Genomic DNA, 72,089 nt, shown 5'->3' with positions numbered 1-72,089 from the left:
GCATCAGCAACCAAGACCAAGGTTTCTTTTGAGGCTTGAGTCATTTCTGAAGTGTGAGCCCTTGGTAATCAAAACCAGGTTACACACTTACAATGGTACAGAGAAAATGTTCCCACCGCAAAAGGGAGAAATGGAAACACAGCAGGGAACGGTCAGACCAAAGCAAAACCAGATGATGGCCACCAGATCCGGAAGCTGTCTTCAGATAGTTCCTCCTTTGCTTTCATGTCACATGTGCACTTGCATACATGTGCACATGCTTGCACACACACACACACACACACACACACACACACACATACACACACACTTGTGTGAGTGCATACATGTATATGATTAAATCTAACTTATGAGAGGAGACATGCAATATTTTGTCTTTCTTCCCCCATTTTTTGTTCTCCCTCTCCTTCCTTTAGACTCTTTCCTTCCCTCATCACCTCACATGTACTTCATGTCCTTTGTATATGTGCATGCCTACATATGTACATGTATCTCCTTTGTATATGTGTATTCATACACATGTACACATATCTCCTTTGTATATGTATATACATACATATATCTCCTTTGTATACGTGTCTACATACATATGTACATGTATCTCCTTTGTATATGTGTATTCATACATATGTACACATATCTCCTTTGTATATGTATATGCATACATATATCTCCTTTGCATATGTGTTTACATACATATGTACATGTATCTCCTTTGCATATGTGTTTACATACATATGTACATGTATCTCCTTTGTATATGTGTATTCATACATATGTACACATATCTCCTTTGTATATGTGTATGCATACACATATCTCCTTTGTGTATGTGTTTATATACATATGTACATGTATCTCCTTTGCATATGTGTATGCATACACATGTACATATATCTCCTTTGTATATGTATATACACACATATATACATAGATCCTCTGTAATATAACATAGGCCCAGGTTTTGCAGTACCCTCAACCTTGTTCTTTCTGTGTAAGACTATTTTGGCTATTTGGTATCTTTGGGGCTTCTGTATGAAATTTAGAATTGATTTTCCTAATTCTGTGAAGAACATTGATGGAGTTTTGATTAGGATTGCATTGAGTTGGGAGGTTGCTTTTGGAAATACAGAAATTTTACACTATTAATCAGGCCAATCTATGCACATGGGAGATCGCTGCCTCCTATGGTCTGTAATGGCGGTCTTCAGCATTTTAAATTTTCACTGTAGATGCCCCCCCCCTCAGGATGATTTCTGGGTGCCTTTTGGAAGCTACTATTGACACCAATCTTTTCTCTGGTTTGTTTCCTGGCAAGTTCACTTCTAGGGTGTAGAGAAGTGATTGATTTTTGTACATTGATGTTGTATCTTGCCACATTCCTGAAAATTTTTATCAGATGCACAAGTTTTCCAGTAGATTCTCCAGGGCTTTTCGGGTGCAAAATCACATAAGCAGGTTTAATGTACTTAATTCATTTCATATTTGTATTCTTATTGCTTTTTTTCCTCTTTCCTCATTGCTCTACATAAAATTTGGAGGACAATATCAAGTCTATATGGACAGACACCCTTGTCTCATTCCTGACTTTAGAGGAAATGCTTTCAGGTATTTTTTTTATCCCTTTAGTATAACGTCATATATAGACCTGCCATTTATTATGTTGAGGTATGTTCCTTACATTCCTAGTTCCTTTGGACTTTGATCATAAAGAGGCACTGAGCTTTGTCAAAGGCCTTTTCTGCGTCTGTTGTGATAGCCATGTTTTTCTGTCTCCGGTGCTATGAGTTGCTTGCAGCTCATTGTTTTGCTTGTTGTAACATCCTTGCACTATTGCTGTGGTTGTTGTAACATCCTTGCACTATTGCTGTGGTTGTTGTAACGTCCTTGCACTATTGCTGTGGTTGTTGTAACGTCCTCGCACTATTGCTGTGGTTGTTGTAACGTCCTTGTACTATTGCTGTGGTTGTTGTAACGTCCTCGCACTATTGCTGTGGTTGTTGTAACATTCTTGCACTATTGCTGAGGTTTTTGTAACATCCTTGCACTATTGCTGTGGTTGTTGTAACATCCTTGCACTATTGCTGTGGTTGTTGTAACATCCTTGCACTATTGCTGTGCTTGTTGTAACATCCTTGCACTATTGCTGTGCTTGTTGTAACATCCTTGCACTATTGCTGTGGTTGTTTTAACATTCTTGTACTATTGCTGAGGTTGTTGTAACATCCTTGCACTATTGCTGTGCTTGTTGTAACATCCTCGCACTATTGCTGTGGTTGTTTTAACATTCTTGCACTATTGCTGTGGTTGTTGTAACATCCTTGCACTATTGCTGTGGTTGTTGTAACATCCTTGCACTATTGCTGTGGTTGTTGTAACATCCTTGCACTATTGCTGTGGTTGTTTTAACATTCTTGTACTATTGCTGTGGTTGTTGTAACATCCTCGCACTATTGCTGTGGTTGTTGTAACATCCTCGCACTATTGCTGTGGTTGTTGTAACATCCTTGCACTATTGCTGTGGTTGTTGTAACATCCTCGCACTATTGCTGTGGTTGTTGTAACGTCCTTGCACTATTGCTGTGGTTGTTGTAACGTCCTTGCACACATTTGATTGAGAACTTTTGCCTCTGGCAAAATTCATTTTCATGAGGGAAACTGTTCTCTGGTTTTTCTCTTTTGGTGTGTGTTTATCCAGGTTTATTATCAGGGTTATACTAGTTTTGTTGACTGTGTTTGGCAGTGCCCCTTCCATTTCTGTTCTAGGGGACAGGGGAAGGAGCACGGGTGCCAGCCCTTCTTCAAAGGTGTGGTCGAATTTGGCAGTGAAGCCGTCAGTCCTGGTTTATTTTCTTAGGAGGCTCTTTATCACCATTTTAATCTCATTGTTTATTTTTGTCTATATTCACTTGATTTTGTTTTGTTGGGTCATGTGTATCTATTCATTTATTCATATCTTCTAGACTTCTTAATTTGGGGGAATATAAGTTTTCAAAGGATCCTCTAATTATTCCCTGGATTTCACTGGAATCTATAGTAATAGTGCTTTCATTTCTAATTTTACTGATCTGCTTTTTTTCTCTCTCTCCCTCTCCCTGTGTGTGTGTGTGTGTGTGTGTGTGTGTGTGTGTTTTCTTTCTCTCTATCTGTGTGTGTGTTTCTCTGTCTCTCTTAAATCTCCAACTGTGATTGTGAACTTTTCTTTGGACTATAGGTCCTGTTTTCAAGTTCACGCACACCTGGGCTCTCTGCTTCACTCATCTCGGGAGAGGCCTTACTGCACCATTTGACTCATGATCACTGGTTTCTTGCTTGTCTTTTTTTTCCTTCTACCCTATACTTTATTTCTACTTCTCCATTTAGTGTGTTTCTCTCATAAACAGCATTTAGCTGAGTTTTCCTTTTGATTCAATTTAGCAATTCCTTTTTTACGTTTAGATTGTTTACCCATTTGTATTCAATGTAGTTATTATGTTGGGATTAGCGACACCAATTTTGCGTTTGATTCCTGACTTGGGGGTCTGTTTTGCACCTCCAACTTTTCAGAGTTTTATTTTTTATGGCTAAATACTATTCCATTGTGTGTATATACCATGTATTCTTTATTCATGTTTATTCATGATGAGAACCGAGGCTTACTCCATAGCTTGGTTGTTGTGAATAGTACCACAACCAGCATGGGTGTGTTGCTTCTTGGCTCACTGGTGGTTATTTCTTTTGGACATCTGCCCACAACGGAGGATGACTGGGTCAACCTTTAGTTTGCTGATGAGCCTCTGGGCTGCTTTTCATAATCGCTGTAACTACTTTATATTCTCACCAAAAGCCTGTGAGCATCCCTTTCTCTCCTCCCCCTTACCAGCACGTTCTTTTGTTTATAACCATTCTATTGCAATGCTGACCTTCACCCGTGCATCTGGGTAGGCTTGTCACTGGGGCAGAAGTCAAACATGTGACCTGAGTCCCAAGATAATGAATGGTAATGCAGCTGACCCCTGTGCTCTTGTGAGCCTTCTTGTCACCTTTGAACTCCATGCCACGGGACAGCCGATGGACGACGTGGAGAAGTCACACATAGGCTTAGCACAGCCAGCAGCAACCTCTGGACACTGAAGAGTCAGAAGCCCCTGGATTGCAGTCTTCAAGCAGCTCAACTCCATGGTGGTTACAGCGATGCTCTGTGGCTGAAAACACCTGCCCAACCCTGATTGACGAGCCCCACATTCCAATGTTCCTTTAAGCCGTGGAGAGGTTTGTTAGGCACCAGTAAATAGCTGTGATGCTGTGTTCTCTCCCTTCAGTGGGTGGTAAAAATAATCCTAACACTGCAGGCTCACTAAGCAAAGTCCTAAAAGGGGTCCCTGTACTCATAAAAACTGAGGAACCACTGAACCAGAAATGGTAACTGACACAGGAAAGAGAACACTGTATAATGATGCTGATAGTGTGGTCTACCAAAAGGCCATCCCCAGCCTGTGAGAAGACAATAGGAGTTTGCTGGAATCAGATTCTATCTCCCATAGCAATTATTTTGACAATGTGTTTTCTGCTGCCCACAATGATGCGCTTATTTTCTAGCAAGGTACAAGTTATTTTTTCAAAAGCAAGAAAATTGTGCCTCCTCTTTATGTAGACAAATCCGAGTGAGTTTAAATAATTGGGACAACAGACACCTTTTAAAATCATTTCTGCCTGTTTGCTTGCTTGTATGCATGCACTTTCCCTCTCTCCTCCCTTCCCCCTCCCCCCTCCCCTTCTTTCTTGCCTTCCCTTGCTTCTGCCACACAGCTCCTGGCACAAATGTGCTCACAACAGCTGTCAGCAACAACTGGAGGTTATTTGGCTCTGTGTGGAGAGAAAGATTGAAAACTCAGAGGTGAGGTGTAAATGGGTTTTGGGGTTCTTCCCATTATCCTTGAGGTGGACTCATGTTCTCTCAAAGCTGCTGCAGCTGCTGCGGTGTTGGAGAGCAGCAGACCACAGGGCCTGGGAGGTACTTGCAGAGATCTTGCTCAGGGAAGGTTGTGTAAAGGGCACAGGCGTCCAGGCAAAGGGGAGTGCCCTCCCCCCCACCTCCCCCCCCCCCCCCCACCCCCCCGTTCCTAACAGACACCAGGATTCACAGATCCATAAAAGTCCTGTAGCTGGGCAAGTATTTGAACCCAAGACCTCAGTCTGTTGCTCGGACAAGGAAGGTGGAGGGAGAGTTCAGCAGGGAGTCGGGTGCAGAGCTGGGTCCTTCTACCTGCCCTTTAGCGTTGTCAGAGAGGCCAAGGCTGTCCCATGACACAGACCAGGAGCTGTCTTACTTCTTGTCTATGTGGCAGCTATTAGCATCCCATTAGGTGAGCATATTTCGAAAATGTTGGTCTAGTCCAGAGCCTTTGTTTTCGAACGGGTGAAGACAAAATGCCTAAACTCAGACAGACCTGGGGCAGCATAGAGTCAGAGCCCAGTTCAGTGTCACAGGCCTGTTGTCTAACCATATTCTCTTCAGTGAGAAGGGTTTCCCACCACAATGGCCTGACACTGAACTCAGGACCAGGAAAGCACAACAACGTAGTTTATTTTGAAGGGAGAGAAACACCAGCAGATGGGAGAGGAGGAAAGATTGGAAAGCCAGTCTTCATAGGTTATTGAATCTGCAATTGCTGTGGGTGACTAGAGATTAACACTATTGCTCTAGGGGGTAAGTATAGGACACAGACTTCAGAATCGTGCCACACCATCTATGAGGGAAGTGGACTACTCACTACCCAATTCCTATTAGTCATAAGTAAGGGCTGCTATTTGAGAGCTAGTAAGATACACACAGCCATCGTTTCCAACTCCCTTCCTGATGGGCTTTCATGGCCAAAGGCTTGTAGTAAAAGAAATGTGGGTGCCGGCTGTAGCAAGTCCCTTGTAAGGTGATAAAGATGACGGAACATGGACAAGTCACTGACACTATGTGTCTACACACAAGGCAGATTTGCAGGTTAGTGCATGGTGGATTTGTGCAGAACTTGGAAAACTCAGTTGTTTAGTCAATATGTTTACCCTGCATTTGGCAATTCACAGCTCAGCATCATTTGAGGCAGGAAAGTGCTCGGAGACAGGAACCGAGATGATGAAGGCTGCTGAGGCCAGCAAGGTGAGCTGGCAACTTTGGCTTTATTTGGCCCGCAGAGAGAGAAGTTGAAAGGCAGTTTAATTATTGTAATCCGCAGAATTCAGCTTCTTTCCAAATTTGTGTAATTCTCCAATCAAAACAGCTTTCTTCCCCACCTCTTCAGACTTTTGCCTAGGTTCTCAGTATTTATCATCCAAACCACTTGTCTTTAGAATCACTAAGTCTCATGCTGATTTTCTTTTAAAAAAAAGAAAGAAACAACACATGTTTTATGATACCTCTTTTCATACCTACAAAGTCATAGATAATATTACTTGCCAGCACATATCATTTCACCAAAACCAATATTGTACCTTGAATTCAATACACGGAGGAAGTCCTTTGAAACATATTAATAGTATTTGTTGCTGATACAATTGCCAGAACACATCCAGAGTCCGGTATGCCTGCAAGCAGTCAAGTCTTGCACCTTGGCACAGCAGCTCTGCAGTGTCCATAGCTGCCAGCACAGACCAGCACTCATATTATATTGCTATTCAAACATCATTAGCACTTTGTATATATAAAATAGAGGCTAAGGGTATGATTAAAAGTTATGTTCAGTTCTAAGCCGTCCAGAACCATGCAGGGCCATGCAGTGTGTCTGTCACCTCCAGCTCTTGCTCCTTCATACCAGTGGCATAACGAACAGTTCACAGAATATTAAAATATACCCCATGCAAGTGGTACTATGTACCTCTGGGGGAAGTAAATACTACACTACATCTCATTATTTATCTTTCATCTTTCCTCCACTTGGGCAGCAGAGCTAATTTCCCAGAACGCAGAATGGACCCTTCTGTCAAACTTTCCACAGTCCCTTCTATAGGAATTTTTCAGCCTTGTAGCAGCCTAGAGGCTGGCACAGATGGCAAAGGATTCAAAAGGCTGACACCAGCACCGTTCCATACAGCTTTGTTTGCTTTGCATCGTTCGATCCAGAAGAGAGTGCTTACATTTTTCTGGTGCAGATGCAAACTTAAAAACAAAGAAGAGCAGCCTACCTAAGGACACCGTGTTCCACCAACAGTGGAGTCCCTGGCTTGCTCTGGGCTGCATGGCAGAATGCAGGCACAATGGAGATCCCCCTCACAGCCTCTTCTGGAGCTCAATCATGGAAGATGATGGTGCGGTTGGCAAGCCCTTGGATGTATATGCTCTGCACATCTGTCACTCGCTCTTTCTAACCTCTGGGTCTGGTTTTGCATCTGTACAGTCAAAAGTGATGGAAAATGGGATGACAGAGTGAACTGTCCAATCCCAGAGTTGACACTTCCCCTCCTGTGAAGGTTCCCAAGTGGCAGTCAGAGTTCATTGGGGGTGGCTGGTTCCGAGGAAGAGAGGGAGTGTCTGGTGATGGAAATCATTTCCTTGGTACCTGTCAGTACAGGCCTTCCATTGGTCATTGTCCAGCAGAGCTGTCCCCTCACCCCATGCCATGGAGACTGTGGTTAGACACCACGCTAGGCTGGCAGGAAGTGTGCAGGGATGGAGGAAGAGTTGAGGGAGGCCAAAAATCTTCAAGAAGCACACTGTGAACATCCATTTTCACTGAAATTTCATTTTTTATTTTGAAAATTCAATTATTTTTACGTTCCATTACTATCAATGTTTATTTTTACACATATTGGGGGTTTTGTGCGTATTTGTTTGGGCTTGTATGTGCCAGTATGTGTATGATGTCTGTGTTAACATGGGATATGTGTGTGTATGTGAAAGTGTGAGTGTATGTGTCTGCACATATGTGTGTGTATATATGTATGAGTATGTATGTATGAGTGTATATAAGTGTGTACATATATGCATATGTATGTGTATACAGATGAGTGTGCATATACATGTGTGAGTATCTGAGTATGTGTTTCTAGCTGCTCACAGTGGGAATAGCAGCTGTGCTGATCTGTGAAGTCCAGCTCATAGTGATGCGGTCTTGTACTGCCTCTCTTTGTCCTTAGGTCCCCCTCACACAGGTCATTTCCCTCAGACGTATCTCCTGTCTACTCTCTTCCGATGAAACGGCCAGAACCTTTTTCCTTAGCTTGTTTTCCCTAGACTCAGCACAGTGTTCACTTCGTATTTCATGCTTGCTTCTCACTATTGTGTTTGCTGGTTATTTTTTTCCTTCCCATAAAGAATATATATTTGTATATTATTTCTAGCTATATGAAACGTCTAACGTGTGACTACTTCTTGACCTACAAAACTGGCATCTTCCCCCGGCTCAGGCTAATACGTACAAGGATGACGTTGTTTATGCCTACACAAAGAAGCTGTGGAGACCTCAATACAGCCCTGGTCTCATGCAATACCATTGATGGGAGTGTCTGGCCTTACCATAATGATTTTCAGATCTGTTTGAAGTAGCCCCGCGTCATCCTCTGCTTCCGCGTTAGGGCTCCAGCGAGCACAGGGCTCCTGGAGAAGTCTGGAACAAAGCACAGTGCCCAGTCTCCTGTGGCGGTGCTTGTCCTCGGTGCAGAGGGCGGCCTCAGGCTGCTGTGGTTCCACTGCCATCACCCTGAGGTCTCCTCAGTCTCCCCACAGGCCCCTTGCTTCGGTTAAGCCCAAGGTAAGGGGTTCATTATTGGGGACCATGATGAGAAACGCACTAAGCTTCTGGCTTGGAAACCCTTACACTCCAGTCTTTGTTGTACCCGGGAACCTCCTGTGTGCTCAGGATTAGCTTCCTAGGCAGCTTCTCAGACTCCCAGGATGGCGACAGGAGCTGCTTTCCGTCTCCTGTTCTTTTCAGTGTTTGCTTTGTTGTCCACTTTTCTTCTTTCTTGGCCAAGCTTCCGATGTCCTTGTGGGACATCTTAACATTGTATTGGCTACCCACTTGCTGGTGACTTGGTCAAGTCCTGGCTTGCCTTGAAACCCCAGTTTCCCCATACATTCAAGTCCCTGTCGGTTCTCAGGTTTTGTGGCCTATTTGAGTTCTTTAGAAATGCGTTTGAATAATTCTTTCTAAAATTTTTTATTTTATTATTTTATTTTGTGTGCTTGCTGCCGTGTATGTCCGTGCACCACATGCATGCAGTACCCATAGAGGCCAGAAGAGGGCATCAGATGCCTTGAAACTGGAGTTTGGGTTGTTAGCTACCATAGATGCTGGGAATTGAACACAGGTCCTCTGAAAGAGCAGCCATTGTTCTCGACTGCTGAGCCACCTCTCCAGCCCCCAGAATCTCAAGATTTGTTATACTTCAAAAATCAGAGAAATTACTTATTTTTCAAGTCCTTTTCCCCCCTTATACAACATAGATCAGTCTTCTGAACTTTGGGTATTATTATTTTGCTAGAAGTTCAATTTATTGTCTAGGAGGAGAACCGTGCCCTCAGGCACAAGAAGTAGAAGTTAAGAGCAGAGGAACTATGCAATTAAGGACACCACTCTTTACTCTTGTAGTGGGCCAAGCTTCAGATCCCAGCACCCACATGGTGGTGGCTCACAGCCATCTGTCACTCCAGTCCCAGGGGATCTGAGACCTTCTTCTGACCTCCAAGAGCACCAGGCAAGCTCGTGGTGGTGCACATGCATACATGCAGTCAAAACAGTCAAAGATAAAGACTAAAATAAATAAATACAAACAAAAAATTGAAACAGCAGAGAAACCTTCCTTAGTACCCTCTCCCGGTCATGCCCATAACCCTGGCAGCCCCTGCCTTGAGGGTAACACTTTACAGTAAGAACATGCAGGAAAACAGTTCCCGACCCTCTAACACATCAGAGTGGTGTTGCTACATGGCACTTTCAGGCACTCTAGGATTTCTCCTGGGATAAGAGAGTGAGTGAGAACTGGTGATCACAGCTATCATGTACTTCTGTGGGATGCATTAGCCGGAGTCCTTGGGAAGCTGTTGAGTTGATAGGGAAATTGCAGGCATGTGGGTTCAGGTTGTTTGAGGGGCAATTACAGCCCCAAATACAGAACAATTGTAGGAGGAAGCTGACAGCCAGAATTGAAGAACATGATACAGTAAGTCTGCAGACTAAAGGGAGAGAATAGAGTGGGGTAGACAATGGCGGAGCATCTCGGGTTTGATCACTTTAGGGTGCTAGTCTCTGTCTGGAGAGAAGGATTTCATAGACCCGAGGCCAGGTTGGAAACATAACCTTGTCTTTCACTATTACAATAGAATCATTTTGGGCAAATCACTTGACCTCCGCCAGGCTTGGGCTCTTCCTCTTTGGTAAGAAAAAATACAAGGAGTAAATGAGCTGGCTTGTGTGAAAACCTTTGATGATGACAGTCCGAGGCATCGAGAGCATTTTCTGTATTATCCCAGCAGGCCAGGCACAGAGCTTAGTTAGAGAGGGAGGAAGTAGGTTAGGATCAGACAGCTAACTTCTGGGACAGACAAAGCTAGACATGAGAGGAAGGTAAACCTTTGACCCTGAGACAACCCACCTCATTTAAGAGAGTTCTCTGAACTCATTTTGTTGTGGAATAGGATCATTTTCATAACCAAGAAAAAGCGAATTTATCTGCAAATTTCACTCAAGAACATTTAAGCGAGTAATTACTTTGTACTAGATATAAGAACCATGGGCTTTTCTGTTTAGGCGGTTTTCCATGATTCTGAGTATCTGAGGACATTGCTTGTTAAGAATTCAGGAGCTGATTTTTCAAGAAAAGCCAATGGTCAAAACTATATCATCCACAGTACTAGGTATCTAATATGAGAGCTAGATGCAAGAAAATCCAGGATCCTGGGAGTCTAACAGGCATATGTCACTGAAGGATGAGAGAGTCTGTGGGCCTAAAATAATTGCTTTTCACCCCACAACTCCTTTCAAGCCATGAGGACCTTCGTGGCCCTGTGGAGTGTGGAGTTCTAACTCTCACCATGCTGCCATATTCTTGAATTCTTTGCCGTGGTAAACAAGGGTTTGTAAGTACAATTACTTTTGTTCTTACATTTTTTCTCCAGCACCCAGACACTCACCAAACAAAGATGGACAGTGCAGCCCCAAACTGGGAAAAATCCATGCGTCTATAACGTGGGAAACTTTAAACAAGCCTGATACATCACTGCCTGAAACACACATTTCTTCAGGAATGGGAAGGAGTAAACTACTGATGAATACTTTAAAAGAAGGAGGAGGAGGAGGAAGAGGAAGAGGAAGAGGAGGAGAAGGAGGAGGAAGAAGAGAAGAGGAAGAAGAAGAAGAAGAAGAAGAAGAAGAAGAAGAAGAAGAAGAAGAAGAAGCAGCTAACTAGACAAACAGCACATGATACACTTCTATTTCCTCAAAAGCTCTAAAGACGCCATGCTGTGGAGACAGAAAGCAGAACAGCTATTGAGAGGAGACAGCTGGGAAATGGGGGCTGACCACAGTTAGGCATGAGGGACCTTTCGTGGGTGGTGGAGTATTGTAAAATGTACTGTGGAGACTGGTGCACACCCATACACATTTACTAGAAACTGATTTACAGTGCATTAATTGATGAGTTTTTATAGTATATGTTTTACATGCCAATGAAGCTGCTTTTAAAAGAAAGCAATTAGCTGGGCAGTGGTGGTGCACACCTTTAATCCCAGCACTCAGGAGGCAGAGCCAGGCAGATCTCTGTGTGTTCTAAGCCAGCCTGGTCTACAAAGCGAGTTCCAGGAAAGGTGCAAAGCTACACAGAGAAACCCTGTCCCAAAAAACCAAAACCAAAACAAAACAAAACAAAACAACAACAACAAAAGAATTGTTTCTGAAAGTACACAAATACATATCATGGATGGAAAAAAAAAAAAAACAGGACATTGTTAGACTAATTACCAGGGAACCAGTACTTGGCATAGTCTTGACTCCACTCTGTAAGGATCATACTGTCCCTGCTTCTCCCTTCCACCCAGTGCCACTGGGAATATGACCTTCTCAGAGATGCTTGACCTGCTGTCTCTCAGCTTGTCTGCTTCCAGCACATTAGTGTCAACACTGGAAGGCACATCTGGCATCTAGGATTGGGAATCCAGTGAACCTGGCCTATCTGCCTTCAGCACATCAGTGTCAACACTGGAAGGCACATCTGGCATCTAGGATTGGGAATCCAGTGAACCTGGCCTATCTGCCTTCAGCACATCACTGTCAACACTGGAAAGCGCATCTGGCATCTAGGTTTAGGAGTCTAGTGAACCCGGGGTTGAACCCTGGCTGTATTATTTGACATGTATAATTTGAGTTCTCAGACCTGGGGTTCTCTTAAACATAAATTGGTGTTAATTAATCATATTTCTTGTATGTATTATAGAGATCAAATAAGATGACCCAATTAGATACTACTATTTTCTAAATTAACCCAAAGTCATTGGATTCAAACTGCCATTATATTATAGCTAACAACTATCATAACTAACCATGCTATGGCTTGTTTGCAAAGGTTTGAATGGCTGATCCATGTGACATCCACTCAGGTAACTGACGCTGGTGTGGCTGCTTTTTAGATGGCCTCTTTAGTCACATCTGGCTCTCCTGAGTCCTCTACTCTCTTTCTCTGTGGCATCTTACCCATCAGGACCTATTCATAGTTTGAGATTTTCACAACACGCTGGTCTCAGAGAGCCATATCTCTTAACTGCCAGCTAGTTTCTTATTGACATGGATCAGATGTTGCAAGTAAGCTAAGGAAGGGTTTTATCGATGAAAGAAATATCAAGGTCTATCCAGACACAAGGTCTACCCACACCCTCTTGGTAAGGGTGGGATGAAGACATTTCACAAGAGTATGTGGCTTAAGACTATGGACATTTGGAAAACTACAGCCCATCACGGAGATGAAGGCCACATAATGCAAGGGCCAACAGGGGCCAGCCAACTTTCTTAAAGAGCCAAAGGGTAAATGTTTTAGACTTTGCAAGACACATAGTATTTATCACAATTGTCCAGTCCTGCTAGTATGCACAAAAGTAGTTCCAGGTAATATCAAATAAATGGTTACAGCTGAATTCCACTAAAACTTCAGATCAAAATCAGGAGCAGGGCAGCACTGGGCCACGGGCTGCAGTTCACTGACCTTTGACACAGACGTGATGAATGATGTACTCAGTAATAGCAGCAATTACTAGTGGGACTGTTACTGGGAATCTTCGGAAATCACCCAGCCTACCCCCTAAGGTCCCTTCTCTTTACAGATGGAGTCCTACAGTTCCAGAACCCAATAGGAGGCTGCTGCTCACCCATGCTTGCCTGCTTTCTCCTGTACCTCAAACTTGCACCCAGATGTTGGTCCTTGAGTCTACAGCATCTCCACTGAGGGTGGGGAGCAGCTGGGGTGACAGTGCTTGACATCTCTAGAGATGGAGCCTTCTTTAAGTATGTATCCCCAGATGTGAAAATAAATATTTATTTCAAACAAGAACTCAAAATAAGGAACAAATTTTAAACAACTATCACAAAATCTACTAGTATGATATAGGCTGACATCTCTGTAATGCTTTTTTCCTAAATTTGGTGGAAAATTACTTACTTTATAATATAATTTTCTGTAAATAATCTATATTCACTCTTGTAAATAATGATGCACACTAATTCTAGTTTGGTTATGTGGCAATACAATGTTATGAAAATGTCTCCTACATTCTAGGAGCCTAGAACATTTGCTGGACCTCACAGCTAGAATAAATAACAGCCCTTGAAGTCACTTAAGACCTAAGACTGCTGTCCTGCTGTGCACTGAGCATATTTGTTTGACCTACTTTCTTGGAACAATGACAGCCAGCCTTACTTGCCTTGCATTGCCCATGTAATCAGCTTGTACAACCTAAACTAATGCACAGCTATAATCTTAAGTTATGGACTATCCCATGCCCCTGACCCAGAGCAATGCAAGTGTGCCATTTGCTGAAGAGTAAAAACAGAGGTTGAAGGCAATCTTCTAAAATGAATACCCATTAATGGGTACTGGATGATGAACAATGATGTTTGTAATACTGTTTGTTGTCTGGGTCAGTTGGATCAGTTGGAGCCAATGATTTAATCCATCGTAAAACCCTGTTAAAGATTTCTGTAAAATATCCCATTCCTTCCCCCACATGATGCCTTCTCTGTGATTCAATAATGTAAAGCCCTTTGTGAGGGACAGAGACATAAAGACAGAAGACACAAACATAGACAGACAGAACACACAGCCCTACAACATATATACACACACAGGGACAAACACAGGTACAGGGAGAGATTCATAAGACAGCTTTCTGGCAAGCACAGGGTCAGACTCCCACCACAGGCAGACAGAAGAAGGTAGAAGAAGCAGGAATGTGGAATAGAGACTTCAAACCTGCACTCTCTCTCAGTTAAAGGACTCAAAGGGAAGTTCCTCTATTTCTTTCCTTAATATGACACCAATGCATTATTGGTAACTCAGAGTTCATCACTAATGCGTTTAATCCAAGCAGGCTGAAGTATTGATACTATGATAGCCTTCAGCTTTACAGTCCTCATTAATAATACCTCGAAAAACTTTAGGCTTGCTGTCCAATTAGAGCCAACTTTTATTAAGTTTCAGTCACACATTAGCAGTGGGTCTTCAGGGACACCCCCACGTTTCTTTGTATAGTGACTCATCTTAAATACTCTTTCAATCAATGGATAACAAGTGCCCTAATGAGATTTTTAGAACTCTTTATTGACGAGTCTGTCTTTGTTTCCCTCGGCTGCTGTGTTATCAGTGTCAAATTATCTTCATCAATACAAATATTCCACGTCAATGCTGTAGACCACCCCGGCTTTCCAGTGTGTTTATCTGATCAGCTTCCATCATTAATTCGAACACCAACCAATCCCACAGCCCATCTATTATTGTGGTGGAAGTTATCTCTTCTTCCTAATGAATTTCTTCCTTTGATTAATTTTGGTTTTTATAACAATTTGTTTCTCCATATAAGAAAACCAACCACTTCTCCTGCTCATTTTAAATGTTGTTTCATGTTCCATTATTTTGTAACCCATTTCCTGAAATTTTTATGATGGGAAATTTCAAATATACAAAAACAATTTCAAATGTTAGAATACATATCTGTTCTTTTTCTCTGAATTTTCTTCAGTTCTTAAACAAATACCTTTTAAAGATAAAAACAAAGGTAGTCTTTATTTGCATCCAGATCAAGAGTTGGCAAACTCTCATTTGATATGCTGAGACATTATAATATATCTTTTCAGTTGAAATGGTATGTTTAAACATTACCCAACCCTTCTGCATAAAATGGTGAATATTATTCATTTTCTGTTATATGCAACATAAATGTATCCAACTAACTACAGATTAGATATACCCCCACTTCAACTTTCTCAAAGCTGGAACTCAAAAATGCCACCAGCCTGGATCATGCCACTTCACATCACTGATGATGGCAGATTGAGAGCAGAAAAGGCTGTTAACCCTGATCATACAGAATTAAAATACCTTAAGGTTTTGAAATTCTCAGTAACAAGTGAATGCATTGCTAACTTCTGCCCTCTTGCATGCTTTGTTGCTGTTGCTTTTGGGAGGAGTGGGAGAAGCAGGGATGCACTGTTAGAGGAATTCCAAGCGGGGAATCAATGGGTAACTAGACTGTAAGACTTCGTGGGGATCCGCTTTTCCCTCCCAGATCTGGCACTGTGTTCCTATCTCGGTAAAAACCCACCTGTATACAGATAAATGTGCTGGAAAAAGTCCAACATCCCTTGAAGAAGATTTGATTGACATGCTATCTTTGTCTTTTTTCATTCTTTGGGATTATTTTTCTCTGAACATCATTTTTCTACAGGACTAAGGGCCAGGAGACTCCTACCAAGTCTCCATTTCTTTTGCATCATAAATACAATCAAAATGCACTCTTTAGCTAGAAACATATTGTCCCAGATTCAAAAGAAAGAATAAGAAGCCCACACAATTTCCTACGCAAAAACTCCAGAACTCCATTTTTTGGCAAAGACAATTGATTTCCAGCAGCACACTCATTAATTTTCATGACACCCTTTCTGTGTTTTGGAAACAAATGAGGTTGTTAATATTTGAAGACAATGAGTAGTGTATTTGGAGCCTCTTGTAAAAGAAACTCCACTGTCCATTAAAACTAAGGAGGACATTTGAAGCCCAAAGTCTACATGTAGGACAGGGTGCTTGAGAAGGACTAAGACAAGGGAAAAAAAATGGAAGATTCCAGAAATCCAGACTAAGTCTATGCTGGTAGTATCCATGGGATAAGCTGCTCAGCAAACAGTTCCAACTGGCCAAGAATCTCCTGCATCCTCACATCAAAGTTTCCATTAAATTATCTGCCTGAATCTGCTTGATTGATTTTTCACCCATAGATGTTAAGTGGCTTAAAGAAATAAGAAATCTATCAGCTCCTTATTGGAGTACAGAGGTAGGACAAACCCCATGGTCTACATGGGCATATGATCCTGAATTCCTCTGGGGCTTTGCCTTCAGCCTTCAAATGATAAGGTTATGGGCGCTGCAGACTTCATCAAGTCTAAGCACAGCCTGTTCAGATAACATGAGACAGTCTCTAGGAAATTTGACTTGAAAAGTGGGTACAACTCTCCCAGGGTCCTCTGCAAACCTCTCTTTGTGGCTGACTGACTGGCTTTGTATCTGATGCTTGTTTATGAGCCAATCACTGGCCAAAAGGGTATGTTTCCCCTTAGGTCAGTTAGGGCATGCATTGGAAGTAGAGGTGAGACACAAGAGTATGTAGTGGTTTAAGTAGTAATGGCCCCCATAGACTCAAGTGTTTGAATGTTTGGTCATAGGGAATGGCACTATGAGGAGGTGTAGCCTTGCTGAAGTAGGTGTAGCTTTGTTGGAGGAAGTGTGTGATTGAAGGTGAGCTTCGAGGTCTCAGAAGCTCAAGTCTGGCCAGTGGGTCTCAGTTTTCTTGTTGTTGTTGTTGTTTGCCTGCTAACCTGGATGTAGAACTCTCAGCTCCTTCTCCAGCACTATGTCTGCCTGCCGCCATGCTTTCCACCGTGATGATAATGGTCTAAACCTCTGAAACTGTGAGCCAGCTTCAATAAAATATTTTTCTTTACAAGAGTTTCTGTGGCCATAGTGTCTCTTCATAGTAGTAGAAGCCCAAACTAATACAGAGCATTATAAAAGAGAGATGGACACCTGACAAATGTTGAAGTCTTATAAAGGTAAATGAAAAATGGACGCTGGACAACCAAACCATGACATCCACTGAATTCAATTTTTCCATCCCTCTTGGCTCTGCTCAAACCCCTTCTCTGTCCAAGATTTTCTGATTTTTGCACAGGCCCAAGGAAAGTACCGTGTGAACATCTGGAAGTGGAATTTAGCAGACAGAAAGGTAAACAGGAAGAGAGGAAGCATGGAGGTGCTTGCATGCGGGTGAACATATGACACAGTATTTAAGCACAGAGTCTGAATGCCAGGTTTCCTGCTCTGTTGTTATCAGTTATGGGATCTTGAGCAAGTACTCAGTATCACTGGGCCTCAATTTCCCATTTATGTATTAAGCTGATGGTCTAACCTTGATGCTGATGTGAAGATTGAGCTACTGTAACAGAGGTAGAGTGATGGAACTGAGCACTTCTAGTGACTGCTCCAGAAGCAGTGCTATTCCATTGTTATTTCTGGGGAGAAGCTACAAGATAACCCATGAGGCTATAATGTCAAAAAGGGATAACAGCCAGTTCTGGAGACTTTAATGATGATGACTTGGGATTCAAGGGAAAAGGCTTAGGGAAATAGGGGCTCCTGTCATTGCCACCTGTGTCTAATCTCTTCGACCTTACTGTTGGGCCATCTTAACAAGCAAGACACTAGCAGCCTCCTCTTAAAGTATTTTCTATTGCCTTGTTCCCTACAAATGACACAAACTCCTGGGAACAGCTGTGAGAATGTGAGTACATTGTGTTTTCTCTGAGCCTTCAGATCTAAGGTAGGAGAATGCCAATCTCTGATAGTGCTGGAGACCCAACTGAAAAGACGAGGAAAATATTGAAACCTGGGCCCAGCATTTCCAAGCTGTTCCCATTCCAGCCCCAGATTTGTGCTCTCTGCTTTACATTATGATGGTTCTCAGTTTCACTACCTGCAAACTACTTACCCTAAAACTTCTTCTCTTCTTATTCAAAGGGCAAAGAGAATACAACAACAAACCCCAGAATTTGGGTGTGGAGGCAGCTGACTCACTCTCCTCCTGTTATCCTTTGAATGGTTAATAGCCACCCCTGTGCTCCCCCATTCCTTCTGCACCTGAATTCCATTTCAGACAAATAAAGTGATCATGACAAAGACAGTCTTGCAGAGGCACTGTCAAGGTTGATGGACTCTGGTAATGAAATGATTTCAACCTCTGCCACCCACACAAATCTGGCAAGAACAAAGGAACAAACGAGTGTTTGTGTAGACACCTTGTCAAAGTCAGTAAGCAGCTCCGTGTCATTCGCCTCAGGCTCCTAAATCACTTGGCAAATAGCTCACTCATCCCTGAGCATTGCCACAAAGAGGCTCACTGGTGTTGGCTCTGCTGAGGACCCAGGAAATTCTAACTTTCCTGGAGCCCCAAACCCATCACTAGCACTGTAAACAAACTCTGCCGGGCTTTCGAGGTCCTGTGTGAAACTCATCACTCCCAACTCTTACACAATCACTCAACTTAAGCACTGGAAGGACTCAAAGGACCCTGAGCCAACCAAGCACACTCAGGACATAAATCTGGTTGGTTAAATATCTCAGAAGTAGGGTCACCTTGAACTCTTCTGAACACCTTCACTGAGGGGGTCCAACTGAATAAGACGCTGTAGGATCTCACTGGTGCAAAGACAGGCGAGTGTGGGAATGGAGTGCCTGTGATCTGTGCAGCATGGGGCAAGGTCCTGTATGATGCCAGAAGGGAGAAAGAGTGCTGAGCATGTGCTATGGATTTGGAGAATGTGAACAAGGACCCAGTTTGAACTTCCAGATTAGGGTTGGTATAAAACATTTTAGGGACAGTGAATGGGCTGAGCAGGGAAATAAGGACTCCAACATCCCTAAGCAGTCCATTGTGTAAGTGACTACTTAGCTGTTTGACATGTTAGCCTTTCCCACTGTCTTGTAAGGTCAAAAATGTTGGGTTAAGTATAATAGTATTTTGACTATCATCTTATATATGTTTGCAATTACCACTACTACTTTGGCTAAATTAAAAACCCAAAACAGCTGGGCAGTGGTGGCAAATGCCTTTAATCTCAACACTTGGGAGGCAGAGGCAGGCAGATCTCTGTGAGTTCAAGGCCAGCCTGGTATACAGAGTGAGTTCCAGGACAGCTGTGGCTGTTTCACAGAGAAAACCTGTCTCAAAAAACAAAATAAAACAAACAAAAAATCAACCAAACAAACAAACAAACAAAAACCCCATAGTGTTATGCTTTAGAACTGAAATGCACCCTCTCTCCAATAGGTCATGTCTTAGAACTTGGTCTCTGGTTTAATTCTAAACAGCAGTGCTTAGAATTGGGGCCTTTGAGGAGGTGACTGGATCATGAGGGCTGCATTGCATTGACAGATTAACCTGTCAAAGGATTCACAGCATAGCGGGTTACTAGGAGACAGCAGACCTTCAGGAGGTAGGGCCCAGTTAGAAGTATGTGTCCTCCAACAGTATATTTTGTTCTTTCTGGTGAGGTCTCAAACTCAGGACCAATGGCTAACTGGGGTGTCTGTTTAACATATCAAAGCAGACTCTGACCACCAGCATCCTTCAGTCCCTCCTATTACAGGGTCCTTCCGGCTGGCATACACTATCCCATACCCTGAACTCCCCAGCCCAGGGGCTGGGCTGGACTTCCCTTCCCCCAGCTCCTCTGATTCCTATATAACCCAGCCATTTTGACTATTCCAGTCTCTTAGTCTCCTGGCTTGCTCTTGGACTCTTGGCTCCTGATCCTTCTCTCTTCCTGTCTCACTTTGCAATCAGTGGAATTTCCCCTTCTCTCCTCACATGGCCTAGTTCAGTCTGGACCATTCCAGATGCCTGTAGCTATTGATAGTTAAAATGGCGCTGGTTGCCGGTGGAAAAGTCAGAGGCCAGAGTTATAAAGTGCTTTATTAGAAAGAAATAGGGCTTAGGAGGGGAGCCAGGCCTGGTGGGGGAGGGAGCAGTGCAGAGCAGGGAACAGAGAACAGAGAGCACAGAGAGGAAACACAGAAAAGAGAGGGGTGGGGATCCATTTTCAGCTTTTTAAGGCAGGGATTGCGTGACCATATAGCGGGTCCAGTGTCCCCTGATGATGTGAGATGCCAGACCCAAGCTGCGCATGTACAGAATCCTAACAGCTGTGCTCCCTCTTTCTTTCATCTGCAATAAACCTTCTCCTCCACCATATGTAGGGGCGTCATGTCCTCATTTCATTTTTCCCTCCATTTCTCTCCTTCCCTCCCTCACTTCTTCCCCTCCCCCCTCTTTGTCTGTCACCAGGAGGTAAACAGCTTTAGTCAGCCCCATGTCCCCTACCACAATGGTCTGTCTCACAAGGAACGGTGAAGCCACCTTATAATAGAGTGCAACCATAAGCCAAGACACGTCTTTGCTTTCTTAAGCTGGTTTCTCTTGGGCATTTTTCATAATGATGGAAATCTGACTAACACATGTAGAAACAGACCAATGATATAGTTAGCTCTTTTTTTCAAGGCTGAGTGTAGCATGAATTCTAATTGGTCTTAATAAAAACCCAGAATCAGATATCAGGGTAAATGCTGAAAGATCAGAAAAGTAAAGGAGCCAGCCACTAGACAGATGTCTTATATCCTCAGACTGAAAGGAGTTGAGCTCCTGTCTCCTCCCCACCTTATCACTTCCTCTCGCCACCAGCCATATCACTTCCTGTTTCCTCCTCCCAAGTGCTGGGATTAAAGGTGTGTGCCACCACTGCCTGGACTCTAGTGGCTAGCTCTGCACTCTGATCTCTAAGCAAAATATCACATTTCCCTTTTTTGTCTAAAATAAAAAAAGGTTATAACTAATATAAGAAAAACTATATACAATAAATACAATAACTATATACAATATATAGGTAAAAAATACATCAACAATGTCTAATCCATAAACATTTGGCAAATTAAAAGAAAATACTCCTTTGTTTATCCTATTTTGTTGAATTCAAAAGGTTGTATCTAATTTACTTTCTGTTCTAACTTGTATTACCAAAACTATCTTTTTATGTCTCTCAACCTTATATACTTTACACCTCTTTAGTGAATTTCTTTCCTGGATCTGGTAAAAAGGGAAACTAGAACTATAAAGTCTTCATCAGAGTTGAAATATCATCACAGCTGAGTTTAACTCTCCATTTAGTAGACTATTTTGCTTGACTGTAAATGATAACTTACAAATTTATTACATAGAAATACAAATAATTTCTGACTAGGAGTCCTAAATATTATAGCCTATGATCCTGTTAAGAAATGTAAACCAGGGGTTGGAGAGATGGCTCAGCAGTTAAGAGCACTGGCTGTTCTTCCAGAGGACCCAGGTTCAATTCCTAGCACCGATATGGCAGCTCACACCTGTCTGTAATTCCAGTTCTGGGGTACCCAACACCCTCATATAGATTTACATGCAGGCAAAATACCAATGCACATAAATAAAAATTAAAAAAAGAAATGTAAACCATTTTTATATAGCTTGTATCCTGGCAGGTGATTAAAATTGCCTTTTCATGCCTGGTTATTGAAATATTCTTTGGGACAGTTTTAAATCTTATTCTTTCCTAATTGATTAACAAGTTTAACCAAATTTCTAAAACATGTTGATTTTTTCTCTGTATAAGGCACATGCTTTTATGAACAAGCAACTCAGTTTTGCCTCCATGGATTTGCCTTCTTGACCCACTGAAAGATACATTAGTCCAAGAGGATCTCTGAAAGATACTCTAAGGTAGTTGAGTCACTAAAGCCACCTGGGACCCCCTCCCCTCCTCCTTCACCAAATCTTAGGTTCTCCAGAGAAAGACCTTTCACTCTTTGTGTCAACAATGAGAATTAGTGACTACCTCACTCCCTGCTGTCCCTGCTCTCTACACCCCCCCCCAAGCATTTTAGTACGCTTGGAGGCCTTCAGCAAGTTTGAAGTCATTTGGAAGACTTCTCAGAACCAGAGTATGTTGTTTTGCTTTCCCTGGTTTACCACGATCCTTCTCACACTCCACTCTTCTAGCAAAACTGACATAATCCTAGTTCTAAGCCACAGCTTTTAGTTCAATCCCCAGGCCAGGTCATTACCCCTGAGTATTCACTTATCTGACATCCTTAAATGGAAGTCTGTGCCTTTGGGTCCCAGCTGAGGCATCAGGGTCAACAGCTGCCCCTTTCACTCTGCTAAAGGGCGTGCATCAGGACTTCACTGGGAAATCATTTTTGAGTGACATCAGATGACTCTGTCCTGTGTCTCCAGAGGCATCTTTCTTTCTGATGTTTGGCATAAGGATGTTTGGGGTCTCATGCCTTGTTCACCAGAGTGAACATGTGGGGGTGTTTGAGGCCAGAATAACAGGAAAGGTCGCTGAGGAGAGGCCAGGGACTGCATTAACATTCTTGAAATCTGTAGCTTTTAGCCTGGGGCTACAATTACTGACCCACACAGGGAAAGGCTTTTCCATTGCAGAAGTCCTCTGATCTTGTAACAGCAGCCTTTGCTGAGCCTGCTCGGGTCTACTGTCCATTCACTTGAGAACCAGCTCAGTACTTAGAATATTCACCAAGTAAAACGGGCTTCCATTTCAGACCCTAGCCTGACTAATGATGCTCACTAGTGGCTCAGGGGATACCACTGGAATTTCTCCAAGTACTGTTCTAATCCATTACTGTAGGAATCAGGTCAATCCTCCAGTATGGAGATAGAGTGACACTCCCCAGGCCTCTGGCCAAATCCTGGGTCCTGCCACACTAGGACTGAAGTTATTGAGAGTTGGTGGCATACAGTGGTAATGAAAAAAAAACATATTTTTATCCGTTTTGTTGTGGATTCAAAATTCCCCACAGCCAGTAGAACATTCTATGCCTATGGTAGAGTGCAAGCATGCCTGCCATGGTTGTTACCTTTGTTTATTTTCTCATACTGTGTTCAAATACCCACCAGAAATCAAACTAATTTGAGAGAGGTTCATATTGGTTTACAATTCAGAAAACCTGAGGGTGAGAAGGACTTACTCCATGCTACTAACTAGGAAGCAGAGAGGAGAATGTAAGTGCTGAACTGGATTTCTCCAATTTTCCCTTCAACTTGGTCCCAGGTCCAAGTCCACAGATGTTGCTGCTTAACTTCTCAATGAGTCCTCATTCTTATTTAATACTATTACAGATGCAATAAGAGTGTGCCTCATTGATGTCGTGGCTGGGTTTTTTTTTTTTTTTTTTTTGTTTTGTTTTGTTTTGGTTTTTTTTTTTTTTTTTTTTTTTTTTTATCCAATCAAGTTTGTGATCAAAATTAACCATCACAATAATCACCCTGGGCTGATGGACATAGATCTTTACAGTGAGAGCAGCAGTGAAGGGTAAGGTTTTCAGCTCTCAGCTACTGCTCTGACCTCTTGGCTTTTTAACTCTGCAATTGGCTCTGTGTTTCTTATTTAACAAGACGGTTACATCTACACTATGTGCTACCCCAAGGCTAATGGCTTTTACCTCTATCCCATTTTGCATCTGGCTGGCAACTCTTTTGACTCCGCCCTTCTTCATCCCAGCATCCTTGGTTTGGTTGTCCCACCTATACTTCCTGCCTGGCTACCTGCCAGTCAGCTCTTTATTAACCAATGAGAGTAATACATATTTATAGTGTACAGCACTATGTTCTAAAGATTTTATCACCTCTCATAGCATCATCACCCAGGGATCAAGCCTTCAATGTTGAGCTTTTGGTGAACCTTGATTAAAAAAGATAGAAAATGACCTTTTGTTATTATTTATCCCAAGAAAGTAAGGCAACTTACCTCAAGATCTTTTAATTAAATATGTCTACAAAATCCATTCCTCCAATTATTATAGCACAGACACCAGTTCTACAGGGTAGGATAAAGGCATTTTTGGTGGGGAAGCATTATTCAGTCTATCACACTAAAATTAAAATACTCATGACCAGTAGTTCTTGTCAAGATTTAATCAATATAGCTTGATAACAAATAAGTGAGCAAGCAAATTGAGACTGTTCAGTGATTTAATACAAATTTGTTTTGGAGTCCATTATGTGTTTGTCATTTCAGAGCATGTCCAGGAAACCATGTTTGTTTACTCTACATTCTTGGCCTTGCTTGATCTCAAATCAATTCACTGTCATGTTAAAATGACATCCATATTATTGATAACCATAGAATGAAAACAACATGATAAGCCTATTATTTAAAGAATTGAAGAATAAAGGTAAGTGCGGCAAGAGAGAAAACCATTAACAGCTCTGTGTAACGGGGCTCTCTGTGTTCCTCAAAATGCCTATTCTCAAAATACATATTCCTAGTCTGAGGTAAAGAACTGTGGATCTTTGGTAGGGAAGAACTGTGATTCTTTTGTGGGAAAGAACTGTGGCTCATTGTTAGGGAAGAGCTGTAGCTCATTGGTGGGGAAGAACTGTGGCTCATTGTTAGGGAAGAGCTATAACTCATTGGTGGGGAAGAACTGTGGCTCTTTGGTGGGGAAGAACTGTGGCTCTTTGGTGGAGGAGAACTGTGGCTCTTTGGTGGAGGAGAACTGTGGCTCTTTGGTGGAGGAGAACTGTGGCTCTTTGGTGGGGGAGAACTGTGGCTCTTTGGTGGAGGAGAACTGTGGCTCTTTGGTGGAGGAGAACTGTGACTCTTTGGTGGAGGAGAACTGTGGCTCTTTGGTGGGGAAGAAATGTGGCTCTTTGGTGGGGGAGAAATGTGGTTCATTGTTAGGGAAGAACTGTGGCTCATTTTTAGGCAAGAACTGTAGCTCATTGGTGGGGAAGAACTGTGGCTCTTTGGTGGAGGAGAACTGTGGCTGTTTGGTGGAAGAGAACTGTGGCTCTTTGGTTGGGAAGATAGGGATTTTTGCAGATTTGCTTCATATGCAAAGGAACAAGCTCCATGGTAGCCCAGAGTACATGCCTCACAATTGGCTGTGTCATGGGGTCTATTCAAAAGCACCTTCTCAAGAGGTTTCTCATTTGAAGTTGATGGTTTCTTCTTGGAGCCATGACCATAGTATTTCTGCAGAATATAATTAATTAGGTTCTCCAGAATCCTTCTGATGCTGTCTGTGAAGAAGTCAGGATTCTCAAATCGAGACTTAGAACACTTTTGGCACCTCTGACCAAAGATCCTCATAAGTACTTGGCCCTGCGATTTCCCTGGCTCCCGGTACATGTGGCACAGGATCTTCACTTGAGCAGAAATCCACCATCTGTTACATATGGAACACTGGAACCTGTAGGCAGAACAAAGAAGCCCACCGTGTCCTTAGCTGACCATTGACCTGAGAGGAAATGGTTAGCTAAGGGATTCTAGAAATCCCCTTCATATGGTGTTGAATGACCTAATCACAAATGAGCAAGAACAAAAGTCATTGTGTTTTAGATATTTTCCTGTTACTACTGAATCTTCCTATTTGATAATAAAAGCCACTCTGGAAGTCTTAAAAGGAAGAGAATTGGCAGGGTGTTGATGGTGTCCGTCTTTAATCCCAGCACTTGGAAGGCAGAGGCAGGTGGATCTCTATAAATTTGAGGCCATCATGAACTACAAAATGAGTGCCAGGACTGTCAGAGCTGTTACACAAAGAAATCTTGTCTCAAAAAAAATATATAAATAAATATTTATATATAAATAAATATATAAATATATAAATATATAATATATATATATATATATATATATATATATAAATAAATATTACCTCCCTTTATCTATAGGTCATTCCTCACAGGTACTGTTGAGCCCCTTATCAGTAAGAAAAGTGAATAATAAAATGTATATACCAATTGCATGGGATATACAGGGCAAGTGAGAAAGGGTTGTTTCCTCAGCCTAGGTTACTGGAACCAACCTAATTCATCTACCTATTACAGAGCATCACCTCTAATGAGCAACATGACTAATCTTAGAAACAGGTTAGAACATGTGGAAATGTATATCTGAGGGATCATATGGGGTGGAACACAGTATGCTGGAGGTAGGTCAAAAGTGGGCAGGCAGCAGGACTGATGAGGAAATAGAGCTGAGGGCCATAGGGGCCCTAGAAAAGGCCCTGGGGTTCTTATTCTCCTGACAAGGTAAGGAAAGCTGGTTCCTACAGCCTGGAGCTGGCTTGGGACAACAGGGAGGGCAGCCAGTAAAGAAGGGGCATTCCTCAGACACTCTCTGACCTGGGTTTTAGCCTTCTCTCTTTATCCACAGGTTTTCTGTAAAGTGATATGCAACATGGCTGCTTGATCTTAGTTGATTCCTAAGAACTAGCACTGAGCAGGGATCAGGAAAGGAGATTGGCTGCAGCCTGAAGGGGCTGGTCAGGATTAGCACAGGAGACTGGCTGGAACCTCCTGCTCACTCCTGCTTGATGCAGAAAGCCCCATTTGTCTCCCTAAGAGACTCCCTCTCAGAGAATCTCCAACAAAGAAAAGGCACCAAAAAGCTCAGTTCCACATTCTTGGTGGCTGTAGCAGCTCCTCCTTTGAAGTTGCCAGCAGCACAAGTTCCTCAGCTTTTGACCATACTTGAGCACAAACCCAGCTTGTGGCAGACACATCATCACCCCTTGACTACAGGCTATATAAGCTCCTTGCTTCATTTTGGGGGCCCAATCTCTGGGACTGGAAGACTCACCCAGGAGTTACTTTGCTTAAATATACCTGTTTTGGGGTTGTTGTTGTTTTTTTTGTTGTTGTTGTTTTAATTTGGCTTCATCTAGCTTACTATGTCAGCAGAGAAATCTATTATCGAGATACAGAAAACCAATTATCTTGGTGCCAAATATCTTGGAGGAGTGGACTCGGTCCCCTGGCCACATGGTGAGGACACTTCTCTCCTTTATCTTTCTCTCTGCTAGATGTGATCAGCTTTCACCTCTCACCTGGGGTAAGTCACCCATTTCCAGCCACTGCCTACAAAAGTACTGGGTACCTCTTCCAGGTCAAGACCTCTTCTGGGTCAAGTCCCCCTGGGGTCACCTGCCAAGGTGTGACTGCACCAGGGCAAGTCCAATCCATTTCTGTAGCAAAGAAAGTCTTCGTTCTGGGGGACCTTTGATTTAGGAGACATTCTTCCCAAAGGCTACCCCCACCCCCACCGCCTGACCCCAGGCTATCTCAGGCGATGCCTTGCCCTTGTCTTTGGTCTCTGGCACAGGCTTGGAAAAGAGCAACATTGAATCTAAGCCCAGTCTTCAGTCACCTGGGGTGTCTGCTGCAGCATTTACCCACACTGTGGCTGTCTCACACCATATGCCCCCAACAAATGGTTTGAGCTCCCTCATCCAGGGTTTTTGTGCTCAGCACTCAAGCCTCTCTCTGTAGCCAGTGCTCAGTGGCCCAGGTTTTATTGGCCAAGGTTGTGGTGGCTCCAGGGGCCTTTTCACCCAGGGACTGACCCTGACTCTGAACCCCAACTGGGCTGCCTGAGTCACTGGCACCCTCCATCTCTCCTTCCTCTTGTCTCTTCCCTGCTCTGTTTGTCTGTCTACCTGCCTCTCTCATATCTCCACTCCGATGTGGCCTTTTGCTTTTTAACTCTTTCCATTCCCCAATAAACTTTGCACTAACTCTGTTGTTCCTGCTGTGTTCTCTTAGTGGCATACCTTGGTAGGACCCCTAAAAGGTACCCACTTTATCTTTTTTACTCACTAGGCTTTCCTGGTGTTTGGTCTGGCCATGCTGGGATCCTACCCACCCACTCCACCTGCTCCACCCACAACCAATCCTATCTCCCTGTTTGTTTCTGGCTGCTCTTCCACCCTACCATGCTGGGTTCCTACCCACCTGCTCTGCTTGCCTTGATCCAGCCTCCCCAGCAGGAGCCACAGTCCTGGATACCCACTTCAATTCTCAGTAATCACCAGATATTAGAAAGAAATTTTAAAAGGCTGAGGATGGTCCTCAAATCCCCATACAGGAATTGGTGAAAATGGCATTTAAGGTTTTTAACGCCCGAGAGGAGACAGCTGAGTCTTCCTGACAGTCTCAGTTGCAACAGAAGGCTATGCTCCAGGCTCATGCCTTAGCAGCTGCTCTGAGCCCATCAGTACCCCTGCAAAGGGAACAAGGGAAGTCCATAAGGCTCTATCCTGCCTGAGCCCAGCCAAAGTCAACTCTACCAGAGGCCTGCTTTAAATTCGACCCGGAAGGTCATTGGTCCCAATGCTGCCCCAACCCTCAGCTGCCAACAAGGTCATGCCGTGTCTGCTAGCAGCCTGCCCAGTGGAAGTTGGAATGCCCCCATGTGGGTTTGCCTCTATGCCACACCATGCAGGTCCAGCCCCACCAGCACAGTCATCTGAGACTCTTCTAGCCTTTGAGCTCCTCAGTCTGGCAGAGGACTGATGGCATCCAGACTTGGAGACTTCCATCACCCTCGCCAGGCCAAGTGTAATGCTCTAGGTAGTGGGTAAGTCCATCACCTTCCTGGTGGACATGGGGCCTACCTTTCTTGACCTCTCACTTGGGTCCCACATTTCCCTCAACCAATTTCTGTCCTGGGGTGGATAAGACCCCCGCCTTTCCTCCTAAGACCTTGCCACTTCCTTGAATTATTAGTAGAAGTATTGTTTTGTTTTTTGAGACAGGGTTTCTCTGTTTAACAGCCTTAGCTGTCCTAGAACTGTAGACCAGGCTGGCCTTGAACTCACAGAAATCTGCCTGCCTCTGTCTCTCGAGTGCTGGGATTAAAGGCGAGCACCACCACCACCACCACCACCACCACCACCACCACCACTACCACCAGGCACTTCCCTGCATTCTTGCAGGATGCTTCTTCACACACTCTTTTCTAGCCATACCTGTTTGTCTGGTACCATTTCTTGGCCATGATATCCTCCAGTACTTTGGGGACACCTTCCCCTTGGCTCCCACACTCTCTTCTGACTCCCATCTTCTTCCCTTAATTGCCTCACAGGACCCTGCAACCCTCCTCCCTGTCCCTTCCTCCTCTGTACTCCCTCCCACTCCTGCCCCAGGCTGTGGAGGCCTTCTGCTCACTAACCCTTCACAGCTCCCCCAACTCACCCTCTTTGTAGATGGAAGCTCTCGTATAGACAAATTAGGAAAGCACTAGGTGGCTTATACAGTGGTAACTTCCATGAAACAGTTGAAGCAATTCACCTGCCAATGAAGATCTCTTCACAAAAGGCCAAATTAATCTTGACTAGAGCACTCCAGATAGCTAACATCTACACCAACTCTAAATATACCTCTTTAATAGCCCATACCTATTCTGTCCTTTGGAAGGGAAGGGGCTTCCTTACTACCAAGGGTGTTCCCATTGTCACTGGACCCCTTATAGCCAAGCTCTTGGAGGCCCTCCAGCTCCCTGCAGAGGTAACCATAATTCACTGCTGGGGACATTTGTCCTCCCAAAACCCAGTGGCCTTAGGCAATAATAGAACTGACTTAGTAGCTCAGGGAATAACCTCCAGCTGCACTGGATCTACAGGACACATTTTGTTTTTGACACCCTCCTGTCAGCTCTGTCATCAATTAGAGGAGAGGAATGAACTCCTGAATAAAGGAGCCACACTGACGAAAGACAGATGGCTCTCCTTAAAAAACCACCTCATCATCCCAGGATCAGGCACTCCAGATATCCACCAAATCTTACATAGGTCCCAAGGCTTTATTCTACTTCTTAGAGCCCCTCTTAGATCCTACCTATCTTCAAGCCATATTTTACAGGTCCACCCCTCCTGCCAGACACGTGCCAAGGCCAACCTGCAGGGGACCCTCCAGATAGTCCAGCCCTTGCACCAGCTCCGAGGACACCAACCAGGCAAGGACTGGCAAATTGACTTCACCCACATGCCCACTCATAATAAACTCCATTATCTCCTAACTGTTGTTGACACATTTATAGAATGGATAGAAGCATTCTCCACCTTCAGGGAAACAGCAGATGTGGTGGCTCAGGTATTCCTTGAACATGTCATCCCTGGGACTGGCAAGACACAGACCATCAAAATGGACAATGGCCCAGCTTTCACTTCCAGGGTCATCAGGCTTGTGTCTGAAGCCCTCAACATCTCCTGGGAACTTCACATCCTTCAGGAAAGGTTGAAAGGGCCAATGCCTTCATCAAACAGCTCACCAAGCTCTCTACTGAACTCAGGTTGTTTGGACCCTCCCTTCTCCCCATTGCCCTAATCTGCCTCCAGGCCACCCCACTCTCTCCTACAGGCCTGAGCCCTTTTGAGCTCCTTTATGGAAGGCCATTTCTCCTCAACCACTGCCTCTTGACCCAGACCACTCCACTGGTCGAGTACCTACCCTACCACTCCCTCCTATGGTCCCTTCTCAGTTCACGTGCTGACAGCTATCTCCCTGCCCCCATACCAACAGACTCAACTGCTCCTGAGCCCACCCCACTTTTCCCAGGGGATGGGGTACCCCCCAAGTGGTTATTTCCTAAGTCTCTAGAGCCCCGGTGGACATGACCCTACGCTATGATCCTCACCACCCCTTCAGCTGCCAAGTTCCTGGGACATCAGTGCTGTTACTACCTCTCCAGGCTCAAGTAGTCACCTACCCAGGATGAATGGTCTGTCCAGCAACTAGAACCCTACACCCTCTGGATTTCTAGAATGTCCCATTGAGGGGGCATGATAGTCAAGCCTATCTGCTCTTGTGTATTTATCATTCACCTTTATCCCTTTTGTCTCCTGAGCTACATATATATTTCCCTTAAAATGTTCATGCCTTTTAACCCAAAGCCATAGACTTTGCTATGACACCAAGGTGTAAATCTGTTCCAGTTGTTTTACAGGCACCTGCAGTTCCTGGGGAAAGAGTTCGGCTACTGTATCACGGAATCTGGCCTGGTGGAAACTAAAATCGAGTTACTCCACAAGTTTGTCTGAAGAACTTTGTCAATACAGCCAGCGCACGTCTCCATTCCATTCTTCCTGGCAGTCTCCACTCTTCCCGTGGCTAGCCCTGTTCATAGCCAGTGGTAATAATCTATTTTCTTTCTCCCAGCAACTTGCCTTCCCTGCTTCTTCCTGGAATGGATTCCTGAGGTCTCCAGGGTGGTGGTGAACTGAATGCTTCTTCACCCATGCCTCCCACTAAACATGAGCCCACTGACTCCTGGCTCCCCCTCCTCACGTTGTCCCATGCCAACAGGAAGTAGCCAGATTTGAACGGGCACCCATATACCCAAAAAGGTCAGGATGTTCAGCTGGGACCCTCCAGCTCACTTCTGCTTGATCTAGAAAGCCCCATTCCTCTCTCTCCAAACCCCAGCCTCTCAGAAAAAATCTCCAACAAAGAAAAGGCACCAAAAAAGCCCAGTGCCACATTCTGGATGACTGCAGTAGCTCCTCCCCTGAAGTGGCCAGCAGCTGAAGTCCCCGCCAAAAGTGCTCAGCTTTTAATTGTGTACAAACCCAGTTGTGCTGGATCCATCATCACCGCTTGCCTACAGGCTATATAAGCTACCTGCTTCAGTTTGGGCATGTGACTTCTTCAGAATGATCTCTGGGGCTAGAGAACTCACTGGGGGTGGGTTGGGAGGTGGGGAGCATTGCCTTGCTCAAAATAAACCTGTTCTCTTACCTTTTCAGTTTGGCTTGATCTGGCTTACTGCGTTGGCAGAGAAACCTATTTTTGCATTACAGAAAACCTATTAGAGACTCCCTTATAATTTGACCACCCCACCCCCACCCACTTTTCACTTCCATGTCACTTCAGGAAATACCATGCTAGGAATGGAGAAGTCCTTCCCTAGAAGCTGTGGCCCCTGAATAAAAAATTTGGATCTCCTGAGAAGGTCAACTCTCACAGATCCCACAACTAAATCTGTGTGTTAGAATAGCAAAAAAGGCCCATTAAGGGCAAACTCCTTTTTGTCAAGAGAAGAGAATCTCTGGCCTGGGTGGATAACATTCTAGCTGGACCAAGCAAGCACCTGGACAACTGACCAACCATCCCTAAGAAGACAGGGTCACCTTAAGTCATGCTACAAGGATAAACGGGATGTCCTTGTAATGATATTGTACTTTTCTCCCCAGAATTCCTGCTCCTTGTGGATGTGGCTTACAAAACCCAACTCAGCAACTCTCATTGCCTGGCTACATAAGTCTGTTCACTTTTCCAAATTACTCAGGAAAACATAGCTTTTCCTTCCCAGATCTGCTCTAAGCATGCTTTGCATGACACTGGCCTTATTTACTTGCTCTCTATATGTCCCATCCCTGCCATGTGGCTGTCTACCACCACACAGCTCCACAGCAACTTAACTCATAGGGTAGAGCCTTCTGCCCCTTCTCCGTTCCCCTCCTCCAGGCAGCCACCGAGATTTACAGCTTACCTACCTAGTGGCTTTACTTTGAAACTCTAGTAAAATTGTTCTCACACTTTGATTTGAGTGTCCTGTCTGTTCTAAAATTCTCTTACTGAAGAAATTAAGAACCCAAAGAACAAACCCTACTTTTCCTGGTATCATTAAGTAACTATATAGTAGGGCACCCCAACATTTCTGGTACCATGTTCATGCAGATTTTGTCTCATCTTTTCTATAAACTATAACACTGCTACATGGAAGGCAGAGAGAGGTTAAAACATCCGTGTCCAGATTGTAGATAAATCCATTCTTCCATTGCATGCATTGTATTATACTTTCTCTTGATAAGATGGGCAAGCGCTGGCTCCAGAACCAGGCCTTTTCTGGCTGGGGACCAGGCTTTTTCTGGCTGGGATCCAGTAGAAGAGAGAAGGAAGGAAATTTTTGGGAGGAATTTGGAGGCATTCTTCAAGGACTCCAGAAATATTTTTTAAGACCTGGCAGGACACAAAAACTTCCTACGTTAAACAAGATAGAGGCTGAGAGTCCAGGGGACCCTAACCAGCTCTGTGACCATAAAAGATTGGGGAACCTAGCTAGCCACATTTGTTCCTTCTTTTATGATAGCAAGCTGTCAGTAGCTATTCTGAATTCAGTGGGGGCCTCAGGAGGACCAGCTACCAGATCCACACTCACCGGCCAAGTCCTGTCTGCTGGTACTGCCGCCATCCCGGGGCCATGACATAGGGTAAAATGTTCTTATCCAACTGGAAGGTCCACTTGGCCCTGGGTTTCTCCTCCTGGATCAGTTCTTGAAACATCTGCTCCCAGGTACTGGGTGCTGAGAAGGACATGTTCAGAGGTAGAAGCTGAGGTCCAGGCTGAGTAAGCAGATGGCTGTCTTGCTCAATTCTGGAAGAAAGAGAAGAAGAAGAAAAAAAAACCAAAAACAAAAAACAGTTTCAGTTTCCTGATTCTCTTGGTTTTCATTAACTTTCGGTTTCCATTTCCTGTCTTTAGCTTTCGGTTTCCAAGGTGGACAGAGCAGTTCTTTATTGAAAAAAATAGAAGGCAGCAGAGTCCCGCCCTGTCTTACCAGGCCATGCCAAAATGCCCGAGTAACCAGCTCTGGTGTTCCTTTCTTTCTTTCTCTTTTTCTTGTAATTTTTATTGTAAACCAACCTCGAGAGTGGGGATTGAAATAGAGGAGTGCCTAGTGACCGAGATACAGTGCTTATTCCCACAGTTGCTAGTGGCCTTTTGGAGGTCTGGGCAGAGCTGGAGGTGGTTGTGTCCCTAGTCACCTGATGACCCTGACAAATCCGCACTACAAGCCCCTAGCAGGGGAATTTTCCTGGTGTAAAAAAAAAAAAAAAAAAAAAAAAAAACAGTAATGCCATGAGGTGGTGGCGCATGCCTTTAAGCACTTGGGAGGCAGAGCCAGGTGGATCTCTGTGAGTTCAAGGCCAGCCTGGTCTACAGAGCGTGATCCAGGAAAGGCACAAAGCTACACAGAGAAACCCTGTCTCGAAAAACCAAAAAAACCAAAAAACAAAAAACAAACAAACAAACAAACAAACAAAAAACAAAAAAAACCAGTAACTATGAGTCTTTTCTCTCAAACACTGTAAAACTTGTGTTTGCAACAAAGAATTCAAAGCTTTTTGTCTCCTTCACCTTGTATGCAAATATTTTAACACCCTCCCACCCAGGAAAGTCTTAGTTTATGCAAAGGCCCTGCTACATTTGGGAGCATAGGTAAATTTAGTGGCTGACCCCATCCTGATTTTCTTTCTTCCCTTCCCCCAGGTGTTTTTGAGACCGGCTCATCTTTAAACTGTGATGTGAGACCCCAGCCAATGGGGGAAGACACAGTCTCCACCTGATTTAGATCCAAAACCAGCTTGCTTCCTGCCCGGGTGTGTTTAGTCCCTGAGAACACCCTCTTGACCAGGAGTAAAGGTTACCTTGTCCAGACACTAAAATGTGAGCCCAGTTCTCTTTTCTTGTCACCCCCAACTTCTACCACTAGTATTTTGCAAGAGAGTATGCCAGGGGCTGGCAAACCTTGCCCAAAGTTACCGACAAGTAAACAGAGGTAAAATTTGAACCCAAGTCTCTGTGACTTCAGGATCTGCAGTGTCCACACCTACCTCACTGCCTGGAGAGAAGCCGAGCAGGCTTTCTGTGGGCTACCACAGGGTACGTACAAGACGACAGTCGTAAACCTCCAATTTGGCAGGCTGAGCTAGGGGTTCCCTAGTGCCCCAGGAAACAGACTAGGAGACCACCCTGAACAAATTATTACTCACATGAGAGAGATTTCAGTGAGGCCGTCACAGCAACCATGTTGTCACAGGCGGCCTGCCGACTGGACAAGTTAAGGGTTGGTACCAGGAGGTCTTTGTGAGAGAAATACTAAGTGGTTAAGCCACAGCAGTATTTATAGACTCACAAAACCAGGAAGGAAACCGGCCCCTAGTCCTCTGGACTGCAGCCATCAGTTTCAAATGTGTGCATCGGGCTCCTCTACCTGACCTAAGCAGCTTCCATTTTCCAGGATCCTGCTTGTCTTTGGCTTTTTGAGTATCTGAAAACTGCCCTTGCTTACAAACCTGGTAAGGACCATTTGTGGAAAGTAGGCAGCTGCCTTTGCAGATTGCAAAGGTAGAAACATCCAGAGTGGGAGTTCTTTCTTTGACATTTAGAAAGAGGACTCTTGATGCTTTGGAAGCCTTGGGATTGCATATCAGCTTCTACTTTCATATGTAAATTGTCCATCAGGGATCATAGGCACCCAAGTGAGGTAAGTCTCTCACAGATGGAATAGAGTGAGTTGCTGTTTTGGGGAGGGGGAAGGTCAGGGATTGAACTAGATGTTTTAAAGTCATGCCTAACTCAGTCTGAAGTTCCAGACAGGAAATTTGGTCCCTCTGAAGTCTAGTAAAATGGAAAAAAATATGAGAAGCAGGACACTCCATCCTTAGGACCCTATTACTTTGTCCATCTTGGAAACAGAACCCACTTATCATCTAGAGCCTTCTAAGCTTTAATGTGACTTTATTGGGAGTCAGAATTGTATATTGTATTATGAAACTCTCTCCTTTATAATATAAGAAAGTACCTATACCTAGACAAAGAACATAGGAAATTCTGGGAACTTAGAATTGGATACATTCTGTCCAAAATACTAGAGCTAGACAACCCTTAAGAATTGGTGTATTTTATTTTGCTCTCCTTTTTGTTTTAAGATTTAAGTTTTTAGTAATGCTTTTATGAATTCATGGAGAGTTTTCATACAATGTACTTTAATTACATTCATCTCCCTTCACAACTCCTCCTCATGTCTCCCACCTCCCTAATCTTAGAAATAAATTCAGGATGTCAAAGAAAGAGAGAGACCACCTCTCCAACAGAGGTGTCTGGAAAAGCAGACTTCGCTCTTGATCAAGAAGGTGTATCCCAAAGATCGAACACACAGACAGGAAGTTCACTTGGCTTTTATTCTAACTCAAGTAGAGACTGAGTCTTTTCTCCACTGGCTGGGGTCCAACCTCACAGTCTTATCTGACTGGCTATTCTGAAAAGAATTGCACACTGGAAATGGAGGAAGGGGTCATTGTTCTAAGGGGGAAAAAGTTGCTGATCCAGGCCATCAAATTCCTGGAATGCAACAGGGGCCTTCGTGTAAACAGATTTTACCAGATGTTTTATAGGGCCTACTATTTTGGTCTATAAGTACTTGCTAGTGTTTGTAGACATGTTCTTGAGATTAGTAGAAACCTGTCCTACTTGAATAGAGACTCTTGCAATGGTTACTTAGAAACTTCTTCAGGAAATAATTCTTAGGTTTGGACAGCCCCTAGCTTTGGGACTCAATAATGACCTTGCCTTTATGGACAGAGTGTCTCAAAATCTGACAAAGGTATTAAATATTAATTAGAAGTTGCATTGAGTTTATAGGCAACAGAGACTTGGGCAGATAGGGCAGTTACGCAACTCTTAAGAGGGCTCTGACCAAGTCGGTTGCAGAAACCGGCAAAAATTGGGCCAAGCTCCTCCTCTTTGTCCTGCCCAGGATTCAATGTGCTTCTTACTGGGAAGAGCTTATACCCTTTGAAATTATGTTTGGGAGATACCTCCCATCCTCCCCAAACCCAAGTCATTGTTGGTTTTGCAGGAAGCTCACTAGACCATTGACCAGACTGTGAAAGGAATCCTGCTGTCTCCCACCTCCAAACCCTCTCACCAGTACCAGCCATGAGATTTAATTTGGATAAAGAGGATCCCTGCCTGGACCCTGGAACCTGTCTGGAAGGGACCCTACCCAGTTATTCTCACCACCTCAACAGCTGTGAAATGGTTGATGTCCTCCCCTGGATTCATCATCCCCATTTTTTAAAAAAGCTACTGAATGAGAGGTGGACCATCAAACTTGGACACATTAAAGATAAGACTGACCAGAGTTCACTAGCCTGGGCTACACAAATCCTCATCCACCCCAAACCTGGACATGGGAACTCAGAAGAGCTGGGTATGGGAAACTTTCAGATGTATCTCTGCTCTCTTATGTCCCTTTCCAGGGGTGAAATGGTGAGGCTCTAGGGGAGGGATAGGGGCTACCAAATCAGGTTATGCAAAAGCCTGGCTAGAAAAAGACCTCCAGTGACTACAGTTTTATGTATGCCCTGCTGAGGGTGAATCATTCTGCCAAGGACAAGGTACCTACATCATGTCCTCAAATTACAGTCTTGCTTTCTCACCTTCTAAGGTTTGCTCAAATGCCCAAAGAATCAACACTAGCCTAGAGAATTATATGTTCTTTCATGGCCCTAAATCTACCTGGTTTGCTTATACTAAGGATTTGACTAAATGTGCCTCCTCTGACTCACTGGAGAGTCATACTCCCATTCTCTGTATACCAGTCTATGTTATCCTCCAAATATATGCCAATAATGGAGAAGAGGGGAGAGCTCATGCTGGCCTTGACTCAATGGTCATGAGGGTCCAACAGGTCCCAATTCTGGCCCCAATCCTAGTAGGGGCAAGAATAGCTGTACAACTGCCATAGGCACCTCAGCCTTGATTGTTGGGAATCAACACATCAGTTCCCAGACAGACAGACAGACATAGGCCATTTGGAGAAGTCCATTTCCAGGCTGGAGAGCCAAGTTGACTCCCTTACAGACACAGTCCTACAGAACTGGAGCTGGACCCCATTTTATGAAATGAGGACTTTGCATGGCCTTAGGAGAAATCCATTATTTATGTGTCAACCCATCAGGGGTAGTCAGGGAAGACCTTCCCATGGTCAGAGAAAAACCTCAAAAAAAGGGAAGAAAGGAGACACAGATCAGATAGCTGGTATCAGTCTCTGTTCACCTGGCCCCCATGACTGACCACATTACTATCAACATTAGTTAGATAGTTAATTTTTTTCCTGATCCAGCTTACAACAGGACCCTGCATCCTCAACTGAATGGATAACTATATCAAATAGAGAATAAATTCAGTTAGGCTATGTGTCCTTAGGACCAACTATGCTCTTCTCCCAGAACAGGATGAGTCAACGATTTGACTCATGCCCATAAAACCAGTGGGGAATGTGACAGGGTAATCAGTGCAGAGGTTCCTCCCTCTCATATTCTTGCTGAGGCCATTTCAGGCTTACCTTGAATTTGATCTCCTTGATGGGAAGCCCCATGGAAAGTTACCCAACTCTGTTCTAGGAACCCAAAGTCAAGATGTCCAGGCTAACTTGTCTTAATTTCTATTAAAATATCTGCTTGCGAAAATCTCCCCCTTCAGTTGCAGAGCATGATGACAGGATGTGGAGTTTGCTATTAAAAGCCCCTTTCCTAAATGCTTGGGGCGACACTAAGGTGCTGAATAAATCTGAGTGTAGTTCCAGCTGGTTGGAATAAAGACTTTCAGTTTGCCATAGCAACTGTGTCTGAGTGGTCTTCTCTGGTGGGCTTTCCACAACAGTGGGGGAAACATTTGCATAAAAGTCTTACAAGGTGGGGGGAGATAAAAAGGACTTGAATTGTTTATCCTAAACACAAGTTTTATGGTTTTTCATGGGAAAGACTCATATTTGATATTTCTTACACCTACCCACCTACCCAACTTCCCATAATTTCACACACCCCAAGCCCCATCAAGTTCAGTTTGTATTGGCTACATACTACTAGACCTAGATCTGACTTGGAGTGTGCTCCATATATACCAGGTGTCATACCATTGAAGAAAACTCATTCTCACCCTTCATGCTTGGATTTTTGTCTGGTTTAAGCTATCATTGTGATTATCCCTCCCCACCCCTCACTAAGACTGAGTAAAATGACTCACCCAGTGCATAAGGTGTAATGATGGGGACCTTCAAGCTTCTACTTGTTGTTAGAACCCTTGGGTCCAGGAACTCACTATGCCTTCCCTGGGCCCCTCAGTCCATGCACTTCCTGTCAAATGACTTCCATATAACACCTGCTAGAGTGCCTCAACTGTAAAGCAGAATATTCATGGAATTACAGATGACCATGTTCAACCCTATTGATCAGCCCAGAAAGGAATGCCTGTTGAGACAGCCTGTCTCCCAAGTTATCATGCCTCACTTTTGGCAAACAGTTTCAAGAAGGAGAGACTGCAGGAGAGACACATAACTCTGTTGTGGAACAATCTTTGTACACTGTAAATATGTTTTACTCTCATTGATTAATGAAAGAGATGACTGGCCAATAGCTTGACAGGTAGTGGTTAGGCTGGACTTGAAGGCAAAAGGAGAGCATGAAGAAGAAGAAGAAGAAGAAGAAGAAGAAGAAGAAGAAGAAGAAGAAGAAGAAGGGAAGGGGAAGAGGAGGAGGAAAAGAAGGGTCTCAGGAGTATCAAGGAGATGTGGAGAGAAGCAAGATGAATTTGCCTTGTTAAAAAAAATGTACTCCCACATGGCAGATCATAGATAAGAAATATGGGTTTATTTAAAAAATGTAAGAGCTAGTTTGTAACAAGCCTGAGCTATCAGCTGAGCATTTATAATCAATAATAAGTCTCTGTGTGGTTATTTGGGAATTGGTTGGCAGGACAGCACTGTCTGCCTATATAGCTACCTATGGTTACAACAGTTTTCCCATTCTCAAGCCCCTCACCCAACCCATATAAAGGACCATAGCCAGCTTTTCCCCCAGGAAGACCCCTCAACTTCCCAGAGGAGGAGGCTATCCCTCACTGTGTGTACTAATAAACACAGTCCCATCTGTTGAAGGTCAGACTCTTGTCTTTTTACATTGCCTCGGAAATCTAATAACGCTAAGCATGGTGTGAAAACAGGTAGTATTTGTTACAGAATAGTAAGAGGCACTCTCAGGGTGAGCATGGCAATGTTACTAAAGGAGCCTTTGTGGAAGAAGGCATTCTCAGAAGGTGAGAGCATGCAAGTCACCCTTCTGACGGTAGAGGGCAAAACCCAGGAATGCAATCTTTAGACTGTTTTATTCAGAGAGCCTGCAGCTAGAAAGTATCTAAATGATGTCTGCATCTCGGCTATAGCCAGAGGATTACAGAGGGAGGGGCAACAAAGGCTGTCAGCACTCCAGACTTGCCCATCTAGTCCAGGGTTCAATATTGTCTCGGAGATTTATGGTGTTTCCGCTTTTCTCCATGGTCTCCTCTTGGTAGTAGGGAGGCTTTGTGAGACCAAGGCCACAGAGTCTTGCATTCCTCCTGAACCAGATCTTTTGATAACAATGTGTAAATGGAGACTCCCTTCTACAGGATAGAGAACAGATGTGCTCTTATGATATAGCATACACAGTGCTTGTTTTAGTTAGTGTTGCTATTGCTGTGATGAAATACCATAACCAAAAACAACTAGAGAAGGAGAGGCTTTATTATACTCACAGTTCCTGCGGTGAGGGCAGGAACTCAAACAGGGCAGGAACCCGGAGGCAGGAGCTGATGCAGAGGCTGTGGAGGGGTGCTGCTTACTGGCTGGCTTCCCCTTGTTCAGCCTGTTTTCTTATAGAACCTAAGCCCAGGGATAGGACTATCCACAGGCTGGGGACTCCTCAACAATCACTATTTTAAAAAGTGCCATGCAGGGCCGGGTGGTGGTGGCACACGTCTTTAATCCTAGAACTCGGGAGGCAGAGACAGGTGGATTTGTGTGAGTTCAAGGCTAGCCTGATCTACAAAGCAAGTTCAAAGATAGCCAGGGCCAATTCACAGAAAAACCTCATCTCCAAAAACCAAACAAACCAACCAGAAAAACAAACAAACAAACAAACAAACAAACAAAAACCCAAAAAAGAAAATGCCTTACAGATGGATCTTATGGAGGAATCTTCTCAACTGAGCCTTCCTCCTTTCAGATAACTCTAGCTTGTGTCACGTTGGCATAAGACCAGCCAGCACAGTGCCCCTATCTCTATGTCACTGTCAAGTAGACCACTGTGTTGATCACACTTTGAGGAGTGAAAGAGCAATGGCCAAAGGGAACATTGAGCCTTTTACATGTCCAGGCAGACTCTATATTATGTTCCTAATTGTGTTGGAACATGCAGCTTTCCCGACGGCTGGTCTCCTGTCCAGGAGGTTGACAGGCCAAGTTGGCTTGATTCTTAGAAGAAGGAACAATGGCGTGTCGTTTTCTTTACCAGAAAATCTCTAGTTGGTAATACTAAAATCTTCCTAGCAGTTGAGAAAATCACTCTCCAACCAACTCAGATCATTTTTTTAAAAACCAAATATCAAGTAGCAGAATATATTTAAGAGAAGGAAAGAAAGAGAAATAAATTTAAAAGAAAAGTCCATTAAAATACTGTGCTTTACAAGGAGGAAATAGCCTTCCTTTAAGGGGCCTTAGCAAAACCCAGCCTCTCCTGCCTTCCTCCTTTCTTATGTCTATTAAATTATAAGGAGAGGCAATCATGATCTTTCCCCCTTCTTTAAAATAACGTGTTTATTTTAATGTTCAATGATAAATAATGATCCATCCTCAATGACCTTCAAGCCTGCAAAGGCTGACTAGCCACCTAACCAGTTAGGATAGATTAAAGAACTTCTGAGAGGTAACCATAAAGAAATCCTGCCCTTGGGAAGAAAACACAGATCAGTTCTGAAAGAAAACATTTTGATTCTCAGGAGTTCTGAGGACTGAGTCCAGAGTGTCCTGCATTGACAGAGAGGCCACTCCTCTGTTCTGCCTAAGACAGCCACTGCCCATCCATTTATTTCTTCAGGAACTCCAGCTTGCTTGCAGAATGAGAGGGAAGAGTACAGCTTGGTTAAAAGAGAAAATCAGAAGTGAGAGAGGCAGGCACTAAGGCATCCATGATCTCACTCACAGTTTTAAATTCCAGTAATTTGTTAGCACAGGCTCCACAGGGTTTGCAGGAAAGGTGACCGGACAGGAATGTGCTTCAGCCCTCAGAGTAGAGAGTGCCTCCAATGCTACTTCCCCAAGAATTCCTTCCTTTAGCCACTGAAGACATTCTCAGATGGACCACAGCTCTGGTTAGTACTGCCTCTCAGCAGAAGGTCAGCATGGATTGGAATGAAGGTGTTGTAATTATAGCACCAAAGCCCCAGGGCCCCAGAGTTGTTGTTACAGGAGTCATAACAGATAACCAGTAGATTTAGGAAAAGCAGAATTAGAAAGTTGACGTTAAAAGGCCAGGGGCACATTTTTTGTCAATGTCTATAATCTACTCCCATATTCCTTATTTCAGGCAATGTCTGGTCTACAAGGAAGACAAGGTTGATCCTGGAGACCCTGTCCCACTCTGAACAACTGAGGATCAATTTTTCTATACCCTCCTTTTTCAGAATTTACCAGTGCCCTCACCCTTTTTTTTTGGATCTCTGCTCTTTGCACCCATGTCTTACTTACCCCTTCTCATCCTGGCCTCCTATTCCATCATTAGAACACTGATCTAGCACCACACAGCTCATTTAGAGACCTGGTTCTACCATTTGCCACCAAAGTGACCTTGCTCTGCTTCCTAAACCTTTCTGTGCCTCATTTCCCTTTCTAAAATTGAGATAAGAATATTACCATTTTGTGGGGCTGTTGTGAGGACCCAGTGATTAAAACAGTTAGCAGCACTAGCAAATGGACATATTTACATTTTTCGATGCTGCTGGGGCTATGTTCCATGTTTCTTTGAAGTACAATAAAGCCTTTGTCAAACATCCTGAGACTATGACATGGTAAAACTTCAAATAAAAGTTTTTTAAAATTATAAAGTAAGGAGAAAAATCATAAATAGGTATGGTGATAAATTTTTATTTAAAAAAAAAAAACCTCTTACATGCAAAGAGACTGGAACTTTTGTTGGCCCTTACAGACAAGTTAATAACACACCTTGATCTCATTTAAGACTTGGGCTGCTACACCCAACTTGTTCTGTTCTTTCTGTAAAATATCCCGAATTCCTCCCCCTTGCCATGCCTTCTGTATTGTGCAATAACTATAGAGCAAAGCCTTTTGTTAGGGACATAGCAAGACAGGCTGTTAGCCACCAGGCAGGCATAGATAGATAAACACAACAGGGAGCCTATAGACAAGCCTGAAACCACAAACAACAGACACACAGAGGACACAGGTGGACAAGTAGGTAATTCAAACTTGATGAAATGACTCCAAAGGGAAGTACTGACTTTTCTCTCCTTAATGCCACACAAAAACAATTGTGGTGCCTCCGAAGTTATTATCCATGCATTTAAAAGATACAAATCAGAATATATCTAATCGTCAGGGAGCACGGTGGCCATTTAGGAACCCAAATTTACTAGCAGTGTTCACTCTTGCCCCACCTGTTATCCAGCCTCACCCCATACTTCACCTCTTCTGGGCAAGTCTGGCCCCTCCCCCAGATACATCCATATCCGATATCTGTCATGAGGTCCAGCTACCACTGTGAAGAGTGAGCAAGATCTGAAACAAGCTGTGAATCCAGAGCTGATGCCTTCTCAGTCCCAAGAACTCCGTCTGCTAAGGAGCTGTCCAAAGAAGAAAGATCATCCTGAAACAACGCTTGAGAAAGAATGCAAATCAAGTCCCGCTCTTCTGAGTGGCAGACTGTTTACCACTTCTGTAAAAACCATTTTGCTTCAGGTGTGGTGAGGCCTGTCCTCTGAGATGTTGGGGTCAGTTTCAATAGACAACCATATGGGTATTTAGGGGTACAAGGGATTTCCATGAGCTTAAACAAACTGAGTTCCAGAGGGGGAAAGTCCCACATGGAAAGATGTGACTCCCATTTTCAGCAGTCTTCAGCGGAGAGTCTTAAAACCAAAGTCAGAGCTGCCCATGCACTGTTTGAGACTTCAGTGAACATGTCCACCCCACGGAGCAGTGTCTGTCACCACCTCCACCGCAGGCCAGAATCAGAAAATGAGCAGGCTAACACAGGCCCCTGATTTGGAGTTCTTACAAGGGCCCACAGGGATAAGATTGAAAACTAAAAAACCCAAGGGGACCCATGTGTAAGTTTTACATGTAGTAGCCATTCTGGGTTCTCATGGTGAAAATGGAGAAAAATCTTGTGTAGAGAAGGAGAATTAAAAACAAAATAACAACAAGACCTCTCAGATAGCTATGCTCTCCTTGACATGGTTTTCCCTCAAGAGACCCTGCCTTTAGGCAAATGTAGTAGACTCTAACATCACCCAGTCTAACCTGGGGAAGCCAATCCATGATATTAGCATCCCCAAGCCATCACTATAGCAGTTATGGGAGAGCTACCTTATATCTTCCAGAGTGATTTACCATCTTCTTGATGGCCTAGCTGGCAGTGACAAGGACACCAGGCTGCCTAAGTCTAATCCCTGGGGTGAGGCCCACAGAGTGATGATCAATTCTCCACTCAGCTCATAGTATCTGAGAATGAAATGAAAAACTCAATCAGCTGTGAAAAAAAAATTCAGCATAGGAATGGATGGGGTCATCAAACCTCCAAACAAGGAAAATCATTTAAGGCTCTTTTAAGGTTCTTGCTTGCTTGTTGGCCTTTAATTAGAACACAATGGCATTGATCCCCACATTTACTGAGCTGTTTACCCACTTTGAGCCTTGATATTTTTGTCTGAAATATAAAAATAATAATACATATTCCATTAGATTCAATGATATGTACAGTAACATGATGTAGACTTGGACTGAATGGTGAATTATTAGATATTACTACTTCAAGAAAGTACGAATATTAAAAGTTTTGAATTAATGACCTTTGAATGAGAGAACATTTGAACAGAGGATTCACATACAAAGAGAGATGTTTAGACCAAGAAAGCATCTGTTTCTGTTGTTGGAGAGAAAAAAACAAAGCAAAACAAAAGATAAAATGGATAACAAAACTGAGAGTACTTATCTCAAATAACATACTTTATCCCTGCAACTACTTGGTCCCTATAAAAACCCATTGGCCAATGATGCTTATCAAGAAATGTTTCTGAGTGGACGCATCTCATACAACTTTGTAATCATATGTCCAGGCTTGTCTCTGGAAGTTTGTACTGCACAGGTCTCAGGCAGAGTCAAATAATATTAAAATTCACTGGATAAGACTACTATAAATATGAATGGTAGTGCTGAAGCAAGGTTCCTTAACTTCGACCTCTGTGCATTTTTCTACTGTGTGATTCTGGGAGATAACGCCATCATTTGTCTAGTCACTGTGGCTAAGTTGGCCTGGCTTGCCCTTTGATGGATGGAAACAGCCACAACCATAATGCATGAATTTAATTAACAGTAAACCACATTGAAAGCAAAGGAGGAGAGCTATAAAAAATAGAGACAGGCCATTCGGAGCCATTACGATGCAAAGCTGAAGAGATATCACACAGCCCGTTACCATACCACTGACAAATGATCATCTGTCTTGCCTTTGCAGGCTAACCCTCAGCATGGAAACGCAGCAAGAAACCCAGTGGTACCCAAAGGGCTCTTCCTGACATCAGAACAAGCTTTCAGTCTGTACAAAACACAGCCAAGATCCCAGGGAACAAGCACTCTACCCAAGGAAGTCTTGGTGAATGTGTTAAATGGCTCCTAATGGTGACTTCCCTGCAGAGGTTCAGACTTGTCCCTCTCCCCAAAGATAATTCATGAGGTTCATGTTGACCCAGAGTCTCCCACTCTTACAGGTCATCTTCACACCCTATGTATGCTATGCTAAGTCTGTGGAGAACCTTCCCTGGGCAGCCACAGGACCTCAGCTTGGATGTTCCATAGCTGTGGCTAGCAAATAAGTCAATTGCCTTTCTTCTGGCCAACTCTTTATCAGACAGTTTTTCTCTCCATTTCCATTTTTAAAAATCCATGTGGAGCCCTATTCATGAGGAGGGGCTACTTGCTCGCAGTGAACTTTAATTATTAGGTGTCATTCACATATGCTAAGAACACAGAGGGAGGTTAGTGAGGGCTACTGCTTCAGACAACAATCCAGAGTGGTGATGACATGTTCTGAAGACAAAGAAGCTGAGAGAGCACAGGTGATGAATGTTCCTTGAAGTGGCAGCACAATCGTGCTATTTTTCTCTCCCTGCTCTTCTGGTATTTATAATGCTGTCCTGTCCAATTTAGGTTACAGCCTGATGAATGTCATCAGGTTGTACACCCTGAGATTTTCGTTTCTCGTGTGAATTTTCTCCCACGTTTTATCTATTATAATCCATGTCCCACAATAACAGATAAACTTTCAGACTCACTTTTCTTTTCTTCCTTGTTAAGCTCTTGAGGTTTGGAAATGAATGTTCAGAATTCAAATATATGGAATTGTGCTGAAAAATTATCCTAGTCTTGATATATAAGAAGAACAAACAATATTATATAATGGAAATAGATAAATAAAGGAGATTGGATCAGGCATGCATAGATCTGGATGGGAAACTCATTTCGGCCATTATCTGGATGAGTTCCCTGGCATTTTGGGCCCCTTTTCCCTTGCTGCATGACATGTCACTGGGGTAGCCAGCCTGCAAATCTAGTTGGAGTTCTGGTATCTTGCGACTGGATCAAGGCTCTAGAGCTTTGAGTCTATGTGAAGCAGTGCAGAAGAGCCCGCCCCAGCTTCCTGTTAGTGCAGCTGACGTTACCCAGTTGCCCCAAGTGTGTAGTAGAATCGTGACCTTGAGAGTAGACTTCAAAAGATGGGATACCAATCCATGACTGCCTCACCTTTCTCCTGGAGAAAGCTGGGGAGGCAGGTAAGGCTGAAAAAGGAAGACAATGTGTGCGGGGGGAGGGGGACGACAGTGTGTGCTGGGGGACAGTGTGGGCATCAGTTACCAAGAAGAGGGAAGAGTGATGGAGTAAATGGGTCTGCATCAACTTCCCTGGAAGAAAGGAAGTTCCAGCAGAATGGTGGCTATTGGATAATACCAAAGACTTCCATTGCAATAAAAAGCAGTTTTTATCTCTTATTCTACCGAAGCACAGATCTACACATGCATGAGAGAGAAGCTACCAGGGTGGCTCATTCACCCTAAGGGATAACTGAATAAAACTATCACTCAATGTTGAACAACAATATGGTGTAATCCATCCACCAACCTTGTCTCTCTAGTGGCAATCAAGAATTCGAAACACTGTATTGGGAATTAAAGACCCAGATTTAGAGATCTACCAGGAATGGGTTGTAGTCAATAGGCCAGGCAGTTACATGGCAGCATAATTAGTCACCAAATGTCAGCGGGAGGTGATGGCTTTAAGCCTCTTCTAACCCCAGGTCTGTGAATATGAGCATGCATCTTTCCCTTCCTCCAAACTGAAAATTAAACAAGGAAAAAGAAAACAATATTTCTTCTTCTGATGCAAGTCAAAAACATTTAGCAATAAGTGGATTAAGTAGGTGTTTATTTGAAAAGGATTATAACAGCCAAGTGAAACCTCATACCAATGAGCACACAATGCTCAGTATCATTTATAGCCATCTTAAATGCTTCCATTCCCTGCACGATTTATCAAATACTTGTGTTTTTCTTTAGTGATGGAATAATTGAGACCTGAAACAAGACATTATTTAGAATCTGTACTACCTAGGACAGCCCTTTACATGTCTGCCAAGATAAGCCAAACTGTCTGTAGAAAATACAATTCACAATCCCAATGTCATTCCTCTTGAGGGACCTTTACTTTCAAGTCATTCAGGCCCATGGCCACGTACCTGGCCTTGCCAAATCCTAGGCCATTCATCTGCATCACCATATTCTTCTCTCACTCAGTTACCTTCCCCAAGCCTGTTGTTGGGCCTTGCCATCTGCTGCTCTCTCCAGTTGAGCCAGCATGGCCCAACATTTGGCTTATCCCATTTGAATGAGACCAGAGATTCAAAGGCTGGAGTGAAAACCTGTGAGCTCAGAGAGGCTGAGTAGCAACTAGCTAACCCTCTCTCCTTTCTGGTGCCCCTGGAAGACCCCTGCTTCTGCTTTGCCAAACCAGACGAGCCTGCACCACTCCAAACCCCACCCTACTACTTCCTATGTCTCTAGTTGATAATGTAGCCTCCTGATCCAAGGTAGATTTTATTTAATTAACACAAATTCAGACTCGGGGTCCACAATGTGATCAAATATCTCCCAACAGCTCATCCTAACTTTCATTTATCTGTTTTATACCTGAATTGTTGAATAGTGTTGGGAAATATCACACACACACACACACACACACACACACACACACACACACACACTAATGTCCAAGCATCTGTGCATTTATATCTTTAATCACAACATAACAACATAACCCCCCCCCATACCCCACATACACATACAATGTCCACATTGAATACTTGTGCCTTCAGTACCAACAAAGTTTTCCCGATTGATCACATCTCTCCATCTTTGTAGTGTCTATTTCAAATTCTGTTCATTCATCAGGCTTCAGCCTGCTGCCTCACTCTTTGGAGAAGTCCTCATCTCTTTAGAGCAGCATTTTCTCACATCATGTCATCATGTGAGAAAGCCTCCCAGGTCTGCATCTGCCCTTTCCTCCTCTGCTTCTGCTTCCACAGTAGAGTCAGCCTTCCACCTAAGGTGAGCAGAGACTTCAGTCCTCCTCCCAAATCTTTGCATTTTAATTTCCCCTTTTCCATGTCAGTAATCTTTCCCGACCCCTGTCTGGCCACTTGCATTTGGCATTTAAACATTCTGGGGTGTTCCCTGGCTCAGAAAGTTTCCAAGACGTCACACTCCCTTCCAGCCACCACTAATATCTTTTCTAGTGTCCTAGGCACATTTCTCCAGTGAATTGTCCACGTCCATGGCCACTGTTTCATACTCAGCTAATTCACATGGGAATGAGCAAAAGCTCTGCCATTTTCTATCCATGAACCATTTCACTCACTCCATGAATTTTTATATGATCCTTGATACATATAAAGTAAGTTGCATAATCAAACATTTACTCATGCTCACTAAAAAGCTTTTATTTTAAAAGAATCCTGTGGCATACATGTGCTCTGGTGGAAACTCCACCTCAACGCATCCTCAGCTGCCTCCTCCAAACCCTACCCTTGAGAAAGCCCTGCCCAAGACTTCCCCTCAAAGTTCCCCCTCGTGCTTTCTCCTCTTCTCCTGGGGCCACTCAGGAATGCTCTGCTCAGATTAAACTTGGATTTACTAATTCAGCCTAATCAGACTTACTACACTGGCAGCATTACACACAACCGGGGGATATAAACCTTTCAACGTGTAATTTACCGTTTATTAAATATTAAAGCAAATTTGAACACTATGTTGATTGTATTTTGTCAATTTAACACAAACCTAGACAAATCTGAGAAGAGGGTATCTCAATTGAGAAAACACCTCCATAAGAATTGCCTGTAGGCAAGTCCGTGGCGGGTGGGGCATATTTTTGATTAATGATTAGTGTGGATGGGCCCAGTGCACTGTGGGTGGTATCACACCTGGACAGATAGTGCTATGTTGTATAAGAAAGCAGGCTGAGCAAGCCATGAGCAGCAAGCTAGCAAGCAGTACTCTTGCATGGCCTCTGCATCAGCTCCTGCCTCCAGGTTCCTGCCCTGTTTGAGTTCCTGCTCTGACTTCCCTCAGTGATGGACTGTTCCCTGGAAGTGCAAGCTGAAATAAACCCTTTCTTCTTCAAGTTTCTTCAGGTCATGGTGTTCATCACAGCAGCAGAAACACTAAGATCCACACTAATGAGAGAGATGTGCTTGTTTCCCAGTACAGACCTAAATCATGGCTGAGTACTTGATGTTGTAGGGTATAGAACATCGTCATTTCAGATGATGGATATTTCGATTTTATGATGACCAATGCTGAGAGCACCTCTCCCATACAAAATGGCTGCAGGATGTTTAGAGCTGTTTGCGAAATTGCTGGTAATTCTGCCTGAAGTCCAAAATATATTTAGTGAGTTTAAAAAATAAAACTGAAGTTTTAAACTGGTGTCACTTGAAACTCTGACATTTTTTTCTTGAGTGTTCAATGGCAGGTGGCAGGGTTTGTTTGTTTGTTTATTTGTTTGATTGTTTTTATTTCAAATGAATATAGTTTATAAGCCCACCAGGAAGGGAAACCTTTCTGAAGCCGAGATCCTAAGAAGATAGCAGTGCCAGACTTCAAATCTGTGAGGTGTGTGTACACGTATGTAGAGGCTAAAGGTCAACACAGGACATTTGTTCCTTAGGAGCAACCCCACTTAGTCTGGTTTTGTTTGGTTTGGTCTGGATTTGTTTTTTGGCTTTTGGTTTGTTTGCTTGTTTGTTTTATTTTGTTTTTTGAGACAGGGTCTCCCACTTGGCCTAAAATTTGCTGATTAGGGTAGGCTGTCTAGATACCAAACCCCTGAGATCCGTGCATTTCTGTCTCTCCTGTGTTAGGTTTTTAAGTACATGCCACTACACCCAGGACTCAGCATGGCTTCTGGGGATCAAACACAAGTTTTTATGGTTGTAGGACCAGCATTGGACTGAATGAGCTAACTCTGAGGCAACTTTTATTTCCATTTTCTACTTTTACATGTATATATAATTGTAATTTAAACTTTTTACTTTTAAAATCTTCCATACATGAGTACTGTATTTGCATCATTTCTACCCCCTCTCCCTTCTTCAACTTTTCCCATGACTCCCCCTTCTCAAGTTCATGGCCCTTTCTTTATTACACACACACACACACACACACATTTCTGTACAGCCACACACATATATGCACGCATGCATGCATGCATGCGTGCTTGTGCACCCACACACAATCTACTGAGTTCGTCTAGTGCTCCTTGCATGTACATGTGTTTAGGGTTGATAACATGGGATTGGATAACCTATCAGAGGGCTTGTCCCTGGGGAAAAACAGTTCTCCCTTTCTCCACACCCATTGATTGTGTGTAGCTCTTCATCAGGGTGGTAAGACTTTGGGAAGTTTCCCCCATTCATGTTGACTTGTTAATTAATGTTGTCATTGTGCAGGTCTTGTTTAAGCAACCACATTAAGAGTTCTTGGGTGCATTTTCTCTGTTATGTCTGAAGGACACTATCTCACAGCAAGTATCTTGGTCCTTCGGTTCTTAGAATTGTTCTGTCCCCTCTTGGGAGATGTTCCCTGAGCTTTGGCTGTATGGATTGTGTTGTAGATGCATCAGTCAGGACTGGGCATGCCACATACTTTTTGTCCATGTTTTGACCAGGTGTGGATCTCCACAATAGTCTGCCTGCTACAGAAAGAAGCTTCTTTTGATGAGGGATGGCAGCTGGGCCTGTTTCTCAGTGTAAGGTGGGGGTGTTTGGACATAGCTAAAAATTATATTTGTTTAGAAAAATGTCAGTAGGAGAGTCTCCTCTGGGGTCTATGTCCCCTCCAGCCATGGGAAGTTGGCTAGGTTAATAGTACTAGATGTGAATTCCTACCTATTGAGAAGAACTTAAGTCCAATTAGAGAGATGTTGGTTTGCTGTGGGATGTTCTGGGTGTTAAATGTGTTGCTCTGATTCATTAATAAATAATACACTGATTGGCCAGTAGCCAGGCAGGAAGTATAGGCTGGACAAGGAGAGAGGAGAATTCTGGGAAGTGGAAGGCTGAGGGCAAGAGATACTGCCAGCTGCCGCCATGACAGGTGAGATGTAAGGTACTGGTAAGCCACCAGCCATGTGGCAACTTATAGACTAATAGAAATGGGTTAATTTAAGATAGAAAAACTAGATAACAAGAAGCCTGAGCCATTAGGCCAAACAGTTTAAATAATACAAGCATCTGAGTGATTATCTTACAAGTGGACTATCAGACTGCCAGGGCTTGGCGGGACCTGGAGAGAAAACTCTAGCCACATTGGTTACCCCTCAAGATAAAAGAGCCACTATTGCGCATGGGGATGTCTTGCCAGGCTGGTCATTGCTGTGGTTAGACTTCACACTGGGTAGGTCTGCTGACTGCTCTTCTCCTTTGTCAGCTTGCATAGCAACTTCAGATACTACGAGAGCTACTGCTCAGGGAAGAGGCTTCCAGCTCAGTTCCAGCTGGATCACTCCAAACCCTGTGTTAGAAGTGGATGGTGTCTTCAGCAATAGTGTCAGTCTTTCCTTCAAGTGCTGGGAAGCAACCAAGTGCAATGGCAATAACTATATTGTTTGGGCAATCTCTTGACCCATCCCTTGTGCTAGCACTGGGGTTTGTATTTGGTATGTGTGTGTGTGTGTGTGTGTGTGTGTGTGTGTGTGTGTGTGTGTGTGAATGTGCATTATCATCCCATATGCCATAACTCTACCCAACAGATAGGGAATACATAGTTTTCTTAGTGGGGCATAGAGTGGTCTCTAAATTTTGTCACAAGATAGGCCACATAATATTTTAAAAAGAAATATTGTGGTGGTGGCAGACACCTTTAATCCCAGCACTCAGGAGTCAGAGGCAGGTGAATCTCTGTGAATTCAAGGCCAGCCTGGTCAAGAGAGTGAGTTCCAGGACAGGCTCCAAATCCACACAGAGAAACCCTGTCTCCAAAAAAAATAAAAATTAAAATAAAATAAAATAAATAAAAATAAAAAAAAAAATGTGTCCCTGCATCTTATCAGCTCACAGTGGGATAAAGCCAGTGGTAGTACTAACCCCAGAAAATACACAAATACCAAGAGACTGAACAATTCACTTTTAAATAAATGGCAGCTATGGAGGAAATTAAAAATCTCCTAGACCCAAATGAGCACAAGAGCCTAATCCATTAGAACCTCTGGGTCCTGCCATGAAAGTCCAAAGAGGGAGATTTATAGCTATACGGGTTTTTATTTAAAAAAAAATCAGAGCAATCTAAATAGCCTAGTGATGACTTCAATAGCCTAGAAAAACCAATAAGAAGCCAAATATAAATTTAACAGACAGAAAGAAGTCATAAAGATCAGGACTAAATTAGCAATGGAAAATTGAAGAACAATACTTCAAGTTAATTAAACAAAGAGTTGGCTCTTTGAAAAGATCAACGATATCAACAAACCCCTAGCCAAACTTACCAAAAGAAAGAGAAGTCCCAGATTAATAAAATTCAGGATGAAAAGGCAAATGTTTCATTAGACTCCAATCATGTCTCAAAGGTTATTTGGGAATACTTTCAAAACTATATTTCAACAATTTGGAATCCTAAAAGAATCAGATACATTTCTAAATGCATATGACCTGCCAAAATTAAAGCCAAATGATACTGACAATTTATAACAACCCATAATAAGCAATGAGATGGAAGCAGTGGTGAAAAGTTCTCCACAAAGAGCCCAGGGCAAGGTGGAGTCTGAACCTTCCACCCTGTTAAAGAACACCTATTACCAAGACTTTGCCAACTGTTCTGCAAAAGCAGAAAGCAAAGGAGTAGTATTTTATTAATTGTTGGAAGCCAGCACTATCCAGAAAATAAAACTGAATCCAGACACACAGGAAAGAAAGCTACAGACCAAATCCCCCAACAAACACGGATGTAAAAGTTCTCAAAAAAAATTAAAGAATTAAGAAATGCATTCAGAAGATGCCACTTCGACCCCAAGTTGGTTTCATTTCAGGGATGCAAGTTTGATTCACCATACCCAAACCACTGAACATAATCTACCCTCTTAATAGACTTGCGGACAGAAATGCATGGCCATCTCAATAGCTGCAGAGAAGTCTTTAACTAAGTTCAGTGTCTAATCATGATGAAGGTCCTGAAGGAACCCAGAATAAATGGAGCACACCTCAACATGCCAAAGTCTGTATATGACAAAACCTACAGTTTTACTAAGCAGGAGGGAAAGCAAAAGCATTTCCTCTGAAGTCTGAATTCAAACAAGGGCAAACTGTCTCTCCACTCTTATTCAATATAGTCCTCACATTTTTAGCTAGAGGAGTAAGACAAGAGGCATACCTAAAAGAGATAGAAATTAGAAATGAAAAACCTAAACCATCTCTGTTTGCAGACAGTATGATTCTACACTATACTTAAACAACATTGCAGAGTCCACAATAAACTTATTACATCTGATAAACATATTCATTAAAGTGCTTTATATACACAAATAATAAACTTGCCCAGAAAAAAATGTGAAACTATCCCATTAATAATACCTTAAAAACAAATTCCTAGAAATAAAAACTGTCAAGGAAGTGACAGGCTTTGCAATGAAACTTTGAGACACTGAAAAATGTCCAACGGAAAGACTTTCCATTCTCCTGGGTTGCAGAATTAATATTGTGAAAATGGCTGTGCTACCCAAAGTAACGTGCCTATTAACTTCAACACCTATTAACATTCCAACAGCATTCTTCATAGACTAGAAAAAATAAAACTGGAAACACAAAAGACCGCAGATCCTCAGCACAATCCGAAGGAGAAAGAAGACTGCTAGAGATCCCAAACCAGCTGACCTCAAACAACACTGCAGATCCATAGTGACAAAGACAGCCTCCTGTCGGTGCAGAAACATAAACCAATGGAACAAAAAGAGGACCACAAATAAACCTATACATTTACAGCTGCTTAACAAATATGTGAGGCTTTGTTAAATATGTCAAACAGCTTTAACAAATATATCATAGGCATACACTGGGGAAAATCTTATTCAACCCATGTTAGCAGCAAAATTCTAAAACCGCCCACAGGAGTGAAAAGACATCCATCTCTCTTACTCTTTGTAAAATCCTTTCAAACCTTACTCTCAAGCAGTAGTTCTTAACCTTTCTAAGCCTGAGACACTTTAATACAGTTCCTTGTGTTATGGTGACCCCCCAACCATAAAATTATTTTCATTGCTACTTCATAATTGCCATTTTGCTACTGTAATGAATTGTAATGTAAATATCTATATTTTCCAATGATGCTTGTGAAAGGGTCTTTTGACTTCCAAACCCACAAGTTGAGAACCACTGGTCTAAAGTCCAGAATGCTCACACTTTTAGAGAAAAACAGGAGAAACACATCAGGATATGAATATAGGCAAGAAGATTCTGAATAGAAAGTCAATAGCACAGGAAAGTGATCCTTAGTTTGACATGAAATTAAAAACATCCACAGCAAAAGAAACCATCAGCAGTCATTAGAAATACTCTCCTGGTCTACAGAATAGTATAAAAATCTTTGGCAACTTTGTTTTAGATGGTGGGTTAACGTCATAAATAAATAAAGAATTGCAGAAGTTAAAAAAAAATGAACTGAAAAGACTGTCTTTTTAACGTAATTTTTATATCTTTGGGAGTCTTACATTATGCACCCCACTCATTTCCCAGTCCTTTTGTATCCCCCTTCCATCCTTGTAACCTCCCCTCTAAAAGAAAATTAAACAACTAAAATTAAAAACAAAACAAAATCTCGCTGACCCCTCTGGGCAACCACCTGCTCCTCTTCCAATGCGATTGCAGCCTTCTTTCACACCAACCACAGATGTCATGTCTCCAGTTCAGCCTTGTGTGTACCACTCCACTCCTCCATCTTTGCCACCTCTCCGTTGCATATTCATTTATCACGGTGGCATTGGAGCTGCGGCGTGTCACATAGTAGAGATACCCTTTTTTGCCCAAACAGCTTTACTTGCAAATGTTCATTGTAATGAATCATTGGTCTGGTCGAGGCCTCTGGCTTCGGCTACACCACCAATACTGGGCCCTCACTGAGACTCCCCTCAGATATCCTGCTGTAGCCTTGAGTTATACAGATCCTGCAACCACGGTTCCTCAGGACTGTCCCCTTCACATGCTCCACCAGTTCATAGATGAGGTAGATGTTGGTGTGGGCCAACTTATGGCCCTGAATCTGGTCCTGGGTAGTAACTGAGTTCGTTTGCCCATGCTTCCCCCACTCCCCTCCTCACTGGCCATGGGCAGGGTCTCCCATGTGTGATGACCAATGAGGGGTAGGAGGACCAGTTCAGCACAGTGCTTGGACATCAATGTGGCAGCCCAGACCATGGACTGTTAGGGTCCACTGAGGTTTCCTAGTGAGATCTGAGCTTGCTTTATCCAGCAGGGCTGCATAAGGAGATGGATTGATCACATGTGCAGTTACCAGGTATTTGGAAGGGTCTGTACTTGGCTGTGCTGTGCAGTATGCTTTGATCTGTCTAGCAAGGGGGAGGTCTTTTGCTCTACCCCTTGGCGTTCCTTTTAAAGCCCTTTAGCAAAGGTAAAACGGGCTGGTGGTTTTTGACCCAGGCCCTTCCGAGGCTATTCTATGTTTCTGTCTCTCTCCCTTCTGTTTCTATCTAGATATTTCTCACCTCTCTCTACTCAAGAGTACCCTGGGGGAAAAAGTGGGAGTGGATCCCCGACAATGGACATCTGCATGGCCTTTGATAGTCACACTAGCCACAGACATCAACACAGACCCCAGCTGCATTGGGATCATGGGCCCAGATATGGCCCCGGCAGCAGCCAGGGCTCAGACATCACCATGGCCTCAGGTGGCTGCACCAGCTCCTCATATTAGCCTGTTCCTCACTACCTCTCCACAGGGTATGAAACCACTCTGCTTCCCTTTCTCTCCCATTTCCCCATTACGAACTCTGTCTTTTCCATCTTTCTACCACATGTTTGTTCTTTAGAGTGGTGTTTGCTGTTCTGGGTCCCCAGGGCCAGGGCAGGCGCTTGAGTGTCTTCTGGGAAAGAATGTTCTTAAAAGAAGAGAAAAAGATGACTAGGAAATAGTGTAAAAGGTGTTCAACATCCCTAGCCGTCAGGTAAATGCAAATTAAATCGACTTTTCAATTCTATCTCACCCTACTCAGAACGTCTATCATCAAGAAAGCAAATGACAAGCAATTCTGGTGAGGATGTAGCGAAAGGGGCACCCTTCCTCATTGCTGGTGGAATGTAAACTGTTGCAGTCACTATGGATAAAACAAAAGAAAAAATAGTTTACAAAGGACCACTCTTGGGCATCCTACCAAAGAGATATTTGTGTACTCATGTTTATTGCTACTCTAGCTCAACAACAAGAAAATGTGATCAGCTGGCAAGTCCATCGATGGATGGATGAACAAATAATAAAAATGTGGAATACATGTACTATAGAATATTGTTCAGTCATAAAGAAAAATAAAATAATGAAACTTATATGAAAATATTTGGAACTAGAAAATAATACATTAATTAATTAATCAGTGTGCTAGCAAGCGTTTTTCTTTTTTCCTTCTTTCTTTCTTTCTTTCTTTTTTCTTTTCTTTTTTTTTTAAAGTCAATTTGGTATGAGCTAGAATCATTTGGAAAGAGGGAATCTCAATTTAAAAACCAACCCCACCAGATTGGCCCGTGGGACATTTTCTTGATTAGTGATTTATGTAAGAAGGCCCGGCCCATTGTGGGTAGTGATGCTCCTGGGTAGGTGGTCTTGTATAAGAAGGCAGGCTGACGCCGGGCAGTGGTGACGCACGCCTTTGATCCCAGCACTTTGGAGGCAGAGGCAGGCGGATCTCTGTGAGTTCAAGGCCAGCCTGGTCTACAGAGTGAGTTCCAGGAAAGGCGCAAAGCTACACAGAGAAACCCTGTCTTGAAACCGCCCCCCCCCAAAAGAAAGAAAGAAAAGAAGAAATAAAGGAAGAAAGAAAGAAAGAAAGAAAGAAAGAAAGAAAGAAAGAAAGAAAGAAAGAAAGAAAGAAAGAAAGAAAGAAAGAAAGCAGGTTGAGTGAGCCACGAGGAGCAAGCCCATAAGCACCATTCATCCATGGCCTCTGCATCACTTTCTCCAGGTTCCTGACTTGAGTGCTCGCCTTGAAGTCCCTGGACAACGGAATACAAACTGTAAGGTGAAATAAACCCCTTTCTACACAAGTTGCTTTTGGCTATGGTCTTTTATCACAGCATTAGAAACCTGGACACTTTGATACCCAGGCTCAGAAGACAAATGTCAAATGCCCCCCTCCCTCTTTGTCTCTCATATGTGAACCTTGCCTTCTAATTTTTACTTACATAGGAGTGAGTGTGTGAAAAGGTTGTGAAATTAGAAAGGGGGAAAGACTTCCAAAAGGAGGGGAGAGTCTTGTGGAGCATACTTGATGTGGAAGTAGAAAGAGAAATATTGGGCACCGCGCGCGCCTGTGTGTGTGTGTGTGTGTGTGTGTGTGTGTGTGTGTGTGTGTGTGTGTATGTAAGTAGGGAGAGGGTAGAGAGATGCCTGAGGATCAACCAACACAATGTACCAAAATGCCATAAGGAAACATATTAAGTTGTATGCTAATTAAAAATAACATTAAATTTTAAAGTGAAATATTTCTGAAATTATGTCTCCAGGCACCCAGATAATCAATTATAACTCTTGCGATTAAATCTTCAGGAAGGTTATTTTCAACAATAAAAATCACATGAAACATTTCTAAAGAGCTTTTCTTTTCCACCCTACTCTTTTATAGCTTAACTTTTTTAGTAAAACTTTAATCTTTTACCCTACATTTGCTAAAATTTCTGCCTTGAAGTGACATATGTAATCAGCAAAGGTTATACATTTTTAAACATTTATTTATTTTATGTGTATAGAATAAAGACAGCTTACAGGAGTTGGTTCCCTCCTTCTGCCCTGAGGGCTCCAGCTCTGAGCATCAAACTCAAGTGGTCAGGCTGCTCACTGCTCTCTTCAAGCTAGAAGACTGTCTAGAAGGAAGTGGTGGACAGGAGATATTTGTTGGAAGATGAATCAACTAACTGAAGCAGAGCTTGAACCCAGTCTCCCCTAGCATTTTTTTTTTTTTGGCATTTTTTGATAATATTCTAATTTACATCTACAATTCCCAATACTGAATCCTTCATTGCTGTCTACTGAGAATACTGTTTCATGGCCACAGTAAATGGTCTAGTGATAGTGTGGGAGTCAGGCAGGGCTAGTGAGCCCCTCCTTGGGACTTGAGCTGGAGTCTCCTTCTACTGGAGCCCAAGCCAAGAGTACACCAACCAGCCTGTGCCTCTTGGCAGGCAGCTTGCCAGAGCGAGGGAAAACTCTCTGAACAATGCAGTAGGCACACATGGAGGCTCTCACAAACACACCAAAACACATAGCCTTTTTTTCTGGTAACATAAATAAACAAACTCCCTTTCCTGAAGTCAGTTTGGCAGGATTGTTATACATCTCATTAATCAGAATTGTCTACGCTTTTGTGTTCTTACCGAGTTTTAATACCAGGCTAAGCCAGCTCCACAAAACAATTTACAAGGATTTTTCACTCCATCACACTCCAGAACATGCTGGAAAGCTGTTACTCATGCCTCTGCCACCCATGTTTGGACACATTGACAAATGGACACTCAGCCCAGGAGGAAATGAAAAACAATATGCCCTTCATTATTGGCACCACTGGACTGAAGAACAGCTTAAAACCATCATGGAACTTCTCAGAGGCTGGACGCTTCTGGAAAGCTGTGCCTCTCCACTACTACCCCCACTGGCATGTAAAGGTGGGGGCTGAAGAGGGGTGGGAACTGGAGGACTCTTTTGGATTAACTTCACTTATTACATTTTCCTAAAGAATTATATATTTTATTTTGATTTTTCATCTAGTTGCATCTTTCTCATTCTAAGACTTTATATTGTTATTTTCTCCTTTATTCCAATACCCACATTTCTGGGAACTTGCTCATACCATACACAAAAATCAGAACAGGTTAAAGAATGATGCATGTGACCTGAATCTGTAAAACTCCAGAAAACAGAGACGCTTCTCCTCACTGGTTTTGGAAAACATGCTTTAGGGTATCACCCCAAAACCACAGAGAACAAAACCCAAACCCAATGGCTGGGGCTGTATTGTTCTTTGTGTACTTCTACAAACGCATCTTTCAACCTTTTTCCATGATGTGTGAATTTGCTGAAGTTGTTTATGTAACTACCTTGCAGGCCTTACAAGAGCTAGTGTGTGTGTGTGTGTGTGTGTGTGTGTGTGTGTGTGTGTGTGTGAAATCTATGTACACTTTTGTGCATGCTCTATGTACATGTATGTACACAGGTGCATATCTTGCATATGCAATGTGAGGACATGTATACGAAGAACAGGAGTTGACATGGGTGTCTTTCTAGGTCACCCTCCACCTTCCTCTTTGAGATGCTATTTTTCACTGAACCTCATCACTTCAATTATACTAGACTAGGCCAAGGAGCTCGAGGGATCCTCCTCCTTCTGGAGGATCTTGGCTTTGTATTCCCTTCCTGCCTCCTCCCAGTGCTGCAGATGGAGATGCACACTTCCATACTGGTGTTTTAACTGTGTACCTTGCTTTACTTTACCTGACTTGATTTTTCACTTCATTCTCTCTTCTGGATTTCATTTCTTTTTGTTTTGTTATGTTTTTCAAGACAGGGTTTCTCTGTGTAGTTTTGGTGCCTGTCCTGGATCTGGCTCTGTAGACCAGGCTGGCCTCGAACTCACAGAGATCTTCCTGGCTCTGCCTCCTGAGTGCTGAGATTAAAGGTGTGTGCCACCACTGCCTGGGGGATTTTTTTTAACTGCTGCTATGCATTTTGTTTTACTGGTGATTCATTCTGAACATTTAGCAAATGCATCTCAGCCTCTTCCAAAGACAGACATTAAATTCCTGTGTTAATTTGCCTCAGCAAAGGACAGGATGCTTACCCTGTCCTTTGCTCCCTCACCTTGCTAAAGTATGTCTTTTAGTACTCACTTCTGATGTTAAGAAACTGTACATAGTTACACATACTGCTGTGCTGCTTGATGTTTGTGAACTTGACATAAACTAGGGTCACCTGGAAGAGGGTGCAACTGAGAAAAGACCTTTCTCTTAAGTAAGTATGTGGGGCATTTTCTTGATTAATGACTGATGTGGGCGGTGCATTCCTGGGCAGGTGATCTATGTGCTATAGGAAAGCAGATTGAGCAAGCTATGAAGAGCATCTTTGGTTATTCTGTAAAAGCCATATAGGTTCTTAATTTCCGTTTACGTTCTTTAACTATTGTGGGCAGAGTTTTTCACTGGTCAGCTCTGTCCTGCCAGCTGGCTCCCAAATAACCACACAGAGACTTATTTTTAATTACAAATGCTCAGTCAATGGCTTAGGCTTGTTGCTAACTAGCTCCTACATCTTAAATCAACCTATATTTCTTATCTAAGCTCCACCACATGGGGGTCTCTTCTTTCTACAGGGCGTGTTCATCTCCTGCTTCCTTTGTGTCTGGCTGGCAACCCTGTGATTCTGCATTTCTCCTTCCCATGTCTTCTCAGTCTGGCTCTCCAGCCTAACCTCTTTCTGCCTAGCTATTGACCAATCGGCTCTTTATTAAACCCATGAGAGCCATACATATTCACAGTGTACTAAAAGGATTATTCCACAGCAAACTATTGCCCAACTCTTGTAAATATGAACTAATGTTAAAATCACATTCTTTCCCTTAAAAGTAACTCAGGTTTCCTTATTAAACTGTACAAAGTGTTCTTTTTAATTCTTTGAAATTAAAATTGAACCCACACATTTTTACTCCCTTTAAGGATTTTTTAAATTTCAGATATCACTTTAAAATTATATTTTCTCATTTCTTAAAGTTCCTTCTTAATAGCGTTTTCCCTCTGGGTAGCATTTTCCTGACTCTGAGAACTTTCATTACTATGTTCTCATTTCTGGCCCCTTTCCCCCTTTCATTTGGTTAAACCACACCTTCTTTATTTTAATTTGCCAATATTAAATCTCTTCTTTTAGGCCTCTCATTATTTCGAATTTCCAGTATTTGCTACATTACTTTTTAGTTTCCTTTGTATTCCCATCCACACGACAGCAATGAACTTCAGGGGGCTTCAGGGTTTGCTTGCCTTTGCAGTGGACCAGACAAACTTGGGTTCTTCAATTTATGATGCAGAAAGTCAATGAAATAATGAACTTCCCTTGGCATATTGAGACAAAAGTGAGCCATGAAAAAGAGCAGTGCCCACTCCATGGTTCTGATCCCAACCAGAGGGAATGGTGCCAGCAAGGCCAAGTGCCTCTGGGGCTATTGACTACCACAGAATGGCAAGCCAGGCTCCTGCTGGGCTCCGCTGTTGCTCTCTGAGATGAAAGCTGCCATCTTGGGCTATCAGCAGACCCCAGGCTATGGCCTGAACCATCTCCATGAACCTGAGGCTACGAGCAGGCAGGCACCTTTTCTAGGCTCCTTTCTTCCCTGGGTTTTAGAGGAAAGGTTTAGCTGTTTCAAAGGAATTCTAAGCAAGTGAGTGATGTCAAGCAGAGAGAATTTAATTTCTCTTACTCACCAAGGAGGGTGATGTTACCATGTTCAAAAACTGAAAAGTAAAATTATCATTATCTCTAAAAGGGATACTTGCCATAGCTTCCTATGTACAGCTGGAACACCCTGTCCTAGACATACAGCTTAGAGACAAATAGGCCATGTCCCTCATCAGTCGTACAGGCTAAGGGACCCCCTCTTTCCAACAGCCTTGTGAAATTCAAACAGTACCAACGTGGAAATGCTTTCTGGGGGTAAAATACTGCTGAGTGAAACTAATGCCATTATTATTATCAACATGAATTAGAGTTATGCTGCAAAGAAAATGGCGTCTCCAATAGTAACAAAACCCCTGTCACGAGAAGCACTGGTGACGTTGTGCAACCTCCTCTTAGGGATGCGTGGGGACAACGATGCATAGGACATCAGCATCATTAATCTCAAAGCCCCATTTCAATTTGCTTCAAGCCTGTGATTCATCTAACACTTGCAAGTGCCATAAACCTGGGAACAAAAATTCCCTCCAAGTTAAATTCAACTCTGTGAATTTGAAATCAAGTAGGAGCAAATGCATAATGCAAACTGGGGTCAAGGATGGCCTTCATGTGTGGCTGATGTATGCAGATTTCTCCACTAATAACAGAAAAATTACAGTGGGAATTCTTTCCATGAAATAACAAGCTGCAGCCCATTGGCATCACCTTAGCAGGCTGAGGGAGCAATGGGTCCCAGATTTAATTAGCAAAAGTTGCCAAATTATTTTTCTCTTGCCTTAGGCCACAAACCCACCTGCAGCCTCAAAACTCAAAGTCTCTAGTCTATCCCTACATGTGGTGTAACTTCATAGGCTACAAGTTTGCAGGAAACTCTGCCCATCCACCTTCAAGTGAAGCAAAGGCAGCCTCTTTGCCAGTTATTAAATGCAGTATACCCGGGAAACCAAGGAGTCATATGACGACTTCCACTCAATGCTGAACAGAGCCCCTCCTTGTTGTGGGATATTACTTTAACTAGGCAAAGCTGTGCTACATTTGTTTATGATGTCTTTGTTTAATGATGAAAGATGTGTTGCTGTTTTATCTTGACTGCCCAAGGCACTTGATTGGTCTAATAAAAAGCTGAATGACCAATAGCTAGGCAGTAGAGAGATAGGCAGGGCTGGCGGACAGAGAGAATAAGAAGGATGAGGAATCTAGGCTCAGAGAGGAGAGAGAAGAGAACAAGGAAGAAAGAAAGGGAGGTGCCCAGGGCCAGACAGACAGAAACGGAGCAAGCAGTGAAAGTAGGACACATAGAAGGAAAGAAAGGTAAAAAGCCCTGAGGCAAAATGTAGATGAAGAGAAACAGGTTAATGCAAGTTATGAGAGCTAGCAAGGGATGAGCATAAATAAGGCCAAGCACTAATAACTAATAATAAGTCTCCATGTCATGATTTGGGAACTGGTTGGTAGCACAAAAGACAAAGCCTACTAGACCTCCTGTTGCCAAAGACAAGGATCTCAGATAAATGGAGAACCAATAGATGTCTGTTTAATTTACTTGACTCAGTAATTCAATCAACATTAACCAAATGCCCTTTATATGTTGAAGCACATGGCCTAGATTCACAAAGGAGATACAGAAAGGAACTGGTGATATTTTTGCTGAAGATAGTAGATAATAAATAGATTATAGATAGGAGATATAGGTAAGATATAGATAGAAATGAGATACAGATAGATATGAGATATGAAATATAGGTAGATATGAGATATAGTTAGATACATAGATAGATATGAGCTAAATAGACATGAGATAGATGATAATAGATATGAGATATAGCTAGATAGATAGATAGCAGGTTTTTGATAGATATGAAATAGATGATAGATATGAGATTAAGAGATAGACTGTAGTTGCATGATAGTAAATAGATGGTAGGTAGATAAACAGATGATAGATATGAGAGATTGTAGTTGGATGTTAGTAAATAAATGATAGATATGAGATATGAAACAAATAGGTAAATATATAGTTAATAAATGATAGAAAGATAGATAGGTAGGTGGTAGATAGATAGATGATAGATAGATAGATAAACAGATAGAATCCGGTGCCAACTGCTGTTAGCCTTGCTTCAGACAGGTTTGTGGGAGTCCACAGAGGTTTCCTAGTGAGATCTGAGCTTGCTTTATCCAGCAGGGCTGCATAAGTGGATGGCTTGCCCACAGGTGTGGTTACCAGGTATTTGGAAGGGTCTGCACTTGGCTGTGTGGTGTGCTTTGATGGCAAGGGGGGTGTCTTTTGCTCCGCCTCTCGGCATTGTTAGAAAAAGCTCTTTTGAACAGACAGAAGGGGACAGTAGATATTGATACAGGTCCTCCCGAAGCTATCCTGTGTTTCTGTCTGTCTCCTCTTCACTATCTTTCTATCTAAGAGTTTCTTACCCCTCTCTCCTCAAGAGTACCCTGGAAAAAGTGGAAATAGGCCTCCCACATGGGTTAAATGACCTCGGATGGATGTGTGAAGTCAGCACCATGAAGAAATTATGACCACCTATTGTTGTTCAAAAGAAGGGGCCCCAGATAACCTGGGCTATCTTTATTTATATAGTTTCAGTGGTTTGCATGAACAGTTTTACAATCAGATTTTACTTCCTATGTTTCTAAAAATGCTAACAATAATTACCAGTTTGATCCTTGCCTCTTTCCCCTTCTGTCCTCCAACTTTCCCACCAGTAGCCATTACCTTTTTTATCTGTAAATCTACTGTTAGAAGCATAAGCAGTCTTGCAAGTTACAAAGGAAGTTCTCTAACTAGGCACACCTACAGTGCAGTCACAGCAACATGCAGAGTGAGAGTTTTGTATCTAGTGGTCAACATTTAAATCTGGTAGGGTCTGGGTTCTCATAATCAACTCACCAGCCAAAGCTGGATCAATCCATTCTACATTCTGTACTACTCTATCTCTTCTAGGGATATACCAGGTTTTCCCTTTTATCCTATAAGCAACACAACTTGGAAACTTATTCTTAATGGTTGGCACTGTTTATCCCTTGTTCCCATGTCCTTCTCCCTTGAATTCTTTGGGTTTCTATGATTCCACTTCATTCCCTGTCTCTACGCTGTTCTCATTAACTCCTGATATCATCTATTTATTCACATTTCTCCACTCTTGTGGTTAAAAGCGTTCTTTTCAGAACAGTTATGCAAATATGTAATATTAAACTTCATGACCTACTGTGACTCTTTCAGGCCAGCAGTTTGGTCAGCACGGTGAAAGCAAGGACAGTATGTAGCACAGATGCTCCTGGGGTCATGCCCAAAATTAGGCAGTGAACTGTCTACAGGTCTTTGCCAGGTGGCCGGGGGGTCTCCAGTTGCCCCAGCCAGCGGGGTTTCAATGGGGGCGACCCACCTGTGGGAGCGAATGAGAGACAGGGGACACGAGAGACTGACAGCAAGACAGGATTCTGATCAAGCTGCAATATTTATTTCTCTTTGCAAGGCTTATATAGCATAGGAGGGGAGGGGGCAGGAAGGGGGGAAGGGGAAGAGATGTGGAAGGCATGCAAGATGTGGGAGACGTGCAGCTCACGCAACTGCAAGATGTCGGCTAAGGTCACTGATCAGGGGCCATTTGTTCTGTTGCTAGGCTACCTGACCATGGAATGCTCTTTACATTCGGTTGCCATGGCACCTGACTGTGGAATGTTCTCATCTTTGGGAGCCTCCAGTTAGTAAACAGGTGTTACTGCTCTGGGGAAGGGCAGTGGGCTTATGACTTGTTCTCTGGCTTAGCTAGTACTTTCCATGATTCATGTTTGGTTCCTGAAATCTTGGTCCCTAACATCCAGGGACTTGCCACAAGGAAGGTTGTTCATGCTATTCTCAGATCTTGCTCTCCAAAGAAGTCACATGGCTCCCGCCAGCCAACAAACTATGGAAAAGAGGAGATAAGTGCAACAAGCAGAAGAAGGTCCATCTAAGGGGCAAGTGAAATATGCAAAGGTTCTCGATTGCTTTTAGTGAACACAGCCCCTTCAAGTTGAAGATAATTCACACACGTCTTCTGAAAGATGGGTAAATGTGGTGAATGTTTGTGGGACAAGGAACTGACACTAGATATTTATTAATTGCTTTACCATATGTCAAGAGCTATGCAAGATGTCTTTTATTTGATTAGGAAAGGTAAAGCATAAGGGGTCAGTTAACCATCTTGCTTAAATTCACACAGTTTAAACATGAGAAAGTTGATATAATGTGGTGGTTATAGGAACACATATAAGCTTCTGGCACTAGATCAAGAGGACACTTGATGATAAGCTCTGGAAACAAATGGGTTTAGCTTAAGAGATATACTTTAACACTTACGTTGACAGAAAAAAAATGTATCTCCTCCTGGTGAACACTCATCAGAGTCAGCATTCTAATAGTGTAACAAAATATCTGAGACAATCAACCAAAGAAGAGAAGTGTTTATTGTGCCCATTGTTTTGGAGTCCTGGCTGCTTTGAGCCCATGATGAGGCAGCATCATGGCAGCAGCATGTGGGAAAGCTTCTCACTTCATTGCATCCAGGAAGCAACAAGAGGCAGGAATCACGTAGGTCCCCATATCCTCTTGTAGAGCATGCTCCAGTGACCAGATTTCTCCCTGCTAGGTCTCAAAGTACCATTACCCACCTGAAAACACCATGGGTTGGGCACCAAGCCATCAACACAGGGGTCTTTGGTGGACCCTTATCCAAACCACACTACAGTGATTCAGTAATCTGGAAAGCAGAGACTTGTTTGTGAGAAGTGAAAATGATCAACTGATGTCAGTTTCTCCACCTCATATTAAGCAGAATTTGAGGGTAATCTGAACAAAGCCCTGACTTAATTGGAGCCCTCAATCATACAGAAGAGGGAAGAAGTAGTCAACTGGCTGGTTTGGAATGGAGTTGCCACTACCTACCTCAACCTGAAAAGAGTTATAAGTCCCATTCTATGCTGAGTAGACAGAAGATACTAGAAGAAAAGTTGATAGACCAGGAGCTGGCAAACCAAGTCCAGCTTTCAACTTGTTTTTATAGACAATGCACTGTTGAAACAATTCCAATTTATTCATTTATTGTCTAAGCTGTTTTTCCTGTTGTGAAGACAGTATTGAGCACCTGTGACAGAGATTACATAAGTCACAAATCCCAAACTATCTGAAAAACAAAATGGACAAATTCTGAAAAAGAAATGTAGAAAATCTTACCAAACCTTCTGGAAGGAAGAATGTAATCATTTAAGTTCCCCCTTCCCCTATTCTCCCATCCCATCCCATCCATAGCTCACAGATAAAGGGTCTGAGGCCAAGATTTGCCTAAGGTATTAATGCCTAATGCCTTAAGGGAGTATTATCCAGATTCCTGACACTACTACACCAATCCCCAAAGAGCAGTTTATTCTCTAAGAACTGCTCAATAGTTTTAATGACCCTGGGTCTCCAGCACCATGTTTTCCCAGAGTATGTGAAGAATGCTTGACACCCACTCATCAGAGGCAATAAGAGACCTTACATGGAGGAGTTGTAGCTTTATATCCTTAGCATTGTTCCCTTGAACTCTGTGGGAGTCCAGCTCCCACCTTCTGAAAGTTCTTAGGTGAAGGGAAGAGGAATTTAGAAATGACAGACAGAAAGAGAAACCTAGACGACGAGAAGAAAGAAACAAAGACAGCTTCGGGAGGGCCTGGGTCAATACCCAACAGCCTCATCTTTTATTGAAAAGGGCTTTTTATAATATTCCCGGGGAGAGGCAAAAGATCTCCCCCTTGCAAGATCAAAGCACACTGGACAGCCAAGTGTAGACCCTTCCAAACACCTGGTAAACATGCCGGTAGCCAAATCATCTCCTTATGCAGCCCTGCTGGGTAAAGCAAGCTCAGATTCTCTGACCCTGAGTAAATTCTCACTGGGAAGCCTCTGTGGGCTCCCACAGAACACCTCTCAGAAGTCCCCACAGTGGGAACTTGCCTAGCATGGCAGTGGACCTTCACAGCTAGAAATGGTTTCTGGGTTTGGGTAAAGGTTCAGATGAACTCACTGGCTTGGGTGTAGCAGCCCTGTAATTCAGGGTTCCTTCAGCTTCACATGGCACAAAGGCAGTGTGGTGCAGTAAGAGAGTGGCAGACTGTCCCTTTCTACCACCTACATCAAGGGTCACATACTCCACCCCTCTGATCTTCCCTCTGATCTGCCTGTAGGTCAATGAGGGCAAGTATGATTCTATGGAATATCAAAAGCAAATTTTGAAAGTAGGTACTGGGTTGTAAAGTTCTCTTGGTCAGGTACCATGCTGGGGAAAGAGACAGTGACTAGAAAATATGAATGAGTAGAGGTTGGAGTCACAAATCAGAGAAATGACAGATTTTCTCAAACAGGAAAGATTGTTTCGGAAATAGAAACACTGTTTTTTGTTTGTTTTCATGGGTTTTTTTTATTGTTTTGTTTATCATCCAAGACTTTATAGAATCTTGAGATTCAAATGTCACTTGTGGACCCTCACCGCCAGACTGAGCCCAGCACAGGACCTGCACCTGAGCACCTCAAAGGGATGCTCTGAGGAATCCTCCAGCTGGTTAACTTTGGTGTTTGCAGGGACAGCTGCCTCTGCCATCAAGACATTTCTTTATGTTAGGATGGGCTTACAGTTTTTAGCTCTGTCTCCTCACACATAGAGTCAGCACCTTGCCTTGCGATGGGTCTTAGGCCATTTGTCTAAGGCAGTCAAATATCCATCCAACTCTTCTCATAATTGAAGAGAAGCCTGGAGGTATGTATGCCAGGCGCTGAGCCCTGTGGAAGTGCACATGTATGTATTTACGTATGTGTTGGGATGTGCATGTGAGAGAGGAGGATGTCATCATCAGACTAGAATAGTATTAACTAGGTAAAAGAAGTGCAGGAAGCTAGGCAGCATGTTGCATGCCAAACCAAGATGGCCGGCATTTGAGTAGCACAGCGACAAGACAAGGCTGCAGAGAAAGACTATTCTGCTTATACTACAGAGGAGAAACTCAGGAGCAGCTGGGGGAGGTCCACTGGGGAAATGCCATAGAAGTCCAAATGAGAGCCAAGGAGGACTGAGACCATCAGAGAACACAAAGATGGGAAACAGACCTCTCTAAGAACTCCCAGGAGGGAATGATGGCTGGGGATGGAAATTCAGTCTGAGGTCAAGAGAGAGACCAGGGATGATACAAGGGCTTTAAATCGGGGTGATGGGAGGGCGAGCCGATGGAACATCTCCAAAAGGTTGTCACTTCTAGAAACTTTTCTTTCATGGCCTCTCTGGGGCCCTTTCCAAGTAGTCCTCCACAGGGAGAATTGCTGCATTAACCGTGGGAGCTGGCAATGATAGAAGCAAAGGGAAGTGCTAATTACAGGCCAAGATAATTAACCAGCACTGGGATCAGCTGCACGTAACCTCAGCTCATCTGCTCCTGGAAATGGCCGGGGGGGGGGGGGGCAAAGGAAAAGAGTGGGCGGGACATTTTGCAAATGCTAAGGGAGCAGCTGAGCTCAAACCTCGGTGACACTCTAGCTCTGGTTTCTGGAGCCCTTGAGGTGCCAAATGCACTGTAACCAGCAGGGCAGTTATCCAAATGTCATTCATGCCTCTGGGCCACTCATTACTGGGGTCTCCTTTAGCCTTCTTGCTATACTCCATTAGGGTGACACGCACAGGAAATGGATTGCAGGCCATTAGACCATCCAGGTTGACAAAGGTCAGGTCTGGCCTCCTGGGAGAAAAAGTCTGGGCACCAGCTTTCTAATCTGGTGCTTAGAGAAGGAGAAAGGTCTCAGGATTGGGAGTGAGGAATAAGTTCCTGTCCCAGCTCAGATATGCAGTCTTGGGCTTGCACATCACTTCATTTCACACAGCCTTCATGGCTTCTCCCTGGTCCTGAGGACCAGGTGATGTCAGACGCATGGAAGGGACTTGCAAATGGTGAGGGTGCTTAAGGAGAGGCTGTGACTATTAATGCCATTCGTAACATGAACATTTGGGCATACAGGACCATAAATGAATGACATGTGGCTCTAGTATCCTTGCTCCCACTAATGTTTCTGTGACCTCAGGGAAGTAACTGTGTGCCTTAGGATCCTCATCTGACAACCAAGAGGGTCAGGCTAGACATCTGCTCTCAACCAGAAGCACACAGGAGACTTATTCATGAGGTTTCACAAAAAATACTCAGGATCCATCCTACATGTGCTAGAATAAATCCTCAGGGAAATTAGACTTGTGTGGCCACAGAGAACCATTGAAATGGAAGTCCAGGCCTCGCTGCCTTGACACTGCACTGCACACATGCTCTCCCAGCACCTAGACATGTATCTCTCTTCTCAAGACAAAGCTGACCAAAGCCTCTAGCCTAGAGGTCCTGCATCCTCAGCCTAGAACTCTCATCTTCCACATCTTAGCCTTGGACACCAAACTGCCTGTGGCTGTCAATCTCTAACCTTTACCCCATGAGAATCAAGATATGGAGCTCACGTCATTCCCTGGGTGAGTTCCGAATAGCCTTGGCCATCTTTGCGATGCAAGTGTAGACTTTCTGTTTTGAGTTTGTACTCCAGGCTGTGAGGAAACCTAGAGCTAAATGGTCATCCTCCTCTGGACCACATGTTGGATTCCCAAAACAAGAGTGTGAACCCCTCCTCTCACCAGCCCCCAACTGTACAAAGATGCCGACTCCAGCGCGGCACACTTCCCTCCTAGGACCTGTGTGGCCTGTTGGCAAACGAAGCATGAGACGTATGCCACCTCCCCAAGCCTTCTGCTTTGTTCCTTTCCCCCAGTTTTCCCCTGACTTCCACCAAGCCAAGACTGTTTTGGCCAGTTCTGCCTCAGCATATGATTTCACAGCCCCCTCCCAGATGAAAAGCCATAACCGACGTGGTTATTGTGGGCCTCAGGAAAAGCACCACGCCTCTCAGGCCTGCAATTGGTTGATTTGTGAAGAAGGAGTGGCATTTTTTGTTTTGTAGAAACATCACCCAACTCCTCCCCTCCTCCCCACGGTGCTAGTTCATCTTTTTTCTTGTGTGTGTGTGTGTGTGTGTGTGTGTGTGTATCATTTTGATTCAGTCTTGCTGTGTAGCCCATGCTAGTGGGTATTGTTTTTATTCAGTCTTGCTGTGTAGTCCATGCTGGTTTTGAACTCGTTTCCCGCTGAATGTTGAGTTTATAGGTGTATCCCACCATGCCCAGCTGTTGGCAATGCTTAATACTGACCACAGTTTCATTGGATTGAAAGATGCCTAGAAGGTTAGTAAAGCACACTTCTGGATGTGCTTGTGAGGGCGTTTTCAGGGACTATTGTCATGCAGGACAGTAACAAAGAGTCAACCTACTGGGAAGGTAGACTGCATACATTAGGCTGGGCATCCAGATGGAATAAATGCAGGAGGAGGAAGCAGCCTCTGCATGTGCTTGCTCTCTCTCTCTCTCTCTCTCTCTCTCTCTCTCTCTCTCCTCCTTCTCTCTCTCTCTCCCCTCTTTCCCTCTCTCTCTGTCTCCCTCCCCTCCTCTTTCCCTCGGCTTCCTGGCTGTTGTAAAGTGAACAGCTCTGGTCTATCATCTTGTTCTTCATAGCACTCTGCCTCACCTCAAGCCCACAGCATTAGAGCTAGCCAACCAGGGCCCAAAAGCTTGGAAACCTTGAGCCCAAAGGGACCTCCCCTCGTTCAGTTGCTTTTCTGTCTCACAGCAATACACGGCCAAGGAGCACATCATCGACCAACTGAATTTCCTCCACCTTGTCCTTCAGCCTTAGGTCTTAGACACTGCTCCATGGTATTTCCCCACTCAACATTTTGCCACTACTGTTCTGAGTCTCATAGTTACCTGTACTTTTCATCCTGCA

The 72,089-nt window shown here is 43.4% G+C and overlaps 1 protein-coding gene across 1 annotated transcript; it reads right to left on the bottom strand.

Moving 5' to 3' along the window:
• Positions 1 to 24,271: 24,271 nt before the first annotated feature.
• Positions 24,272 to 34,957, bottom strand: Rtp4 (receptor transporter protein 4). Its single transcript, XM_036203912.1, has 3 exons — positions 34,886 to 34,957; positions 33,270 to 33,485; positions 24,272 to 25,518 (listed from the first exon to the last, which is right to left on the bottom strand). The coding sequence occupies exons 2-3, from the start codon at positions 33,425 to 33,427 to the stop codon at positions 24,474 to 24,476; spliced, it is 1,203 nt and encodes a 400-aa protein (XP_036059805.1). The 5' UTR covers positions 33,428 to 33,485; positions 34,886 to 34,957; the 3' UTR covers positions 24,272 to 24,473.
• Positions 34,958 to 72,089: the final 37,132 nt, after the last annotated feature.

The sequence above is a fragment of the Onychomys torridus genome, chromosome 12 (assembly GCF_903995425.1).
Source record: "Onychomys torridus chromosome 12, mOncTor1.1, whole genome shotgun sequence".
Lineage (NCBI taxonomy): Eukaryota > Metazoa > Chordata > Mammalia > Rodentia > Cricetidae > Onychomys > Onychomys torridus.
The sequence above is the reverse complement of the archived record's forward strand: the minus strand, read 5'-3'. Positions and strand labels throughout refer to the sequence as shown.

What these genes read in the sequence shown, in the direction of transcription:
- Rtp4 (XM_036203912.1), bottom strand. Translation starts at nt 33,427, where the DNA reads ATGTCCTTCTCAGCACCCAGTACCTGGGAGCAGATGTTTCAAGAACTG. An exon ending in CAGCAGACAGGACTTGGCCG is followed by an intron (nt 25,519 to 33,269) that starts GTGAGTGTGGAT and finishes TTCTGCCTACAG; the next exon opens with GTTCCAGTGTTCCATATGTA.